The 72,089-nt window shown below is 36.5% G+C and overlaps 1 pseudogene; it reads left to right on the top strand.

The window, feature by feature from the left end:
* The first annotated feature begins 37,553 nt into the window (after positions 1 to 37,553).
* LOC126076738 (uncharacterized) lies at positions 37,554 to 49,541 on the top strand (annotated as a pseudogene).
* The last annotated feature ends 22,548 nt before the right edge of the window (positions 49,542 to 72,089 follow it).

Here is a 72,089-nt window from a genome sequence, read left to right as displayed (position 1 = left end):
TTGTTTTTTTCCTTACTCAACTGATTGTAGATAAAGGTTGAGAGTAGGATGCAATATGTTAGGAATGGGAACACTGTGGGCCATTTTTTTTTTTTTTCTGCAACATACTTGTTCCTTTAGAAAAAGATTAAATCTAAAATTGTATATAGTATTTTCAATTGATGGTGGAATTGTGCAGGCCCAAATTTGTGGCTTGGGGCATCAGAAAATGACTAATTTAAGATGGCTGGCTCTGGTTGCAGGATAACTGTGGCCCATTGTCAAGCTTTCAGTTTCCATTGGGGCTCAATAGTCACACAGAAGTTATTCCTCAAAAGAAGAATAATTATTTGTCATTAATGACAGAGCTTTGCTGAAAAATCTTAAAAATTTACACTGTTCTTATCATCTGCCAAAACTTCAGCATCCGTATCTACTACAAGCATTTAAACCATAATTGTTGTTGTTGTTAGGTGCCTTCGAGTTTGTTCCAACTCATAGTGAACCTATTTACAGCAGAATGAAACACCGCCCCATCCTGCCCATCCTCACGATCACTGTTGTTATGCTTGAGCCCACTGTTGCATTCGCTTTGTCAATCCATCTCACTGAGGGTCTTCCACTTTTTCGCTGATCCTCTACTTTACCAAGCGTGATGTCCTACTTCAAGGACTGATCCCTCCTGATAACATTTCCAAAATTTGTAAGATGAAGTGTCATCATCCTCACTTCTAAGGAGCATTCTGACTGTACTTATTCCAAGACAGATTTGTTCATTCTTTCAGCAGTCCATGGTATGTTTCCTATTCTTGGCCAACAGCACAATTCAAAGGCATCAATTCCTCTTCAGTCTTCATTATTCACTGTCCAGCTTTCGCATGCATATGAGGCTATTGAAAATACCATGATTTGGGTCAGGCACACCATAGTCCTTAAAGCGACACCTTTGCTTTTGAACACTTTAAGGAGATCTTTTGCAACAGATTTGTCCAATGAAATGTGTGATTTAATTTCTTGACTGCTGATTCCATGCGTGTTAATTGCAGATCCAAGTAAAGTGATCCTTAACAACCTCGATCTTTTCTCCATTTATCATGATGTTGCTTATTGGTCCAGTTGTGAACATTTTTGTTTTCTTTTTGTTGAGGTGTAATCCATACTGAAGGCTGTGGTCTTTGATCTTCATCAGCAAGTGCTTCAAGTCCTCTTCACTTTCAGCAAACAAGATTGTGTCATCTGCATATAATAAGGTGTTTATGAGTCTTCCTCCTATCCTGATGCCCTGTTTTTCTTCATACAATCCTGTTTTTCAGATTATTTGTTCAGCATACAGATCAAATAAGTATGGTGAAAGGGTACAACATTGACCACATTTTTCCTGATTTAAATCACACAGTATCCCCTTGTTCTGTTCCAACAACTGACTCTTGATGTAGGTATAGGTTCCTCATGAGCACAAATAAGTATTCTGGAATTCCCAGTCTTTGCAATGTTATCCATAATTTGTTATGATCCACAGAGTAGAATGCCTTTGTATAGTCAGTAAAACACAGGTAGACATCTTTCTGGTATTCTCTGTTTTCATCTAGGATCCATCTAACATCAGCAATGATATCCCTTGTTCCATGTCCTCTTCTGAATCTGGCTTGAATTTCTGGTAGTTTCCTGTCGATGTACTTCTGCAACCACTTTTGAATGATAGCAAAATTTTACTTACGTGTGATGTAAAGATATTCATTAATTACTGCATTCAGCTGGATCACCTTTTTTTGGATTAGGCATAAATATAGATCTCTTTTAGTCAATTGGTCTGGTAGCTGTCCTCCAAATTTCTTGGCATAGACAAGTGAGCACTGCCAGTGCTGCCTCCCTTTGTTGAAACATCTCAATTGGTATTCTGTCAATTCCTGGAGCTTTGTTTTTGCCAGTGCTCAGTGAAGCTGGGACTTCTTCCTTCGGTACAATCAGTTCATGATCATATGCTAACTCTTCAAAAGGTTGAATGTCAACCAGTTCTTTTCAGTATAGTAACTCTGTGTATCCCTTCCATCTTCTTTTGATATTTCCTGCGATGTTCAGTATTTTGCCCATAGAATCCTCCACTATTGCAACTCGAGTCATGAATTTTTTTTATGCAGTTCTTTCAGCCTGAGAAGTGTTGAGCATGTTTTTCCCTTTTGGTTCTCTAATTCCGGGTCTTCGCATATTTCATTATAAGACTTTACTTTGTCTTCTCGAGCTGCCCTTTGAAATCTCTTCAGCTCATTTACTTCATCATTTCTTCTGTTCCCTTTAGCTACTCTATGTTCAAGAGCAAGTTTCAGATTCTTTTCTGATATCCATTTTGGTCTTTTCTTTCTTTCCTATCTTTTTAATTACCTCTTACTTTTTTCATGTATGATGTCCATGATGTCATTCCACAACTCATCTGATCTTCATTCATTAGTGTAAAAAAAAATGCGTCAAAGCTATTCTTGAGAAGTTCTCTAAATTCAGTGGGATATACTCAAGGTTGTACTTTGGCTTTTATGGGTTGTAGTTTTCTTCACCTTCAGTTTGAACTTGCATATGATTAATTGATGGTATGTTCTTCAGTCTGCCCCACCTTTGTTCGGACTGATGACATTGAGCTTTTCCATCATTTTCTTTTCACAGATGTTGTCGGGTTGGTTCCTGTGTATTACATCTGGTTAGGTCCACATGCATAGTTCTGTTAATGTTGTTGAAAAACGTATTTTCAATGAAGAAGTCATTGGTATTGAAAAATTCTACCATGTGTTGATCTCTGTCATTATTTTTATCACCAAGGCCATGCTTTCCACGACCAATTCTTCTTTGTTTCCAACTTTCACACTCAAATCACCAGTAATTGTCAGTGCATCCTGATTGCATGTTCCATCAACTTCAGACTGCAGAAGTTGCTAAAAATACTCAATTTCTTCATCTTTGACCTTAGCGGTTAGTGCGTAAATTTGAAGAATAGCCATATTAACTCGTTTTCATTGCAGGCATATGGATATTATCCTATCACTGACAGCATTGTACTTCAGGATAGATCTTGAAATGCTCTTTGTGACGTTGAATGCAATGCCATTCCTCTTCAGTTTGTTATTCCTGGCATAGTAGACCATATGGTTGTCTCACTTAAAATGGATATTTCAGCTCACTAATGCCTAGATGCATTTCACCTCATTTTTGGTGATTTCCAATTTTCCTAGATTCATACTTCCTACATCCCATAAACATCGTGTAATCATCAATATCCTAAGCATTAGTGAGCTGAAAAGGACTGGTATTGGCCATTTTGAATCAGACAATCATATGGTCTACCACACTGGGCAGCACAATTTGAGAGGAATGGTGTTGCATTCATCATTAAAAAGAACATTTCAAGATCTATGCTGAAGTACAATGCTGTCAGTGACAGGATAACACCCATATGCCTACAAGAAAGACCAGTTAATATGACCATTCTTCAAATTTACCCACCAACCACTGAGGCCAAAGATGAAGAAATTGAAGATTTTTACCAAAGTCTGCACTCTGAAATTGATTGAACATGCAATCAGGAGGCACTGATAATTACTGATGATTGAAATGTGAAAGTTGGCAACAAACAACAAGGATTGGTAGTTGGAAAATATGGCCTTTGTGATAGAAATGATGCCAAAGATTGCATGACTGAATTTTGCAAGACCAATGACTTCTTCATTGCAAATACCCTTTTTTATTGACATAAACAGAGGCTATACACGTGGACCTCACCAGACGGAATACATAGGAATCAAATCAACTACATCTGAGATGACAGAAAAGCTCAATATCATCAGAACAAGGCCAGAAGCCGACTGTAGATCAGACTATTAGTTACTCATATGCAAGTTCAAATTGAAGCTGAAGAAAATTAGAACAAGTTGGTGAGAGCCAAATTATGACCTTCAGTACATACCGCCTGAACTTAGAGACCATCTCAAGAATAGATTTGATACTTTGAACACTAATGACCGAAGACCAGATAAGTTGTGGAATTACATCGAGCACATCATATGTGAAGAAAGTAAGAGGTCATTAAAAAGACAAGAGAGAAAGAAAAGACCTAAATGGATGTCAGAATGAGACTCTGGAACTTGCTCTTGAATGTAGAATAGCTAAAGCAAAAGGAAAAAATGATGAAGTAAAAGAGCTGAAAAGAAGATTTTAAAGGGCTGCACGAGAAGAAAAAGTAAATTATTATGATGACATGTGCAAAGGCCTGGAAATAGAAAACCAAAAGGGAAGAACATTTTCAGTATTTCCAAGCTGAAAGAACTGAAGAAAAAATTCAAACCTCGAGTTGCAATAGTGAAGGATTCTATGGGGAAAATATTAAACAATGCAGGAAGTATCAAAAGAAGATGGAAGGAATCCATAGTGATTATACCAAAAGGAATTGGTCAACGTTCCACCATTTAAAGAGGTAGCATATGATCAGGAACTGAAGGTACTGAAGGAAGAAGTCCAACCTGCACTGAAGGCATTGGCAAAAAACAAGTCTCCAGGAATTGACAGAATATCAATTTAGATGTTTCAACAAATGGATGCAGTGCTGGAAGTTTCCACTCAACTATACCTAGAAATCTGGAAGACAGCTACCTGACCAACTGACCAGAAGAAATCCATATTTATGCCTATTTCAAAGAAAGATGATCCAACTGAATGTGGAGATTACCCAATAATATCATTAATATCACATTCCAGCATCATTTTGCTGAAGATCATTCAAATCAGCTGTAACAGTATATCAACAGGGAACTGCCAGAAATTGAAACACGATTTAGAAGAGCATGTGGAACTGCAGATATCATTCCTGATGTTTAATTGATCCTGGCTGAAAGCAAAGAATATCAGAAAGATGCTTACCTGTATTTTGTTGACTATGCTAAAGCATTTAATTGTATGGATCATAAAAAATTAGGGATAACAATGCAAAGAATGGGAATTCTGGAACACTTAATTTTACTCATGAGGAATCTGTACATAGATCAAGAGACAGTCCTTTGAACAGACCAATGGGATGCAGCATGGTTTTAAGTCAGGAAAGGTATGTGTCAGGGTTGTATCCTTTCAACATACCTATTCAATGTGTGTGCTGAACAAATAATCCAAGAAGCTGGGCTATATGAAGAAGAACGGGGCATCAGGATTGGAGGAAGACTCATTTATAACCTGTGATATGCAGATGACACAGCCTTGCCTGCTGAAAGTGAAGAGGATTTGAAGCACTTACTGATGAAAATGAAAGACCACAGCTTTCAGTATGGATTACACCTCATCACAAAGTAAACAAAAATCCTCAGAACTGGACCAATAAGTAACATCATGATAAACAGAGAAAAGATCGAGGTTGTTAAGGATCATTTTACTTGGATCTGCATTTAACACCCATGGAAGCAGCAGTTAAGAAATCAAAAGATGCATTGAATTGGGCAAATCTGCTGCAAAAGACCTCTTTAAAGTGTTGAAAAGCGAAAATATCCCCTTGAAAACTAAGATGTACCTGACCTCAGCCATGGTGTTTTCAATCTCCTTATATACATGTGGAAGCTGGACAATGAATAAGGAAGACCAAAGAAGAAATGATGCCTTTGAATTACGGTGTTGTCAAAGAATATTGATTGACTGCCAAAAAAACGTAAAAGTCTGTCTTGGAAACCGTGCAGGCAGGATGCTCCTTAGAAGCAAGGATGGTGAGACTATGTCTCACATACTTTGGACATGTTATCAGGAGGGATCAGTCCCTGGAGAAGTACATCATGCTTTGTAAAATAGAGGATCAGCAAAAAAGAGGAAGACCCTCAAGAAGATGGATTGACACAGTGGCTGCAACAGTGGGCTCAAGCACAGCAACAATTGTGAGGATGGTGCAGGACCGCGTAGTGTTTCCATCTTTTGTGCAAAGGTCACTATGAGTCAGGACCAACTTGATGACACCTAACAATTTTCAAATGGAATTTGGCATATTATTTGAGGGTTCTCAAAAGAGAGTTCACCTTTTCTTTGTCTGAGCTGATAGAAGATGATAATATACACTTATTCTTTTCATTTGCTCATTATGTGGAAGAATAGTCAGAAAATACTTCTCAAGACATCAGAGTCTCCGCAGCCTCTTGCTTAATATTTATAGACCAATGAATAAATTTAATAGCTCTGCAGTATTTTTGTTATAGTAGTGTTAATAATGCTATGTTACATTTATTTCCTTTTTTTCAAAACAAAAAGCAATAAAATTTTAAATAAGAAATTTAAAAAAATAACAGAACAATGGAGAAGAAAATTTACAAAGAAAAACATGAGAGAAAATAAACCCATAATTAATACTAATTGTATCAATTTAGCTATTAGGAAGGTGCTTAAAGTAACAGAAAAAAATAGTGGGCACCATTAATTTCTCAGGAAAAGGAGAACATGCCCAGTAAACCTCTCCTGATCGTTGTTGCTTTCAAGGGACATCTGGACTACTGAAAATTTGAAAATCGCTTTTTCCGAATCATTTTTTTCTTCTCAGTAAAAAGAATGAAGAGAAATGTATGTTAAAATAGGACAGTTACATAATCACATTTCTGTTTTTCAAATATTTTATATATTGATTGCAATTATGTCTACCTGATAACAAAAAGTGATGCTTACTTTTTTAATCAGCGAAAACTCAATTTTCATATTATGGATTTTTCCAGTTATGTAATCAATTATCAAAATGATGTCTTTTATTCTGTAGGATAATTCTGCACTGTGAAATATTAATATGGCGTATCATTTATGAATTTAATTACAGTAAGACTGCACATTTAGCTGTATTAGAGACATATAGGAGTAAAAATAATTTGTTTCACACCAATACTTTAGATATTTTGTATTTTTTTACATTTTTTCATTTCCTTCTAAGTTTCTTAGCTTTTAAAATTTTAATGGCTTAATAGCGTATTGTAATGGCTTTCTCAAGCTGAAAGAACAGAAGAAAAAAATTCAAGCCTTGAGCTGCAATAGTGAAGGATTCTATGGCAAAAATATTAAGCAACTCAGGAACCATCAAAAGAAAATGGAAGGAATACACAGTCACTCTACCAAAAAAAAATATTGGTCGATATTCAACCATTTCAGGAGGTAGTATACGATCAGGAACTAATGGTACTGAAGGAAGATCCAAGCTACAGTGAAGGCATTTGTGGGAGAAAAAAAGCTCCAGAAATTGATGGAATACCAATTGAGAAGTTAAAACAAACAGATGCAATGCTGGAAGTGTTTACTTGTCTATGCCAAGAAATTTGGAAGACAGCAACCTGGCCAACCGATGGGAAGAGATCTGTATTTATGCCTGTTCCCAAGAAAGGTTATCCAATCAAATGTGGAACTTATCAAACAATATCATCAATATCACACACAAGTAAAATTGTGTTGATGATCATTCAAAAGTAGCTGCAGCAGTGCGTCCACAGGGAACTGCCAATAATTCAAGCTAGATTTAGAAGAGGATGTGGAACCAGGGATATCATAGCCGATATCAGCTGGATCCTTGCTGAAAGCAGAGAACACCAGAAGGATGTTTACCTGTGTTTTATTGACTATGCAAAGGCATCCGACTGTGTGCATCATAACAGATTATGGATAACACTGCAAAGAATGGGAATTCCAGAACAGAGCAAGGGGACACTGTGTGGTTTAAAGTCAGGAAAGGTGTTCATCAGGGTTGTATGCTTTCGCCATACCTATTTGATCTGTAATTTATATTGAATCGAATTTTATAATTTTTTAATTAGTATTAAGTAATGCTGTATCATGGGACCCTTGTTATGAGCAGTTGCAGGATGAGCACAAAGTTTTAAATCATATTTCAATTTGATGTTTAATTTTTCAAATAAAAACCTTACATTTTTTAAAGTGAGATAGTACAAAGGGCTTATTATAACTTATCAAAAGAATTTTATTATTAAGTAGGCCATTTATTCTTAAAGTTAGTTTAGTATTGCAGAAATATTAGGCTGTTGTCTCAATCCAACTACGTACAGTTAGTTTATTTAATCAGTGAGCTTTAATCATCTTGAAGATTAGGTGGTACATTTTAGGTTCATTGGAGTTTCCAGCATTTCGAGAATCTATCCAGTTTTGAAAGATTTAGGTAATGCTCAGATTATGTATTTCTTCTTCTATTTCAAGTTTTATGTATAGTAGAACTTAAAAATGTCATTTTCATTGCTTTGTCTCATGCAGTAAACTGGTTACACTTTTACCTCCCCTGCCCCGCCACAAACTACTGGGTTTTCTGGTGGAACTTAATAAGATTCTTTTTTTAAAAGGGAATGCTAGTTCAGTAAAGTTAAAAAAAAAAAAAAATCATTCTCAATGTTTGAATTTTTTTCTTTAATTTGTGTGTAGGCAAAACACATCACATATAACTTTACATTCTCTTTTCTGTTGTGGTGCACCATTTCTCTAACATAATATGATTTCCCATGAGCACAACAAACAACCCAACAGGGAAAGAAATGAATTCGTTCATTAAATTTCATTCTAACTAGTGGCGTGTCTAATCTCCAAACAATGTAATGAATGACTGATGGAATCAAACATACTTGTGTTAAAATATTCATTTTTAGAGTTCTTCTGCTTAAATGTCTTGGTTTTGATTGCATAAAAATTATCATGTGACAAAGTTTTTTTTTTTTTTTTTTTTACAAATAAATAAGTTTGGTGGTGAAGCATATACTTGTTTTTCTCAGCTCACAGACACTTAACTACAATGTGTCATACTTAGACGTGATGGTCAAAACTGCACATTAATCTCAAATCCTGGACTTGGAGCAACAAAGAGCAATTGAGATTTTGCATTCCCCTCGGGTAGGAGATGATGCGTTATATGTGTGTGGACTAAAGAGTGAAACAGAAACATGGATGCCAAATGAGTATGTTAGAGTATGGCTAAAAAAAAAAAAAAAAAATTGTATTTCTTTTTTTTCTCTTACGTAGGAAGACTGCATTTCCCTGCTTCTCTAGAATTTAGCTTGGACCTTTTTTTGACTATTTTGTGACTAATGGAACATATGGTGGTTTTGATATATTTCACCTCCAACTCATGTCATGAAATGTTATGTGAAATTTTCTCTCTTTCTCCTCGTTGTGTGACCAGCTGATGGAATGACAGGTAGAATATCAAAATCATAAGACCCTCAGTGCCCTTGGAAATCACAGACGATAGTGGTGCCAAAATTTGGAAGTAGCGAGGATTCCTACATGGCCAGAGGAAGTGGTGCTTGAATACCCAGTCACAGTCCAAACTAAAAACAAACAAAACAAAACAAAAAACTTTATTTTGTTATCTACTGAAATACTTGATTGCTTTGTTACATCGCCTCATGTGAATACCCTAAAAAATGCATACAATTATAGAAAATTCCCTAAATTTCATTTTTCCATTGAATATTTTCTTTCATTATGTATTTTCTTAACTCAAAATTCTTCACTTCCTCTACCCTGTAACAGCTATATTATATCTAGGTAAAATAGAAAAATATTTCTTTTTTTTTTTAATTAATGACATCTGGTGATGAGACTTTATCAGCAATAATTCATTAAGAGTATTTATCACTTTTCATCTATTCTTTACTGGGTTATAGTTTCTTTATGCACAAAGAAGAAAATTGGAATAAAGTCTAATTACAGCTATGATGAAAGACTAGAGTGACTTAAGAGATTTTCAAATCCTTTTACAGCGTGATAGAGTAAAACACAGATATTGGGGGAAAAGAGATGCAGAGCTATGTGGTGCTTTTCCTTTCATTACATGTCATGAGAAAACTCATCTGATGGAACAACATAAGTCCATGTAACAGAGTTCCTAAAAAGTATAGCCCTGGACCATGTAAAGCAGTGAAATAAAGAAAATCTGTATCTGCTTTTGTTTTATGTTTGTGTCAGAAGGAGCAGTATTTTACTACCTCTTCAGTTTCTAGAATATGAGGAGGTCTAAAAGGTCATTGAGGGCAGTGGTGAAAAGCAAAACTCCAGGAATTGACAGAATGCCAGTTGAGAACACACAACAAATGGATGCAGTGCTGGAGGTGCTCACTCCTCTATGCCAAGAAATCAAGACAGCTACCTGGCCAATCAACTGGAAGAGATCCATATTCATGCTCATTTCAAAGGAAAGTGATCTAACCCTTGAGAAGGGCATCATGTTTGTAGAGGGTTATTGAAAGAGAGGGAGCCCCTCAAGGAGATGGGTTGACACAGTGGCTGCAAGAATGAGCTCAATCAGAGCAAAGTTTGTGAGGATGGCTCAGGACTAGACAGTGTTTCATTGTGTTGTACATAGAGTGGAACCAACTCTAGGGCATCTAATAACAAAGGGCCCAAATGAATCGGATGGATCAGACTTGGTGGGGGAGCAGGATAAAGGAGTTACAGTGAGAAAATTTCAACAATGTTTCTGTCTACTGGCCCAAAGGACATTTATTGCTTGCCATGCCAAATTATGGCAGAACTAGTAGCTCTGCCACTGCTCTTTATTTGCTCAGTGTTCATGGGTTGAACCAGCCATCTTTTCATCTTCCAATTCTTCTGGGAATAATCTTGAACCTGTCTCTATCTTCCCTTACTCCAAAGGCCATTATTAAGTTCCCCTAAGAAGTTTATTTTCATCTACTTCTCTGGTGTACTTGGGTGGATCCATAGGTTTCTTCAGATTCTCTAATAATCCAGTAGAGGTGGGGTGTGATGGTGATGCTAGTGGCGGCAAATGCTTTTAGACATAGCAGTTCTCAAAGAGCAGTTTTCAATGCTCCATCTTCACTTGGCTTAATGTGGAAGGAAAGAGATTACATCCTTTGCCCACCCCTCACTAAGGCCTATGACTCACAAAATATATAATTTTCTTGAATTTCTCAATTTCTCTCTCTATGTGCCGATTCTCGTAGTGGTGAGAGGGTCAATGATATCCAGTTTGGTCACCTGTTATTCACACAGGAAAGGATGTATTGCAGTTCCTTGGCAGTCTCTTTAGGATGTGGAGGTGCTAATTACCTATCTTCCCTAATTTTGTGGATTTACTGAAATTCTAAGAAGTCATTTTTTTGTCATTTATTTTCTTATTTGGTAAGTTGGATCTCTCATAAGGCTGGCAATTAAGTCCACACCTATTTAATGTAGCAGAATTGCCTCCAAGGTTCTGCTCGCATGAAATTTCTGGATTTTCATTTGATTACATGTTTTTGTGTTGTTTTTCCTTTAGCTATAGTGGCAGACAAGACTATTTTTTTTGTTTCTTTTTCAATTTATAGTGGATATGTTGCTTTATTCTCTGCCTCCACAGTTACTAAACAGAGATAGTATTTATGCTAAGTGTTGGTGTGCAGGGACTATAAATAATCTACGTGCAATGGCTATCAAAGAGTACAAATTTCACAAGACAATATTGCTTAATAGTATTGACTTTGCTATAGACATCTTTCCCTTCCCTCTTTCATAACCTGGCACAGTGCTTACCACAAAATAGGTGATCATTTAAAATCTGGCAAATAGGTGAATGGATAATCAATTCAGAATTTTTGTTAGAAAAAATAGCATTATCATATTATCACTTATTACATATCGGAAGATAATCAGTTTAGTAGATTAGCTACAGCATACTTGCAAGGCAATATTAAATAGAATAAGTAAGTTTCAAATGAAGAAAATATCTGGAGCAGTTGTTGCCAGTACAGAAAAATCAGGTTTTGTTTCTGAGGATTCTGAACATCCCAGGCTACAAAGACTGTCTTGAACACACGAGAGAACACATGGTGAAACAGAACTGAAAGTCAAATTACAGACTAAATAAGCAGTGCAAACTGACATCATTTCTTATAATTTTCTTTTTTCCTTTGTATAGACTAAAGTGGGAGCCCTGGTGGTACAGTGGTTGGGAGCTCAACTGTTAGCCAAAAGGTCAACGGTTCAAATCCACCAGCTGCTCCTTGGAAATCCTATGGGGTAATTCTACTCTGTCCTATAGGTCACTATGAATGGGAATTGTCTTGATGGCAACAGGTTTGAGTTTTCTTTTTTTGGTTTATAGAATAAAGTGACTTTCGGATATTATTATTCCTGCATTAACACTGCCATCACTCATCTGTGGAAGCTATGCCACTGGTGTTTCAAATATCAACAGGGTCACCACGTGCAGGTTTCAGCAGCACTTCCAGACTAAAACAGACTAGGAGGAAAGGCCTGACAACCTACTTCTGAAAATTAGCCAATGAGAACGCTGGTGATCACCACAAAATATTGTTCCACAGAGTCCTAGGAGATGAACCCCCTAGGTGAGAAGGCAACAATGGACTTCAGCATGCTGACAATCTTGAGGATATTGTAAGACCAGGCAGCTTTTTGTTCTGTTGTACATTGGGTCACCATGAATTGTGACTGATCTGCTGACAACTAACAAAAACAACCACGATGTTAACACTGGGGAAGCAGAAATACTGGAAAATGCAATGCCTTGCCCATTATCGAATGATAAAAGTGGTCGTTTTAAGTAAGAATGTAGGACACTTGTGATTGGATCCTTAGTAATTTGGTGCTATGTCAAACAGAGTTATTACATGGGGTTTTTAAAGTTCATCTAACCTTCAGCTTACTAAAGGCAAATAATTCAAGTCTATTAAGACCACAGTCATGCCAAAAGCAGCAATTATTTCTGGGGCATATTCAGAATCTCAATGATCACTTAACTTAAAATTGAAGTTTCTTAGAAGACTGTATTTTATAAGGGGGATGGAGCAGGAGTTAGTGATAGCTTTTTTTTTTTTTACAATTAGAACATTACCATTCTCATCCAACTGAACTAAAGCCAGAGTATTAATGTGTGTTAAGGCAAATTTACCAGATTATCTAACCTACAAACGTGGAGAGACACTGACTGCTACTTTTGCGGGATAACCTGATGGTATGGAATCATTCTCAGCTTTTTATTATCACGTTTAAAATTCTACCTGAATTTTATTTAAATTGAACTTTGTTCCTGTGGGTCAGCAAAGATTTAAATACAAAAGTATTTTTAAAGTTATGGGGCTTGCAATTTTGTTTTGAGATTCCCCATTCCACCGTTCTGGTTACCTAGGAAACAGCCAAGTGACAGAGCCAGACTCCTCTATTCTCAGTCCTACTTGATTTTCTTTATTTCTTTTTATACTTTTTAATGCAGTTTCCTATTACTAGTTTTCTCCAGCATTCATACAGAAACAGTGTAGTTCGTTTTGCGATGTTTTTATGCTCTGGCTCTTCATAGATATCTTAAAGTTTCCATGTACTCAGTTCCTTTTTATGCAGCATAACAGTCTATTGATTTGCATCAGGGAAGGGTTTATTATGCAGGAAGGTTTATTATGGTGCTGATACATCATATTCGAACAGCTATGAAAATTAACTACAGTGCATGCTCAGCGGCTAATTTTCAAACTCAAAGCTTTTGGGGATAGACTGGCCGCCCATATATTTAAAAGGCAAGGCAATTTAGCCAGTTTATTGCTGACCTTTAATGCTATTTTGTGAATGTTTTTATGATGCCCCTAAACTAGTTTGCAAATAGTAGATTTAATACCAAAACTCTCTCTGTTTCACCTTCATAGCAGAGTAAAAGGCATTACTGAGTAGGGAGCTGAGACTAACAAAATGCTTAGTCAATTCTCAGACATTCACAGACTCGGGAGAAACTGTAGTTAAATACAAATATGTGTGACTAGAAGATTCATATGCTCTTTAGACTGATTATAAACATCTCTGAAATTTGGAAATGTGTAAAACTTGAAACAGAACATATAAGTCTCTCTATAAAATCTGTATCTCTAGTTGTTTTTTTCTGGTGATCCTGTTCAGTATCTTTACCACACCTATTTTAATAATGAGACTAATTAATTACCTACCAAAAGAGGTAGCAGAAAACTGGCCAAGTACAGAAACCAACTATGTTTCTAAACTTTCTGACTTCATTATCTATGTAACAAGTTAGTTATTCCTTCACTACGCCAAGATTTACCTTGACAATTTCATCTACACAAAATAGAACTGATAATGAATTATGAAATTGTCTAGCAAGAACAATGAAAAAATATATAATTAAGTAGACCTGGTATATAAATTGAAACCCTGGTGACATAGTAGTTAAGAACTAACTACAGTGAACTATGGCTATTAACCATAGTCAGCAGTTCGAATCCACAGCTCCTTGGAAGCTCTATGGGGCAGTTCTACTCTGCTCTATGGGGTTGCTGTGAGTCGGAATCAACTCGCCGGTAACTGGTTTTAGCATGTAAATTGCCATCTCCTTTGTTTTCATCTGCAGAGATAATAAGTCAAAATCTTTGTATTCAAAAATAAACATTCATCGATTCTCTGGTGATAAGATATAAAAGAAAACATGCGAGAAATATCTTCCGATCTTAGCATTGTCTACTGCCTTCCTCTAGACTCATGATCTTTTCGTCAAAGGGATTTGTGGTGATTAACGTTATGCGTCAGTTTGGATAGGCTATGATTCCTACTGGTTTCTCAGACGCTGGACTGGTTGCTCTTCCATAATCTAACATAATGTAATAATTTTCCATGATGTAATCAGGCAAGGAGTTGAAAAGGAAGTTTCCTTGGGGATGTGGCCTGCCTCCAGTATATAAAAAGATGATCTGGCAAAGCTTGTTCACTCCGACCCTGCACTTTTCTTGTTTCCTGATTTCCAGTTCTTGCGATGTAGACCTGCAGAAGTCTCCAGCCTACCGCCGGACCTGCAGATTTTGGATTCGCCAGCCTCTGCAATTGTGTGAGCCATTTCCTTGAAGTAAATTTCTCTCTCTCTTTCTCTCTGTGTGTATATGTGTATGTTTACATATATAAATATATATCTATTTCTCTACACATATGTAGGTATGTGTGTATGTGTATCTACACATAAGTAGGTATGTGTGTACATATAAAACTCTTTGCCCTTAAGTCGATTCTGACTCACAACAACCGTCTAGGACAGAGTAGAACTGCCCCCTAGAGTTTCCAAGGAGTGGCTGGCGAATTTCTAGAGCTGATCTTTTTTTTTGTTGTTGGCAGCTGAGCTCTTAACCACTGTACCTCCACAGCATATATATATATATATATATATATTTGTTGTTGTGTTGTTGTTATGTGCTATTGAGTTGGCTCTGACTCATAGCAATACTATAGGACAGAATAGAACAGCCCCATAGGGTTTCCAAGGAGCAGCTGGTGGGTTTGAACTTCTGACATTTTTTGGATAGCAGCTGATTGAATAACCATTTATATATATATATGTATATATATATATACATAAAATTTTTTAAAAAAAATACACATTTGGGCATACAAATATTTGTATGTATGTATATATGCATATGTGTGCATGTGTGTGTTTATGCCCCCCATGTATCTGTCAGTTTGGCATACTATTGGGGCTTACACGTTGCTGTGATGCTAGAAAATATGCCACTGGTATTCAGAAACCAACAGGGTCACCCATGGCAGACAGATTTCAGCTGAGCTTCCAGACTAAGACAGACTAGGAAGAAGGACCCAGCAGTCTACCTCTGAAAAGAATTAACCAGTGAAAACCTTATGAACAGCAAAAGAACATTATCTGTTCTAGTGCCAGAAGATGCACCCCCCAGGTTGGAAGGCTCTCAAAAGATAACTGGGGAAGAGGTGCCTTCTCAAAGTAGAGTTGACCTTCATATGGTCTACTTTGCTGGGAATGACAACTTGAAGAGGAGTGGTGTTGCCTTCATCATCAAAAAGAACATTTCACCCCAAATTCTCATAAGAAGACCAAACTTAATGGTCTGACTGAGACTGGAGGAATCCCGGCGGCCATGCTCTCCAGACCTTCTGTTGACACAGGACAGGAACCATCCCTGAAGACAACTCATCAGACATGAAAGGGACAGGTCAGCGGGTGGGAGAGAGACGCTGATGAAGAGTGAGCTAATTATATCAGGTGTACACTTGAGATTGTGTTGGCAACTCTTGTCTGGAGGGGGGATGGGAGGATAGAGAGAGAGGGAAGCCGGCAAAATTGTCAAGAAAGGAGAGACTGAAAGGGCTGACTCAAGACGGGGAGAGTAAGTGGGAGTAGGGAGTGAGATGTATGTAAACTTATATGTGACAGACTGATTGGATTTGTAAACGTTCACTTGAAGCTTAATAAAAGTTATTATAAAAAAAAAAAAAAAAAAAGAACATTTCAAGATCTATGCTGAAGTACAACACTGTCAGTGATAGGATAATAACCATACACCTACAAGGAAGACCAGTTAGTACGACTATTATTTAAATTTACATACCAACAGCTAAGGCCAAAGATGAAGAAATTGAAGATTTTTACCAGCTTCTGCAGTCTGAAATTGATCAAACCTGAAATCAGGATGCATTGATAATTACTGCTGATTAGAATGTGAAAGTTGGAAAAAAAGAAGGGTTGGTAGTTGGAAAATATGGCCTTGGTGATAGAAATGATGCCAGAGACCAAATGATTGAATTTTGGAAGACTGGAGACTTCATTGCAAATAGCTTTTTTCACCAACATAAATGGCAACCATACACATGGACCTTGTAGATGGAATACACAGGAATCTAATTGACAACATCTGTGGAAAGAGACAATGGAAAAGCTCAATATCATCAGTCAGAACAAGGCTAGGAGCCAACTGTGGAACAGACAGTCAATTGCTCTTATGCGAGTTCAGGAAGAAACTGAAGAAAGTTAGAATAAGTCTATCAGGGCTGAAGGACGACATTGAGTATATCCCATCTGAATTTAAAGACAATCTCAAGAATAAATTCGATGCATTGAACAGTAACAACTAAAGACCAGACAATATGTGGAATGATATCAAGGACATCATACATGGAGAAAGCAAGAGGTCATTAAAAAGACAGGAAAGAAAAGATAAAAATGAATGTCAGAAGAGACTCTGAAACTTGTTCTTGAATGTCGAGCAGGTAAATCAAAAGGAAGAAATGATGAAGTAAAAGAACTGAACAGAAGATTTCAAAGGGGGGCTCAAGAAGACAAAATAAAATGTTATAAAGACATGTGCAAAGGTCTGGAGATAGAAAACAAAGGGAAAGAACACACCGCATTTCTCAAGTTGAAAGAATGGAAGGAAAAATTGAAGGCTTGAGTCACAATAGTGAGGGATTCTTTGGGGAAAATATTAAACAGTGCAGGAAGCATCAAAAGAAGATGGAAGGAATAAGAGTCCCAATACCAAAAAGAATTAGTGGACTTTCAACCATTTCAAGAGGTAACATATGATCAGGAACAGATAGTACTTAAGGCTAAAAACAAGGCTCCAGGGATTGATGGAATATCAATTGAGATGTTTCAACAAATGGATGCAGCAATGAAAGTGCTTACTCATCTATGCCAGAAATTCGCAAGACAGCTTCCTGGCTAACCTACTGGAAGAAATCCACCTTTATGCCTATTCCCAAGAAAGGTGATCCACCCGAACGTGGAAATTATCAAACAGTGTCATTAATATGACATGAAAGTAAAGTTTTCCTGAGGATTATTCAAAAGTGGCTACAACAGTGTATCAACAGGGAACTGCTGGAACTTCAGGCCAGTTTCAGAAGAGGACATGGAACCAGGGATATCATTGCTGATGTCAGATGGATCCTGGCTGAAAGTAGAGAATACCAGAAGGATGTTTACCTGTGTTTTATTAACTATGCAAAGGCATTCAACTGTGTGGGTCATAACAAATTCTGCATAATATTACAAAAATTGGGAATTCCAGAACACTTAATTGTGCTCATGAGGAACTTGTACATAAATCAAGAGGCATTTGTTCAGACAGAACAAGGGGATACTGCATGGCTTAAAGTCAGGAAAGTTACCATACCTATTCAATCTGTATGTTGAGTAAATAATCTGAGAAGCTGGACTACATGATGAAGAACAGGGCATCGAGGTTGATGGGAGACACATTAACAACCTGCAATATGAAGATGACACAACCTTCCTTGCTGAAAGTGAAGAGAACTTGAAGCACTTACTCATGAGATCAAAGGCCAAAGCATTCTGCATGGTTTACACCTCCACATAAAGAAAACAAAAATCTTCACAACTAGAACAATAAGCAACATCACGATAAATAGAGAAAAGATGGCAGTTGTCAAGGATTTCATTTGACTTGGTTCCACAATCAACGTCCATATAAGCAGCAGTCAAGAAATCAAAAGACACATTGCATTGGGCAAATTTGCTGTGAAAGACCTCTTTAAAGTTTTGAAAAGCAAAGATATCACCTTGAATACTAAGGTGTGCCTCACCCATGCATGCGAAAGCTGGGCAATGAATAAGGAAGCCTGAGGAGGATCTGACACCTTTGAATTGTGGTGTTGGTAAATAATATTGAATATACCATGGACTGCCTAAAGAGAGAACAAATTTGTCTCAGAAGAAGTACAACCATCATGCTCCTTAGAAGCAAGGATGGCAATACTGTGCCTTACAAACTTTGGACATGTTGTCAGGAAGGATCAGTCCCTGGATAAGGACATCATGCTTGGTAAATTACAGGGTCAGCGGAAAAGAGGAAGACCTTCAGCGAGGTGGACTGACACATTGGATGCAACAATGGGGTCCAGCATAACAAAGATTGTGATTATGTTGTAGGATAGGGCAGTGTTTCCGTTCTCTGGTACACAGTGTCACTATGAGTCGGAACTGACTCGACGGCACCTAACAACAACAAACATCTATATTAAAAAAATGCTGCACTCGAGTCAATTTCGACTTATAGCGACCCTATAGGACAGAGTAGAGCTGTCCCATAGAGTTTCCAAGGAGCACCTGATGGATTTGAACTGCAGACCTCTTGGTTAACAGCCGTAGTACTTAACCACTATGCCACCAGGGTTTCCAATATACATATACATACATTTATATATATATATCTATATATATATATACACATGCTTGTACGTATGTATGTCTTATTGGTTTTGCTTCTCTAGAGAACAAAGCCTAAGACAAGAAATTTAGACCAAGTGTTATACTCTAATAAAATGTTTTATTTTATTGTGTCTTTTAGGAAAACACTTCAGAGTTCTGGATTTTATTTGCATATATTTACTGAGGGAAAATATTAAATGAGCCAGGAAGCATCAAAAGAAGATGGAAGGGGGAGAGGGGGGCCAAGATGGCGGACTAGGTGGACGCTCCCGCGGATCCCTCTTGCAACAAAGACTCGGAAAAACAAGGGAATCGATCACATACATAACAATCTATGAACTCTGAACAACAAGCACAGACTTAGAGACGGAGGACGAACAAATACGGGCAGACAGCGACTGTTTTCAGAACTAGGAGCCAGCGCACCAGGCAGGTGACCTTCGGAGCTCGATCTGGGGCAGAGCCCAGGGGGGCAGACGGCACAGAAAGGGGGCCCACCCCTTCCCCCCCGAACCCATCCCGGGAGGAAGCCTAGTAGGTTAGCGCGGGCGGCGTAGGGGCGCAGCCGGAGGGAGAAACACCCGGGAGGCAGTGACTGATCTGAGAGGGGGGAGAACAGCCTCTCAGCTGGGGTGCCGTCCCGCCGGTAGTTAGGCGAGAAGCCGACGGGGCGCGCGCGCGGGGGGGTCAGCTGTGTTTCCCTGGAGTGACCCCAGGGCGGGGCCCACGCGTTCGTGCGGGAGGACGCGCACCCAGTCCGCGCGTGTGGCACGGCACACCAGAGGGAGAAATCTCCGGAGGTGTCTGGTCTCAAAACAGGGAAAGCAGCATCCCAGACGGGGAGCCATTCCGCTGTGATCTGGGCACGCGCGCGCGCGCGCGGGCGGGGCATGAGCGCGGGGTCCATTTTTATTACCCTGAATTGACCCAGGGGGCGGGACCACCTGGTCGTGCGAGTGACGCCCTCCCAGTTTGCGCGAGAGGTGTGGCACACCGGAAGGAGAAGTCCCCGGGAGGAACTAATTGGTCCCAAAGCGCAGAAAGTAGCATCCCAGACAGGGTGCCGTCTTGCCGGGGCTTGGGCGCGCGCACGAGCGGGGCGTGAGCGCGGAGTCCATTTTTATTGCCCTGAATTGACCCAGGGGGCGGGCCCACCTGGCCGTGCGGAGGAACTGATTGGTCCCGAAGCGCAGAAAGTAGCGTCCCAGACGGGGTGCCGTCCTGCCGGGGCTTGGGCGCGCGCACGAGCGGGGCGTGAGCACGGAGTCCATTTTTATTGCCCTGAATTGACCCAGGGGGCGGGCCCACCTGGCTGTGCAGGTGACGCCAACCCAGTTCGCGCGAGAGGAGTGGCGCTCCGGAAGGAGAAGTCCCGGGGAGGAAGTGACTGGTTCCCGAACAGGGAAAGCAGCGTCTCAACCCGGAAGTCATCCCGCTGGGATTTGGGCGCGCGCACAGGCGGGGCGTGACCGCGGGATCTAATTATAATCGCCTGAATAGACCCTGGGGGCGAGCCCACCCGTTCGTGCGGGAAACGCCCACCCAGTGCCCACGAGCGGTGCCGCGCACCGGAGGAAGTCCCCAGGAGGAAGGGACTGGTTTCCGAGCAAGGAAAGCAGTGTCCTAGCCAGGGACCTGTCCAGCCCGGATTTTGGCGAATGGAGGCGGAGCGTGAACGTGGTGTTCAGCTCTATATTCTGTGGTGCTACACTCCTAGCTCTCAGATCCCTCCCCCACCCTCCCCAGGCGACCCCATTAACATCCGAATACCCGGAGCCAGAGACAGAATTCAGATAGGGATCTGACTGCATTTTTTTTAGCTGACTACTTGGAAAATCTAGTTTCCCAGTGATGGCTCGGAGACAGCAGTCCATATCAAACCACATAAAGAAACAGACCATGACAGCTTCTCCAACCCCCCAAACAAAAGAATCAAAATCTTTCCCAAATGAAGATACAATCCTGGAATTATCAGATACAGAATATAAAAAACTAATTTACAGAATGCTTAAAGATATCACAAATGAAATTAGGATAAATGCAGAAAAAGCCAAGGAACACACTGATAAAACTGTTGAAGAACTCAAAAAGATTATTCAAGAACATAGTGGAAAAATTAACAAGTTGCAAGAATCCATAGAGAGACAGCATGTAGAAATCCAAAAGATTAACAATAAAATTACAGAATTTGACAACGCAATAGAAAGTCAGAGGAGCAGACTCGAGCAACTAGAATGTAGACTGGGACTTCTGGAGGACCAGGGAAACAACACCAACATAGCTGGAAAAAAATCAGATAAAAGAATTAAAAAAAATGAAGAAACCCTAAGAATCATGTGGGACTCTATCAAGAAGGATAACTTACGAGTAATTGGAGTCCCAGAACAGGGAGGGGGGACAGAAAACACACAGAAAATAGTTGAAGAACTCCTGACACGAAACTTCCCTGACATCATGAAAGACGAAAGGATATCTATCCAAGATGCTCATCGAACCCCATTTAAGATTGATCCAAAAAGAAAAACACCAAGACATATCATCATCAAACTTGCCAAAACCAAAGACAAACAGAAAATTTTAAAAGCAGCCAGGGAGAAAAGAAAGGTTTCCTTCAAGGGAGAATCAATAAGAATAAGTTCAGACTACTCAGCAGAAACCATGCAGGCAAGAAGGGAATGGGACGACGTATACAGAGCACTGAACGAGAAAAACTGCCAACCAAGGATCATATATCCAGCAAAACTCTCTCTGAAATATGAAGGAGAAATTAAGATATTTACAGATAAACACAAGTTTAGAGAATTTGCAAAAACTAAACCAAGACTGCAAGAAATGCTAAAGGAGATTGTTTGGCCTGATGACCATTAATATCAGGTTCCAGCACAATACAAGGTCACAAAACAGAACGTCCTGATATCAACGCAACTAAAACAGGGAAAGCACAAAAACAAACAAATTAAGACTAATTCTAAAAAATAAATAAATAAACAAAATAATACACACAACAGGAAATCATGGAAATCAATAGATAAACGATCAAAATAATCAAAAAGAGGGACTAAATATAGGAGGCATTGAACTGCCAGATGGAGAGTGATACAAGGCGAAATAGAAGGATACAAGTTAGGTTTTTACTTAGAAAAATAGGGGTAAATAAAAAGGTAACCACAAAAAGGAATATCAATTCCATAACTCAAGAAAAAAGCCAAGAAAAACGTAACGACTCAATAAACACAAAGTTAAACATTATGAAAATGAGGATCTCACAAGCTACTAAGAAAAACGTCTCAGCACAAAAAAGCATGTGGAAAAATGAAATGGCCAACAACACACATGAAAAGGCATCAAAATGACAGCACTAAAAACTTACTTATCTATAATTACGCTGAATGTAAATGGACTAAATGCACCAATAAAGAGACAGAGAGTCACGGACTGGATAAAAAAACACGATCCATCTATATGCTGCCTACAAGAGACACACCTTAGACTTAGAGACACAAACAAACTAAAACTCAAAGGATGGAAAAAAATATATCAAGCAAACAATAAGCAAAAAAGAAGGGGAGTAGCAATATTAATTTCTGACAAAATAGACTTTAGACTTAAAGCCGCCACAAAGGATAAAGAAGGACACTATATAATGATAAAAGGGACAATTGATCAGGAAGACATAACCATATTAAATATTTACGCACCTAATGACAGGGCTGCAAGATACATAAATCAAATTTTAACAGAATTGAAAAGTGAGATAGACACCTCCACATATATAGTAGGAGACTTCAACACACCACTTTCGGAGAAGGACAGGACATCCAGTAAGAAGCTCAATAGAGACACGGAAGACCTACTTACAACAATCAACCAACTTGACCTCATTGACTTATACAGAACTCTCCACCCAACTGCTGCAAAATATACTTTTTTTTCTAGCGCACATGGAACATCCTCTAGAATAGACCACATATTAGGTCATAAAACAAATATTTGCAGAATCCAAAACATCGAAATATTACAAAGCATCTTCTCAGACCACAAGGCAATGAAGCTAGAAATCAATAACAGAAAAACTAGGGAAAAGAAATCAAATACTTGGAAAATGAACAATACCCTCCTGAAAAAAGACTGGGTTATAGAAGACATCAAGGAGGGAATAAGGAAATTCTTAGAAAGCAACGAGAATGAAAATACTTCCTATCAAAACCTCTGGGACACAGCAAAAGCAGTGCTCAGAGGCCAATTTATATCGATAAATGCACACATACAAAAAGAAGAAAGAGCCAAAATCAGAGAACTGTCCCGACAACTTGAGCAAATAGAAAGTGAGCAACAAAAGAATCCATCAGGCACCCGAAGAAAACAAATAATAAAAATTAGAGCTGAACTAAATGAATTAGAGAACAGAAAAACAATTGAAAGAATTAACAAAGCCAAAAGCTGGTTCTTTGAAAAAATTAACAAAATTGATAAACCATTGGCTAGACTGACTAAAGAAAAACAGGAAAGGAAACAAATAACCCGAATAAGAAACGAGAAGGACCACATCACAACAGAACCAAATGAAATCAAAAGAATCATATTAGATTACTACATAAAATTGTACTCTAACAAATTTGAAAACCTAGAAGAAATGGATAAATTCTTGGAACAACACTACTTACCTAAACTAACACATTCAGAAGTAGAACAACTAAATAGACCCATAACAAAAAAAGAGATTGAAACGGTAATCAAAAAACTTCCAACAAAAAAAAGTCCTGGCCCAGATGGCTTCACTGCAGAGTTCTACCAAACCTTCAGAGAAGACTTAACACCATTACTATTGAAGGTATTTCAAAGTATAGAAAAAGACGGAATACTACCCAACTCATTCTATGAAGCTACCATCTCCCTGATACCAAAACCAGGTAAAGACATTACAAAAAAAGAAAATTTTAGACCTATATCCCTCATGAACATAGATGCAAAAATCCTTAATAAAATTCTAGCCAATAGAATCCAACAACACATCAAAAAAATAATTCACCCTGATCAAGTGGGATTTATACCAGGTATGCAAGGCTGGTTTAATATCAGAAAAACCATTAATGTAATCCATCACATAAATAAAACAAAAGACAAAAACCACATGATCTTATCAATTGATGCAGAAAAGGCATTTGACAAAGTCCAACACCCATTTATGATAAAAACTCTCACCAAAATAGGAATTGAAGGAAAATTCCTCAACATAATAAAGGGCATATATGCAAAGCCAACGGCCAATATCACTCTAAATGGAGAGAACCTGAAAGCATTTCCCTTGAGAACGGGAACCAGACAAGGATGCCCTTTATCACCGCTCTTATTCAACATCGTACTTGAAGTCCTAGCCAGGGCAATTAGGCTAGACAAAGAAATAAAGGGTATCCAGATTGGTAAGGAGGAAGTAAAGCTATCACTATTTGCAGATGACATGATCGTATACATGGAAAACCCGAAGAAATCCTCCAGAAAACTACTGCAACTAATAGAAGAGTTTGGAAGAGTCTCAGGATATAAAATAAACATACAAAAATCACTTGGATTCCTCTACAACAACAAAAAGAACACCGAAGAGGAAATAACCAAATCAATACCATTCACAGTAGCCCCCAAGAAGATAAAATACTTAGGAATAAATCTTACCAAGGATGTAAAAGACCTATACAAAGAAAACTATAAAACTCTGCTACAAGAAATTCAAAAGGACACGCTTAAATGGAAAAACATACCCTGCTCATGGATAGGAAGACTCAACATAGTAAAAATGTCTATTCTACCAAAAGCCATTTATACATACAACGCACTTCCAATCCAAATACCAATGTCATACTTTAAGGGAATAGAGAAACAAATCACTAATTTCATATGGAAAGGAAAGAACCCCCGGATAAGCAAAACATTACTGAAAAAGAAGAAGAAAGTGGGAGGCCTCACCCTACCTGATTTCAGAACCTATTATATAGCTACAGTAGTCAAAACAGCCTGGTACTGGTACAACAACAGGCACATAGACCAATGGAACAGAATTAAGAATCCAGATATAAATCCATCCACGTATGAGCAGCTGATATTTGACAAAGGACCAGTGTCAGTCAATTGGGGAAATAATAGTTTTTTTAACAAATGGTGCTGGCATACCTGGATATCCATTTGCAAAAGAATGAAACAGGACCCATACCTCACACCATGCACAAAAACTAACTCCAAGTGGATCAAAGACCTAAACATAAAGACTAAAACGATAAAAATCTTGGAAGAAAAAATAGGATCTACCCTAGGAGCCCTAATACAGGGCATAAACAGAATACAAAACATTACCAAAAATGATGAAGAGAAACCCGATAACTGGGAGCTCCTAAAAATCAAACACCTATGCTCATCTAAAGACTTCACCAAAAGAGTAAAAAGACCACCTACAGACTGGGAAAGAATATTCAGCTATGACATCTCAGACCAGCGCCTGATCTCTAAAATCTACATGATTCTGTCAAAACTCAACCACAAAAAGACAAACAACCCAATCAAGAAGTGGGCAAAGGATTTGAACACACATTTCACTAAGGAAGATATTCAGGCAGCCAACAGATACATGAGAAAATGCTCTCGATCATTAGTCATTAGAGAAATGCAAATTAAAACTACGATGAGATTCCATCTGACACCAACTAGACTGGCATTAATTCAAAAATCACAAAATAATAAATGTTGGAGAGGCTGCGGAGAGACTGGAACTCTCATACACTGCTGGTGGGATTGTAAAATGGTACAACCACTTTGGAAATCCATCTGGCGTTATCTTAAACAGTTAGAAATAGAACTACCATACAACCCAGAAATCCCACTCCTCGGAATATACCCTAAAAATACAAGACCCTTCACACAAACAGATATATGCACACCCATGTTTATTGCAGCTCTGTTTACAATAGCAAAAAGCTGGAAGCAACCAAGATGTCCATCAACGGACGAACGGGTAAATAAATTGTGGTATATTCACACAATGGAATACTACGCATCGATAAAGAACAGTGATGAATCTCTGAAACATTTCATAACATGGAGGAATCTGGAAGGCATTATGCTGAGCGAAATGAGTCAGTTGCAAAAGGACAAATATTGTATAAGACCACTATTATAAGATCTTGAGAAATAGAAAAAACGGAAAAGAACACATACTTTTGTGGTTACAAAGGGGGGAGGGAGGGAGGGAGGGAGAGGGCTTTTTATTGATCAATCTGTAGATGGGAACTGCTTTGGGTGAAGGGAAAGACAACACTCAAAACAAGGAAGGTCAGCCTAATTGGACAGGATTAAAAGTAAAGAGGTTTCCGAGATAAAATGAAAGCTTCAAAGGATAGCGAAGCAGGGGCTGGGGTCTGGGGAACTTGGTTTGAGAGGACTTCTAAATCAATGGGCAAAACAATTCTATTATGAAAACACTCTGCATCCCACTTTGAATTGTGGCACCTGGGGTCCTAAATGCCAACAAGCAGCCATCTAAAATACATTAATTGGTCTCAACCCACCGGGAGCAAAGACAAAGGAAGAACACCAAGGTCACACGACAACTAAGAACCCAAGAGACAGAAAGGGCCACTTGAACCAGAGACCTACAATATCCTGAGACCAGAAGAACAAGTTGGTGCCCGGCCACAATCGATGTCTGCCCTGTCAGGGAACACAACAGACAACTCCTGAGGGAGCGGAAGACCAATGGGATGCAGACCCCAAATTCTCATTAAAAGACCACACCTAATGGTATGATTGCGACGAGAGGAATCCCAGAGACAATGCTCCCCAGAACTTCTGATGGCACAGGACAGGAACCATCCCCGAAGACAAATCATCAGGCATGAAAAGGACTGGTCAGTGGGGGGGAGAGAGATACTGATGAAGAGTGAGCTAATTAAATCAGGTGGACACGGGAGAGTGTGTTGGCAACTCTTGACTGGAGGGGGGATGGGAAGATAGAGAGAGAGGGAAGAAGGTAAAATTGGCACGAAACGAGAGACTGTAAGGGCTGACTCAATAGGGGGAGAGCAAGTGGGAGAAGGGAGTAAGATGTATGTAAACCTACATGTGACAGACTGATTGGAATGGTAAATGTTCACTTGAAGCTTAATAAAAATTTAAAAAAAAAAAAAAAAGAAGATGGAAGGAATACACAGAGTCATTTAGGATGCATAGTTAGATATTTTAGGTTGAAACATTATGTGTAACTATTGCTCTTATCACCTATACCTATCAAGCCTATGGCTTCTCGGGGAAAGATGGATTTTTAAGTATGGAACAAAACTATAGCATTGTTCAAAAAAAAAAAAAAAAAACGAAAGAAAGAAATGATCATTTAGAGTTGTTCTTTTCTCAGCCTTCCAAGTTTTCAAGACTGTGTTTTCTAAAGAGATCATCCAATAAAATAAGAGGGCAGTAAACTCACCAGTCACATCTCAAGATCTGATTCTAACAAAAATTCTTCATAAGAGGTTAACCACTTCACTGTGTAAATATAGTTAAAACTTATATTCAGAATAAAATGAGTTATTGTAGACGTGAAAAAGAGTGCAGCTGAATTAGCACACAATGAAACGTTTGCAAAATTATGAAACTTGTAACTTCTTAGAATTTCCTTAGTACCCTAGAATGGCCCCAGATCCTAGGTAGATTATACTGGTTTGGGAAAGTTTATCAAATTCTCTCAAGAGGAAACTCCTTTCCATGGTTTTCATATTTGTTTTAATATATCTTTTATAAATTGTACATAATGAAGAAACTCTGAGCCTACATTAAGCTGATTTGGAAATAATTTTTAAATGTTCACATCACAGGAGACTTCCTGGCATTTATCAGAAGTGCTAAATTCTCTTAAGCTCTAGAAGTATAACCAATCCTCTGGCAGTGAATATTCTGCTTATTAGCAAAGATATTAATTTAAACAGAAGACATGATATCTGCATAATTAAAAAATTTAAAATTAAACACTATTTTTTTGCTAAGATTATCTTTATTCACTGTTCTGCCAAAGGTCTAGAAATAAATATTGAACAACAGTTTCACAGCTTATCAATTGTCTGATATTGCTTATAAACCTATTATTTTCATTACAAGTATTTTTGAGGTTTTACCATGGTAAAGATGACTCTGGTACAAATTCTTTCACCTAGGTGGAAATCGGGCCAGAAATTCAGGGAGAATTTAGCTGTCACTATAAATTTATAAACGCTATGTATGGAATTACAGCTTATACATATATATTGAAAAAAAAACCCATAAAGTCATATTTTACACAATAATAATTTATCTTGTTGAGAAAGTATTAGTAATTACAAAAGACACATTATGTTATCTGGTGTTCTAAAAATCATACATACCACATACATTTTACACAATATTTAAATCCAGTTTCATTCACATTTTATAAAAAAATATAATTCCAGCTCCACCTGGTGGTTTATAATTTGTTTGCTAAAATGTTGGACTATTATGGTTACGTTTTATTTCTTATTGGTGTATGTTTTCATTCACTGAATGAATATTTAATTGATACCTAGAGTTCTGTTCCACATTCTGTTGGACCATCTTTCTTTGGAGTGTGTACGTATATGGATCTCTTCCAGTTGGCTGGCCAGGTAGCTGTCTTCCAAATTTCTTGGCATAGATGAGTGAGCACCTTCAGCTATGTACCCATTCGCTGAAACACCTCAGTGGTATTCAGTCAACTCGTAGAGCTTTTTTTTTAGCCAATGCCTTCAGTGCAACTTGGACTTCTTCCTTCAGTACCACTGGTTCTTGATCATATGCTACCTCCTGAAATGGCTGAACTTCTATCAATTCTTTTTGGTGCAGTGACTCTTTTTCAAGACCTCTTTAAAGTGTTAAAAAGCAAAGATGTCCCTTTGAGGATTACGGTGCACCTGATCAGAGCCATGATATTTTCAATTGCCTCATATGCATGTAAAGGCTGGACAATGAATATGGAGAATTAAGAAGAGTTGATACCTTTGAATTATGGTGTTAGCTAAGAATAATGAATATACTATGGACTTCCAGAAGAATAAATACAACTGTCTTGGAAGAAGTACAGCCAGAATGCTCCTTATAAAGCAAGGATGGTGAGACTTCATCTCAGGTACTTTGAACATGTTATCGAGAGGGACCATTCCTGGAGAAGGACATCATGCTTGGTAAAGTAGGGAATCACTGAAAAAGAGGAAGGCACTGTATGTGATGGATTGGCTTAGTGCCTGCAACGGTGGGCTCAAACATAGCAATGGTTGTGAGGATGGCACAGGTCCAGGCAGTGTTTTTTCTGTTGTACGTAGGGTTACTATGAACAGAACCAACTCGATGGCACCTAACAGTAACAACTGTTTTGTATACTGAAGTAGGTTCTACACATTTTCTTTGTAATATATCAAATGAACGTTTATTTTTAACAATTTTACTAGTTATTTACCACTTTGTTTTTCATTTTGTTTGTACATATGAAAAAGGTTAAACAAGCATTTGTCTTGCACTAATCCATATAACAAGCCTCCTTATAACCTGAAATGTTTACTTCCATTTGAATTAAATTTAATAAGAATATTTAGAAGTAAAAACTTATTATATGATTATTTCTAAAATATTCTATTTTTCATTCTAAATCTCTGCCCCTATATCACATATTCAGGTAAATTAGAGTCTCACATGTGAAGAATTCATTATATTTTTCAAATACATTGATGAAAGATGTTTAATTTAATCTACTTATTTTATGATGACTTTTTTATTTTTTATTGTGCTTTGAGTGAAAGTTTACAGATCAAGTCAGTCTCTTATACAAAAATTTGTATACACTTTGCTATATACTCCTAATTGCTCTCCGCCTAATAAGACAGCACACTCCTTCCCTCCACTCTCTCATTTTGTGTCCATCCGGCCAGCATCTGACCCCCTCTGCCCTCTCATCTCCCCTCCAGACAGGAGATGCCAACATAGTCTCATGTGTCTACTTGATACAAGAAGCTCATTCTTCACCAGCATCATTTTCTATCCCATTGTCCAGTCCAATCCCCTTCTGAAGAGCTGGCTTTGGGAATGGTTCCTGTCCTGGGCTAAGAAAAGGTCTAGGGACCTTGATCACCAGGGTCCTTCTAGTCTCAGTCAGACTAATTCAGTCTGGTCTTTTTATATAAATTTGGGGGCTGCATCCCACTGCTCTCATGCTCCCTCAAGGGTTCTCTGTTGTGTTCCCTGTCAGGGTAGTCTTCAGTTGTAATCAGGCACCATCTAGTTCTTCTGGTCTCAGGTTGATACAGTCTCTGGTTTATGTGGCACTTTCTGTCTCTTTGGTTCATAATTACCTTGTGTCTTTGGTGTTCTTCATTCTTCTTTGCTCCGGGTGGATTGAGACCAATTGATGCATATTTTATGATGACTTTAGTGCATTTCCTACTTGATTTGTCTTCCAAGAATTTTCAAATCAGGCAATATTTATGAACTGCATGTCTTAGTATGGAACACAAATGTAGAAATATGAATTAAGCTCCTTTGGGTATTAATTAACATTTAGAATGATTTCAGGTAAAATATTAACATTGTGAACTTATAACACAGCCTAATATGCCCAATTTCAGTTTATTTATTTCACTAATTGGGCAAGTTCATGATGATGAGAAAAAATGACCAATCCAAACCCAAGATAGTTTCTGCAGCCTTATGTTTAAAGTAAGTGGGGAAAATATATGATTTATACAACTCAATTATTTATAGTTTAATAATTTGTATAGATTGCCATGTGGTCAGTCTGGAGAATAATAAATTATGCCAGAATGGATGAATCTATGAATTGTGGTCCACTTTGCCTCCCAAAATGGTTGACACGTGATAAATATTAAAACAATCTAAGATCTATTATCTCTAACTTGATTCACATTACATGTGATATTTCTTGTATATTGAGCAATATGTTTTAACTTTTTGACAGTGTTAATGAGAGGGGAAGAGGTATTTACATACTACTGATGAAAGAGTTATCTTGAGATAAATTCAGTTAGCTAACTATAAAAAGCACAGAAGTTTTCTGTTTAAATACAAATATATACATATGGAGACAAAAACATTTAAAAGACTTTTAAAAATATGTATCCACAAATTTACCCACTTCTGAAATATTTTAGGACAAAACGTGAAATATTGCCTTTTAAGTCTTATGTGATATGCAACTTGATTTAATTTTTAGTCATCGTGGTCAGAGAAAAGACATATCAACTCATAAAACATTTGGTTAGTAAAATTCTTTTGCATGAATTATTGATTTTCAAATTTTTTAATACAACCAAATATAACAACATATGATAAAATGTATGTAGACTATAATGAATTTAAATAGATTTTTTTGTTGTTTTTAGCATGCATTTTCTTCTGTGAAGTTGCGCTCTTAGCCCCTCTCTGTTCCCTTTTTTTATAGCTCCCAGCAAGAGGTCTTATTACACAATTGTCTCTAAGCCAGAGATTTTTGCTCCAGCATAAAATATCCTACAAAATCTGAACAAATTTATCCATGTCTCATTATTATGCAGTAGAAGAAAGAGATTGTGTCTTTGGTTTCTGTCTTTGCTAAAAGTACATGATATAAAGCTAAGGACTTGCTAACATCCATGCTCCTTGCATTATTCTTCAGAAAAGCCCAGGAAGCATAAAGAGAAACAGAAGAAATGGAGAGAATCCTTGGGGTATACATACACTCATTTCTAGTTGTTACTGAGATGCAGCCGCATATCTGCAATTGGGTTTTGTGGTTTTGTTTAAAACAGCTGTATTTTCATGATAGTCCTTTGTTTGTATGCCAATTCAAGTCATTCAATTCCAAAGACACTGTGTTAAAAAGAATGCTACGTGATATCTAATACAATATTTCAGAAGGTACTTCAGGAACTCACAGAGACTTGAGCAATCAGTAATTTGTGCTTTTGAAAAATAACATGTTCATAATATCCAGGTACTAAAATTTATTAATAAGGAAATATCTTTTCCTCATAAATTCATTTTTCCCTTTTTGCCATTTTACGTAACAATTCTTTTTCTGCATTGACTTATCATTTGTTAAGAAGTGCTATGTTTTATCTTTATGCTTGTGATGTAAGTATACACATAGGTTTAATTACACAAGCATAACTTTATGAGTCTCGAAATAAATTAGACATGGGATGAAGTTCTCATGATTTGTTTAATACTAAGCTTATTTTCTCACATATGAGGTGTGAATACACACCTGTTTTAATGCTGCAGTTAAGGACTTCACTGTAGAAGCCTCTGATTTATTGTGTAGTTCACAGTAGGTGTTTTATTTGAAGGAGCTACCATTCTCCTTTTTAGTATTATTATTAGCAATTATGCTCAAAAATACTTTTACAACTTAAAAGAAAATTAAGAAATATGCATGACTTTTTCCTACTGTATTTAATTAAACTGAATACCTGCAAACATTTTTAAAAGCAAAATAGAAAACTGCTTATTTGAATTGTAAAAGAGAATATCTCAGTAATTTTAATTATCTCATAATCGGTGCACTTATCAGGTTTTTGTACTGATAAATATAACTTAAATTTTTTTTCCTAGGGATAATCATATTCAAATTAATTTTCTAAGACATTTACTATGTGAATAGAGAAATATACATATCAATTTAATTTCAGAAAGTAACAATGAACACAATCAGATTCTGCCTTTGATGAGTCCATCGACCTCACTCTTATCCTAAATCATCTACCCATCAAGACAGCAAAAAAAAAAACTTAAAATTTTCTTTAAACCTGACAATGCATCAAATTTTTTATTTGTTTGAAAAGTGGGTGAATACTAAGAACCAAGGCCAATTTATGTCCTACATTGTTAATAGTTACTATATGTTGATATAATTTTTTTTTTTTTTTAGTGGTGAAGTGGTTAAGTGCTTGGCTGCTAATGAAAAGGTCTGTATTTCGAACCCATCAGCCATTCCACTGGAGAAAGATGTAGCAGTCTGTCTCCATAAAGATTATTGCCTTGAAAACCCTGTGGGACAGTTCTACTTTGTCCTATACAGTTGATATGAGCCAGAATCAACTTTTCAATAAACACTCAAATACATACAAAAACACACCCAAGCGCATACTAACACACACCCACACACATAACCTCATTTGGTGCTGTTAGGTGCCGTCAAGTCGGTTCCAACTCATAGCGACCCTATGCACAACAGAACAAAACACTGCCTCATCCTGCGCCATCCTTACAATCCTTGTTATGCTTGAGCTCATTGTTGCAGCCACTGTGTCAATCCACCTTGTTGAGGGTCTTCCTTTTTTCTGCCGACCGTTTACTTTACCAAGCATGATGTCCTTCTCCAGGGACTGATCACTCCTGACAACATGTCCGAAGTATGTTAAGACACAGTCTTGACATCCTTGCTTCTAAGGAGCATTCTGGTTGTACTTCTTCCAAGACAAATTTGTTCGTTTGGCAGTTCATGGTATATTCAAAATTCTTTGCCAACACCACAATTCAAAGGCGTCAATTCTTCTTCCATCTTCCTTATTCATTGCCCAGCTTTCACATGGACACGAAGTGATTGAAAATATTATGGCTTGGGTCAGGCGCACCTTAGTCTTCAAGGTGACATCTTTCCTTTTTGATACTTTAAAGCGGTCCTTTACAGAAGATTTGCCCAATGCAAAGTGTCTTTTATTTCTTGACTGCTGCTTCTGTGTATGTTGATTGTGGATCCAAGCAACATAAAGTCTGTGACAACTCAACCTCTTGTCCATTTATCATGATGTTGCTTATTGGTCCAGTTTTGAGGATTTTGTTTTCTTTATGTTGAGGCATAATCCATATTGAAGGCTGTGGGCTTTGATCTTCATTAGTAAGTGCTTCAAGTCCTCTGCACTTTCAGTGAGCAAGGTTGTGTTATCTGCGTAATGCAGGTTGTTAATGAGTCGTCCTCAAATCCTGATACCCCATCCTTCTTCATATAATCCAGCTTCTCAGATTATTTGCACAGCATACAGATTGAATAAAAACAACCCCAGTGCTATCGAGTTGACCAGGGCTTGCACAGATTGAAGAGTTATGGTAAAAAGATGCAACCCTGATGCACACCTTTCCTGACTTTAATCCACGCAGTGTCCCCTTGTTCTGTCCAAACAACTGCCTCTTAATCTACGTGCAGGTTCCTCATGAGCACAAGTAAGTATTCTGAAATTCCCGTTCTTAGCAATGTTTTCCATAATTTCATATGATCCAGATAGTCGAATGCCTTTGCATAGTCAATAAAATATGCGTAATCAACCTTGTGGTATTCTCTGCTTTCCACCAGGATCCCTCCGGCTTCAGCAATGATATCCCTGGTTCCACATCCTGTTGATATACTGTTGCAGTTGCTTATGAATGATCTTCAGTAAACTTTTGCTTGCATGTGATATTGACGTTGTTCGATAATTTTTGCATTCAGTTGGGTCATCTTTCTTGGGAATAGGCATAAATATGGATCTGTTCCAGTCAGTTGGCCAGGAAGCTACCTTCCATTTTTCTTGGCATAGATGAATGAGTACCTCCAGCGCTGCATCTGTTTGTTGAAACATCTCAATTGATATTTCATCAATTCCTGGAGCCTTGTTTTTCGCCAATGCCTTCAGAACAGCTTGGACTTCTTCCTTCAGTACCATCGGTTCCTGATCATATGTTATCTCTTGAAATGGTTGAACATCGACTAATTCTTTTTGGCATAATGACTCTGTGCATTCCCTCCATCTTCTTTTGATGCTTCCTGCATCATTTAATATTTTCCCTTAGAATCCTTCTCGAGGCTTAAATTTTTTCTTCAGTTCTTTCATCTTAAGAAACATCAAGAGTGTTCTTCCCTTTTGGTTTTCTATCTCCAGCTCTTTGCATATGTCATTATAATACTTCACTTTGTCTTCTTGACCCACCATTTGAAGTCTCTGTTCAGTTCTTTTACTTCATCATTTCTTCCTTTTGCTTTAGCTGCTTGACATTCAAAAACAAGTTTCAGAGTCTCCTCTGACATCCATCTTGCTCTTTTCTTTCTTTCCTATCTTTTCAATGACCTCTTGCTTTCTTCACATTTGAAGTCCTTGAGGTCATTCCACAACTCAACTGGTCTTAGGTCATTAGTGTTCAATATGTCAAATCTATTCTTGAGATGGTCTCTAAATTCAGATGGGATATACTCAAGGTCATATTTTGGCCCTCATGGAGTTGCTCTGATTTTCTTCAGTTTTATCTTGAACTTGCATATGAGCAATTGATGGTCTGTTCCACAGTCAGCCCCTGGCCTTGTTCTGACTGATATTATTGAGCATTTCCATTGTCTCTTTCCACAGATGTGGTCGATTTGATTCCTGAGTATTCCTTCTGGTGAGGTCCATGTGTATAGTTGCCATTTATGTTGGTGAAAAAAATATTTGTGATGAAGAAGTCATTGGACTTGCAAAATTCTATCGATCAATCTCTGACATTGTTTCTATCACCAAGGCCATATTTTTCAACTACGAATCCTTCTGTGTTTCCAACTTTCATGTTCCAAACACCAGTAATTATCAAAGTATCCTGGCTGCAGGTTCGATCAATTTCAGACTGCAGAAGCTGATAAAAATCTTCAGTTTCTTTATCTTTGGCCTTAGTGGTTGGTGCATACCTTTGAATAATAGTTGTATTAACATTTGATATCAAGAGTGGTTATAGAGAAACAAAATTGTAAGCATGAATTTTCTAAATTGGTTCTCAAGTCTAGTTAGTCTTAAAGAGGTTGAGTATTCTGCTTCCAGTAGTAAAGAGGGCACTACTAATCCATAGTATGAGGTGGCAAAAGAAATATGCAAATTATCACCACCAATAGATCAAGTATTGATGAAAGGTGAGGCTCTAGGTGACCGCATGTTTGTTACTTTTCTACAGTTTTGCCAGAACGAGAAGTATAATGGAGCTAGACAAAGTGCTGAACAAACAAATGAGTTCAGGGTTTCAGAGTAAAAGTTTCAGTGCCACATAAACGGCTTCAAAGTCGCCATTTGTGCCTTGAAAGAAAGCCTTATTCCTTGTAGTAGCAAAGCTGAGATTGTCAAAAACCAAGTCTAGAGTCATCGTAACAGTGGCTGAATTGCAATACCAATGGAATTCTCAACCTTGCGTGGTGTCTGAATTTAAAGTGAAGGCATTGATTGGGAAGGAATGAGATCCCGAAACTTGAAATGAGGACATATAGGCAGACAGTGAGGAAGATGGGGGCACCGAGCTCCGAAATTCTATTGAATTGCACCTGCCAAAAAACCCATTAGCCCCTCCACCCCTATCTGATGAGATTAATCCAGATATGTCTGAGGAGACTTTGTCTGAGATATTGCCTGGGGAGATGTCTGAGTAATTACCTGGGGCATCACCTGAGGCAGATGCCTTACACGACATTGCTGAATATTCTGAAAACACATCTCCACCACCCATTTTTGCTTCTAGACCTATAACCTGACTGAAGTCCCAGCTAGTCCAGAAAGTAAAGTACAAAATGTGACCCAGGAGGAGTTACACCACATTACAAGAATTCTGCTTGACTATTCTAGTATGTAATAACAGAAACCTGTAAAATATGTGTGGGAATGGCTATTAAGGGTAAGGGTTAATGGTGAAAACAACATAAAATTGAATCCACCTGAGTTTATTGATATGGGCCCCTTAAGCAGAGATTCTTCATTCAAGTATTCAGAATGAGAGGTCAGAAAAGGATACAATATGTATTTGATTGGTTCACTGAAGCAGGGTTACATGGTGGCTTGCCTACTTTAAATCAAGTTGAAGTACCAGACCTGCCTTGGTATACTGTAGAAGAAGGTATCTAAACATGTAGGGAAATTGGCATTTTAGAATGAGTTTATCAGGTTAGGCCCACAGACTCACCCACTGACTGCCCAGAGGATATGCCTTTATCACAATGGTGAGGAACAAATTTGTGAAGAAGCCCAAGCATCCTTGAAGATGGCTGTGATTGCTGTTTTATGTAAGTCAGATTTGACAGTTGGAACTGCCTTAACTGAATTAAGAGACCTAACTATAATGGGGATGATTGGATCCCATGGTGGTAGAGGCCAAGTGGTGGCACTCAATTGACAATGACAAGGTGAATGGGGTCACCATAATGGACAGTGTAGTCAAGGCAGTAATCATAATTGTCTGGCTCATATGGACTTATAGCATTGGCTACTTAGTCATGGTGTCCCTAGGAGTGAAGTAGATGAGAAATCTGCTAAATATTTACTTGATCTGTACAAGCAGAAGAATTCTAGATCAAGTGGACAGCAGTCTAACCTGAATTGACAGAATAGAGAGTTACAGCCCATCAATCAATTCCCAGGCTTGAGCCAGTTTTACAAACCCACACCCCTGGAATGAAGGGGAGGCCAGGTCTCCTTGAGGAAGGGACCTACTACACTTGTAAAAATTTATATGTTTATCTTTGTCCCAGGCTTCCCCAAAGGGGTCCATGGCCTTTTATGAGAGTGGCTGTTCATCAAGGAAAAGGAAATAGACTTTGCAGGGATTACTGGATACTGGCTCTGAACTGACAGTAATACCAGGAGACCCAAAATATCACTGTGGCCCACCTGTCAGAGTTGGGGGATACAGAGGTCAAGTTATTAATGGAATCTTAGCTCAGGTTCTTCTCACAGTGGGTCCAGTAGGTCCCAGAGCTCATCCTGTAGTGATCTCCCCTCTTCCAGTACAAATAATTGTAATAGATATACTTAGTGACTATCAGAACTCCCACATTGATCCCTGACAAGTGAAATAAGGGCTACTGTCTTAGAAAAGCCAAGTGGAAGCCATTATAACTGTCCCTACCTAGGAAAATAAAAAAAAAACAGTAAGCCAAAATCAATACCACATTCCTGGAGAGATTGCAGAGATTACTGTCACCATCAAGAACTTGAAGAATGCAAAGGTGGTGATTCTTACCACATCCCCATTCAACTTGCCTATTTGGCCTGTGCAAAAAAACTGATGGATCTTGGAGAATGACAGTGGATTATTGAAAAATTAACCAAGTGGTGACTCCAACCACAGCTGCTGTTCCAGATATGGTTTCATTGCTTGAACAAATTAATATATTTCCTGATACCTGGTATGCAGCTATTGATCTGGCTAATGCCTTTTTCTCCATACCTGCTTTGAAGGACCACCAGAAGCAGTATGCCTTCAGCTGGCAAGGCCAGCGATACACATTCACTGTCCTACCTCAGAGGTATACTAAGTCTCCAGCCCTATGTCATGACTTAGTCTGCAAGGACCTTGATCACCTTTCCCTTCCATAAGACATCACACTGATCCATTGTATTGATGACAATATGCTGACTGGGCCTAGTAAGGCAGATATGTCCAGGACTCTGGACTTATTTGTAAAACACTTGGTGCTAGAGGGTGGGAAATTAATATAATAAAAGATCAGGCACCTTGCACCTAAGTGAAATTTCTAGAAGTCCAGTGGTGTGGGGCATGTTGAGGTATTCCTTCTAAAATGAATGATAAGTTATTGCATCTGGCCCCTCCCACATCTATAATGAGGCATAATGCCTGGTAGGGCTTTTTGGATTTTGGAGGCAACATATCCTTAATTTGGGTATGCTCCTCCAACTTATTTATCAAGTGACTCAAAGAGCTGCTAGTTTTGAGTGAAGTCCAGAACAAGAAAAGGTTCTGCAACAGGTTCAGACTGCCATCCAAGCTGCTCTACCACTTGGGCCATATGATCTCACTGACCCAATGGTACTTGAAGTGTCAATAGCAGGTAGAAAGGTTGTTTGGAGTCCTTGGCAAGACCCTGATTGGTGAATCACAGTGCAGACCCTTAGGATTTTGGAGCAAAGCCATGCTATCCTTGGCAAAAAAACACTTTCTCTTTGCGAAATAGCTTTTGGCTTGTTACTGGGCCTTAGTAGAGATCAAGTTACCATGATGTCTGAGATGTCCATCTTGCACTGGGTGTTGCCTGACCCACAGAACTGTAAAGTTGGACATGCACAGCAGCACTCCTTCATGAAATTGAAGTGGTATATACTAAACTGGGCCAGATCAGAACCTGAAGGCACAAGTAAGTTGCATTAGGAAGTGGCCTAAAGGCCCATGATCTCCAGTCCTGTCACTCTTCCAGTCTATAGATAAGACCTCATGGGTAGTTCCTTAAGATCAGTTGACTGAGGAAGAGAAAATTCATGCTTGGATTACAGATGGTTCTGAGCAATATGCAGGCACCACTCAAATGTGAACAATGGCAGCACTAGAACCCCTTTCTGGGATCCCCTCCTCAAAGGACAGTGGTGAAGAGAAATCCTCCCAAAGGGCAGAATTTCGAGTGGTGCACCTGGTTGTTCACTTTGCTTGCAAGGAGAAATGGCCAGTTGTGCAATTTTATGCTGATTCATGGGCTGTGGCCAATGGTTTGGCTGCATGGTCAGGGATGTGGAAGAAACCTGACTGGATAATTGGAGATAAGTATTTATGAGGAAGAGGTATGGGGATAGACCTCTCTGAATGGCCAAAAAAAGTGAAGATATTTGTACTTTAAGTGTATGCTCACCAAAGGGTGAACTGGGCAGGGGAAGATTTTAACAATCAAGAGGATAGGGTGATGCGTTCTATGGAAACTAGTCATGCTTTTCCTCCAGCTGCTCCCTTCCTTGCTCAATGAGCTCATGAACAAAATGGCCATGGTGGCAGTGACGGAGGTTATGCATGGGCTCAGCAACATAGACTTCCACTAAACAAGGCCAGTTTGGCTACAGCCACTCCTGAGCACCCAATCTGCCAGCATCACAGTCCACACTGAATCTGCAACATGGCATAATTCCTTGATACGATCAGCCAACAACCTGGTGACTGGTTAATTACATTGGACCACTTCCATCATGGAAAGGGCAGTATTTTATTCTTACTGGAATAAACACTGAATTTGTCTTTGCTGCGTGCAATTCTTCTGCCAAAAATACCCTCTGTGAACTTAGAGGATGCCTTATCCACTGTCATGTGTTTCCCACACAGCATTCCCTTGGATCAAGGGAATCATTTAACCAAAAAATGAAGTGCATCAATGGGCCTACGCTCATGGATTTCACTGGTCTTAGCTTGTTCCACATCATCCTGAAGCAGCTGGCTTAATAGAAGGATGGAATGGCCTTCTAAAGACATGATTACTGCACTTGCTAGGTGCCAATAGCTTGCAGGGTTGGGACAGTGTTCTCCAGGAGGCTAAATATGATTTAAATCAGTGTCCAATATATGGTACTGTTTCTCCCATAGCCAGGATTCATAGGTCCAAGAATCAATGGGTGGAAACGGGACTGGCTTCACTCACTATTACCCCTAATGACCCACTTGCAAAATTTTTGCTTCCTGTCCCTGCGACCCTATCCTCTGCTGGTCTAGAGGTCTTAGTTCCAAAGGAAGAAATGCTTCCACCTGGAGACACATCACTGATTTCATGGAACTGGAGGTTAAGAATTTCACCTGGCCCCTTTGGGCTCTTTTTGCTTCTTGATCAACAGGCAAAGAATGGAGTACTATATTAAGTGTTGTGATTGGTCTTGATTACCAAGAGGAAATCAAATTAATATTACACAATGGAGGTAAAGAAGAATGTGTCTGGAATACAGGAGATCCCTTAGGATGTCTTAGTACTTCATTGCCTTTGATTAAAGCCAATGAAAAATCACAGCAACCCAGTTCCAACATGACTACTAATGGCCCAGAACATTCAGGAATGAAGGTTTGGGTCACCCCACCAAGCAGAGAACCATAGCCAGCTGAGGCGATTGCTGAAGGTAAAGGGAGAAAGAACTGGGTGGGGGAAGAAGGCAGTTCTAAATACCAGCTATGACCATGTGACTAGTTGCAAAAATGGGGATAGTAATTGATATGAGTATTTCTTCCTTGCATGTGTGCATCAAATATTTTTGTAAAGGTGGCCAGTTCATTTTATTGGTACATGTGCTAGTTGCATTGTGTTAAGCACAAGTATGGCTTTGCAATTGTCTTCGTTTAGAGATTGTGTATGGTTTAAGGAGATTTGCATGGGTGATAATTGACAAGGGGTGGGCTGTGATGGTTAAGGTTGTATGTCAACTTGGCTGGACCATAAGTCTCAGTAGTTTAGCAGTTATGTAATAATGTTATGTAATCACCTCCATGATAAGATCTGCTATGAGCAGCCAATCTATTGAAAGGCAGTTTTTATGGGTTTATGGCCTGCATTCAAAACATAGAGAGTTTCTGCCATAGCTCACTGGATTTTGCTTCTTCTGGATCCCACATTCTGCTTGACATAAGCTGATGTCTGTTTCTTGGGACTTGAGCCAGCAACATACCCTCTAACCTGCTGATCATGACTTTGTCAGCCCCTGCACGTATGTGAGTCAGTAGAAGCCTATATAGCCTGATACCTGACACACAGACTTTCCAACCTCTATAATCTCCTGTGCCATTTCCTTGATTTAATCTCTCTCTCTCTTTCTGTCTACACACACACGTATATACATATTCACTTCACTGGTTTTGCTTCTTTAGAGAATCCAGCTTAAAACAGACACATTAGTAAGTCAGTGGATGAACGAATGAATTAATGGGTCTCTTCAAGGTTGACATTATTATTTTTATAAAGTCTCTTACCCAAGTTGGATACACAAATAAGTTATGCTTTATATCCAAATGCGTCTGACTATAAAAACTGTGCACTTTGCTTTAAGTTACTTTTTTTTTTTTTCATATTTTCCTACTCCAGTCATTGCATACCATGGCAATTTTTTCTAAAACAGGATCTGATTGTGATTCTCCTGCTTTAAAACACTTGATGTTTTAAATATCCCTGCATGGATTGTTTAATAAATGTCAGGTGTCTTACTAGGGACTATTGAGACCATTTACAATCCAAATATAACTTACAATCCATAATATAACTTAGGTTCTAATGTCACGTGACTATTCCTTGATATTTGAAAACACTATGCACTTTCCATATTCTTTCCCATATTGTTTAACGTGTAAGGAATTCTTTTCTCCTTATTCTCCTATCCTTTGTTTCCAGTTAATAAGCTATTTTGATTCTTTAAAATTGATTCAAATGACATCTCCTCTCCACCTACCAACTTACATAAATACTTACCTCCCTTTCTTTTCCATTTCAGGTATCCATACATCATTTATAGAACATGTTACATAGTAGTACACTTATCTGCTTTAGTATTATCTTTTCCATTACTTTCCCCTAAAATAAGGAGTAACTAACACTGAGTTTAACAAACAAAACAATTCAAGACATATTTATTAAATTCAAGTGAATTTTCTAATCTTTACAACTGTCAAACAGGAAAGTTTTGCAAAGGAGTAATATGAAGGAGAATATTGTATGCCTTGAAAAATAGTATCGATAAAAGATTAAGTGTTGGTGTTCATTCAGTTACATAGCATTAGTCTGTATTAAAATATGATGAGTTTAATTACAGCCAAGAAATGGATAACTGAACTTAAAAATGGGAGGAAAAGAATACCCTGAAAACAAACTCAATATAATAGATAATTGAGGCACTTATACATGAACCTTATTTAAAAATAAATATACAATGCTTATATATTTATAAATATATATTCTCTATGAATATATATATACACATGTACATTTGCATATGTGTTTGTGTGTATGTATATACTACATTTATAAAAATTTATGCCAAAAATGTAGGCTCTCTGTGCCTACTATTTTAGAGTTAAATTCTGTGATTTAGTTACAAAAAAAGGAAGTATGATGAGCTTTAACTTCAGTCAAGTATGTAAATAAATGTTTTCAAATTTTTGAAATACAGTTTCCCTCTAAATGTAGAATAATATAATTATGTATTTGATTTTTGTTATAATTTTAATTAATATTCACATACAAAGAGATTTAGAACTAGTGTTAGAGTGTGTGTTTTAATAATCCTGACTAAATTTTACCAATTGCTAAACATGCATTATATTTTCATAGCAAGTATTTTATAAGTTATTAACAGTAATGATGTTAAACTTGGAAATATATTTAAGCACGTTAAGACTTTAGGTATCACAATATAACAGTCTAATTTGAGAAGTAAAATTATGACCAGGAAACTAAAGGGTATACTCATTGAAAGTGTCCATTGGTTATTCCTAGAGTTTTATATTGTTTTGCTCTGAAATCCCAAATTAGAAAACACTGTACAAGCATAAAATGCCATGACTTTCTGATGGTCTTAATGAGACAAATTATGGTAGACATAATGAAAATATTTTGAGATTCCTTTAGGGATAGCTAAGCTTTCATTTTGATTTTCACATATTCAGTGTGACCAATTAGAAGCAAATGTCTGTGGACTGCATTAAAATAGGTGATTACATTACATGTACTGAATCTCTTTGCTTTGCAATGGGCCCCAGAGGAGTGCTTGACAGTCCATAGAAACCAATTTATGAGGATTACAGAAATATTAATTTTGGGTATGACAGAAGGTAGAGCATTTCAACACCGCAGCATACCTTATTGCTAGTAGTGCTAGCATTTAGATAATTAGATGTATAAAATTTCATTGTGTGGAATTTGATTTAAAGCCTTCTTTTAACATGATAAAAATAATTGAAAGCAAATTCTGGAGTAAGTGCATAAGCAACTGGAAAAAATATGAACTTATCTTCTGACAGATTATATTTGTCTAGAACCAGTTAGAAACCAATGTACTGATATGTCGTTGTTAGATGCCATGCAGTCAGTTCCAACTCAGTGACTCCATGCTCAACAGAACGAAATGCTGACTGGACCTGTGCAATTCTCACAATCATTGCGATGTTTGAACCCATTGTTGCAGTCACTGAGTGAATCCATCTCCTTGAGGAATTTCCTCTTTTTCCATTGATCCTCTACCAAACATGTCTTGTTGGTTATCTAGTGCTGCAGTAACAGAAATACCACAAGTGAATGGCTTTAACAAACAGAAATTTATTCTTTCACCATTTAGGAGGCTAGAAGTCCAAATTCAGAGTGTCAGCTCCAGGAGAAGGCTTCCTCTGTTGGCTCTGGGGGAAATTCCTTGTCATCAATCTTTTTCTGGTTTAGGAGATTTTCAGCATGGGAACACTGGGTCCAAAGGACTCACTCCCCTCTTGGTTCTTCATTCTTGGTGGCATGAGGTCCCTCTGTCTCTCTGCTAGTTTCTCTCATTTATATCTCGAAATACAGCCTAATCTTGTAGATTCAGTTCTACCTCATTAACATAACTGCCTCTAATCCTGCCTAATTAACATCATAGAAGTAGGATTTACAACACATAGGAAAATCACTTCAGATGACAAATGGTTAACAATCACAAAATACTGGGAATCATGGCCTAACCAAATAGACACACCCTTTTGGGGGCCATAAATTAATCCATGGCAATGTCCTTTTCCAGGGAGTGATCCCCCCTGATAACATGTCCAAAGTAAGTGAGATGAAGTCTCACTATCCTCACTTCTAAAGAGCTTTCTAGCTGTACTTCTTCCAAGGTTTGTTCATTCTTCTGGCAGTCCGTGATATATTCAATATTCTTCGTAACACCGTAGTTCAAAGGTATCAATTCTTCTTTGGTCTTCCTTATTCATTGTCCAGTTTTCAAGTGAATATGAGGTGATTGAAAATACCATGGTTTGGATCAGGCACATTTTAGTCCTCAAGGTGACATCTTTGGTTTTTAACACTTTAAAGAACTCTTTTGCAGCAGATTTTCTTAACTCGATGTATCATTTGATTTCTTGACTGCCTCATCCATGGCATTGATTATGGATGCAGGTAAAATGAAATCCTTAAGAAGCTCAATGTTTTCTCCATTTATCATGATATGACTTACTGGTCCATTTGTGAGAATTTTAGATTTCTTATATTGTTCGATAATTTCTGCATTCTGTTGGATCATCTTTCTTTGGAATGCATACAAACATGGATCTCTTCCAGTCAGTTGGCCAGGTAGCTGTCTTTCAAATTTCTTGGCATAAATGAGAGATTACTTCCAGTTTTGCTTCCATTTTTTGCAATATCTCAATTGATATTCCATCAATTCCTGGAGCTTTCTTTTTCAATAATGTCTTCAGTGCAGCTTGAACTTTTTCCTTCAGTACCATTGGTCCTTGAGCATATGCCACCTCTTGAAATGCCTGAACCTTGACCAATTATTTTTGGAACGGTGACTCTGTGCACTTCTTCCATCTTCTTTTGATGCATCTTGTGTTGTTCAGTATTTTCCCCATAGAAAGCTTCACTACCGCAACTCGAGGCTTGAATTTTTTCTTCAGTTCTTTCAGCTTGAGAAATGCTGAGCTTGTTCTTTCCCTTTTGCTTTTCTAACTCCAAGTCTTTGCACATGTTATAATACTTTGTCTTCTCCAGCTGCCCCTTGGAATCTTCTATTTAGCTCTTTTACTTCATCATTTCTTCCTTTTGCTTCAGCTCTCTCTGTTCAAGAGCAAGTTTCAGAGTTTCTACTCACACCCATTTTGAACTTGTCTTTCTTTCCTGTCTTTTTTCATGACCTATTGCTTTCTTCATGTATGATGTCCTTGACATCAACCCACAGTTCTTCTGGTCTTTGGTCTTTAGCATTCAATTTGTAAAATGTATTCTTGAGATTGTCTCTAAATTGATGTGAAATGTAATAAAAATTTTACTTTGGCTCTTGGACCTGTTTTAATTTTCTTCAGCTTTAAGTTGAACTTGCCCATGAGCTAGTAATTGTCTCTTTCTCAGTCTACTTCTGACCTTGTTTTGAGCTTCTCCATTGTCTTTTTCCATGGATATAGTCTGTTTGATTCCTGTGTATTCCACCATGCAAGATTTACGTTTGTAGTCACTATTTATTTTATTGAAAGAAGGCATTTTTGATGAATATGTTGCTGGTCTTGCAAAATTCTACCATCCGATCTCCTGTATCATCTCTACCAGCAAAGACATATCTTACAGCTATCGATCTTTCTTCTTTGTTTGCAACTTTTGGCAATCACCAGTAATTATCAATTCATCTTGATTGTATGTTCGGTTAATTTCAGACTACAGAAGTTGGTAAAAATCCTCAATTTCTTCATCTTTGGCCTTAGTGGTTGGTGTGTAAATTAGAATAATAGTTGTATTAACTGGTTTTCCTTGTAGACATATGGATATTATCCTATTACTGACAGCATTGTACTTCAGGAAAGTTCTTGAAATGTTCTTTTGGATAATGAAGGTGATGTCGTTTTGCTTCAATTTGTCATTTCCTGCATAGTAGACCATATGATTGTCTGATTGAAAATGACCAATACCAGTCCATTTCAGCTCACTAATTAATGCCTAAGATATTGATCTTTTTGCATTCATTTAATTTTTGATGACTTCCAATTTTCCTTAATTCATAATTCCTACAGTCCACATTCTGATTACTAATGGATGTTTGTAGGTCTCGTTTTAAGTCATGCTATCTCAGCAAATGGAAGTCCCGAAAGCTTGACTCCATCCATGTCATTAAAGTTGACTCTACTTTGAGGAGGCAGCTTTTCTCCAGTCTTATTTTAAGTGCCTTCCAACCTGAGGGGCTCATCTTCCAGCACTGTATTAGACAATGTTCTGCTGTTATCCATAAAGTTTTCACCGACCAATTTTTTTCTGCAGTCTATCATCAGACCGTTCTTCCTAGTCTGGCTTAGCCTGGAAGCTCCGCTGAAATCTGACCACCATGGGTGACCCTGCTGGTATTTGAAATACTGGTAGCATAGCTCACGGCATTACAGCAACACTGAAGCCACCACAGTATGTCAAAATGACAGACAAGTGATGGTTACTGATATAATGTGTAGAATTTCAGGATAATCTGAATATTACTATTTACGAAAGTAAAAATATTTTTTTTACATTATCAGAATATAGATTTTTTTCTGAATTGAAAAGTGAATTTAATTTACCACGAGTGTAATTTGCCTTTTGACTTTAAAAATGTATTTGAAAACTTTAGTGAATAAAACTATGCCAGAGACAGCCATCTGTCTATATATCACTTTAAAATGAACTAGACACAGATACACTGGGATATTTTATAGGGCAACCCTGGGAAAGAAATAAAACTTCAGTGGCTTCAGATAGGCAAATAGGTATTTTCATTTAGTCATCTAGGAATTCAGAATCTAATTTGCAGAGAATAAAAGTAACTTCCTAGGTGTCTATGTAAGCAATTCCAATTTGCCTACCTGCTTTAAATCTGTCCAGTCCTATGGACCCCTGAGCAACTCATTTTGTATTCCTCAGCTGTATATATTTGTATGATTGTTGCTCAATATTTCCCCTTATGTTGTTAGTTGCTGTGAAGTAGATTCTGACTCATGGTGACCTCATGTGCACAGAGTAGACTGCTTCGTATGGTTTTTAAGTCTGTGAACTTTCAGAAGCAAATTGACAGGCCTGTCTCCTGAGGCACCTCTGGGTAGGTTTCAACCCATCAACTTTTCGGTTTACAGTCAAACCCTTAGCTGTTTGCACCACTCAGAGATCTCATTTCCACTTATAATAAGGTATTGTGACTGGAAGAAACCAAAATAATTTATGCAGGAAAATAACCATTTTTTTTTTCAGTAAAACATATGCATTTATGGTGTATAACAAGAACATATTGCTGATTAAATAAAGTTTGTAATTTATAAACTGTTTTGCGGTTAGTTCCTACTGTTACAGAAATTTATTCAGTGCCACCAATTTGGCTTTTTTTTTTTCTTCTTGGAGTTATACTTTTTAAATTAACCTCTCATTTGGCAAATCATTCCTGCCTTTGCTTTCTTTATTTCCATAGCTTTTATTATCCTTTTCTGACCCTCATTTTTCTTTTCTTAGTTTGTTTCTCTATCCTAAATAGCTGTTAATTTAATTATTTTCTAGAATACTACTCTTTTCTTAGTATTTTCTTTTGCATAACATCAATATATAATTTTTACTCTATAATACCATGTAAAAAATTATATATCATTTTATTTTTATAAGAAATTTTTGATTAGCTTGGAAAATATGTAAGCAAAATTTTTTAAAAATCATATTGTTATTCATGTGCAGGAATATCCACTCTTAATGATTTGGTATAAAAATTAAATTACCTTTTCTGCAAATACATTATTTTCAAAATTGTTTTACTAATGGATGATGAAAATAAGAATAATTTATTTTTCTTTTGCTGTTTGACACTTTACTAATCTATTTCATTGGTCCTAATAAGTTTTCATTTCTCCTCCTCAGCTTTTCTTAGGAATATAGTCATACTATCTTGAAATATATACATATGTATATTCTCTGTTTGAAAAAGCTTACATCATTTCTCAACAATCACCACCAAACTGATGACTGCTACATCAATATATATGCAGTTCCCATCCTTCCCTTAAAGTCCTCATTTCATATACATATCCTTCTTTATGGAGAGTTAGACAGTTCCTCAATTGAGTGTATCTTTGTCGCTGTGAGTCGGAATCAACTCAACGGCACTGGCTTCTTTTTGGTTTTGTCCCTTACTGGATTTCACATAAACAGGCCCTTTTCTTCCCATTTTCCTACTTCTTTGTCTTTCATCTACCTCAACAGTAATGTGTTATTAATTGTCATGTCCACTATTTGCATCTCTGTAATTGCTCTTGCATCTGAAACTATTGTTTTTATTTTTACTGTCATAATTTAAGTATCCATTAACCTCCCTCATGGGTCAGGGAATCAAATCCAATATATTTCTTTTGATTATCACTTAAAAATATTTATCAAGAAGAGCATGCACATGGTTCAAAATTCAAATATTACACAGAAGAGCTGACCAAAAAAACAAGTCCTCTTTTTCACCCCCTCCAGATTTTCACTTCTTCATAGACAGTTCCTATTAACCAGATATATGACTCATTTTTAAAGAGACATTTGTAATTATTAGAAAATTTTACAATAAGGCCTCTTCATTGATTTATGAATTTTAGATATTCTTTACTTCTTGTTTTAAACAATACATAAAGCTCTAGTTTGCTAGTAACAATGTGTACCTCTACTTTTCCTCTTACCCTATTCTCAGTTAATTTTGCAGTCTCAAATATTCAGAACCTTCTTTTCTTGTTTAAGTTGAACACACAGTATCTCTTAACTTAGGATTTTGTGAGGGCAGTGTTTTCACTAACACATTCTTGCCACCATCTCTATAATCATCTGATTTCCCAGGCTTTGTTTCTAAACCCTGCTTTTACACTGAAGATAAAAATACATATATTCTTCTCTAGAAAAATAGTTATATTCTGTGTGACTTGACTAAAGAAGTCTAATTTAAAGTTAAAAATATTACATAAGATTCTTTTCTGTTTGTAGCATCGTAAATATTTATCACAGATGCAAGTAGTATACAAAAACACAAAAAATTTGAATTATCAGATATTTACATTACTAAATCTGACTACTGTTTTTGAAAACTGTTTACAGAATCTGTGGATCAGGAATTTGGATGGAGATGATTTGTCTTTTTCTGCCTAGAACCTCAAGTAGGAAGACTTAAATGCCTAAAAGTAACTAGAAGGGGTTGGAAGCTGGAATCATCTAGCAGTTTCTTCATTCATATATGTGGTGCCTGAGCAATGATGAATCAAAGGCTGGACTTAATTGCAGCTCTCAACTGGAGTAACTACACGAGCTCCCTTCATATCTTCACATGCCTTGGACTTCTTCATGCCATGCAAGCTCTAAAGTAGCTTCTAGCATGTTTGCCATCTTAGTTCTTAGTGCTGCTATAACTGAAATACAACAAATAGTTGGCTTTAACTAACAGACATTTATTTCCTCACAGTTAAAGAGGCTAGAAGTCTGAATTCAGGGCACCAGTTCTAGTAGAAAGCTTTCTCTTTCTGTCTGCTCTGGGGGAAAGTCTTTTTCTTGTTTCAGCTTCTGTTCCCCAATTTCTTGGTGGTTTCATGTGGCATTGCATCTATCTTTCCCCATCTGTGCTTCCTTCTCTGGCCTAATAAACTTGTTTTATATCTCAAAATTGATTGGCTTAAAACACAACCTATACTAAATTATGATATTGCAGAAGAATATCAGATATATCATGGACTGTCAGAAGAATGAACAAATATGTCTTAGAGGAAGTATAGCCAGAACGTTCCTTAGAAGTGAGTATGGCAAGGCTTCATCTCTCTTACTTTGGACATGTTATTAGGGGGGTCAGTAATTGGAATCGGGAACAAATACTATCATGCTTTGTAAAGTAAAGGGTAAACAAAAAAGAGGAAGATCTTCAACAATTTGGATTGACACAGTGCACTCAAACATACCTACTATTGTGAGTACTGGGCAACATTTTATTCTCTTACAGATAGGGTGGCTAACTAGAGGGCACTTAACAACAACAACAGTGATACGACCTCATTCACATCACACAGAAAACCTCATTTCTACGTGGGATTACATCCACAAGTACAGGGGTTCTGATTTACAATACATATTTTTGGGTAACACGATTGAATCCATAATAGTGGCTCAAGTATCGAAGGGCAGAAGTCAAAAGAGCAAGACAGGAGTTGCAAGACCTTTTATGACCCAGTTCCAAAAAGGCATAAACTATCGCCACTGTACCCTGTTAATGAAAGCAGCAATAAGTAAGTAGAGGGGACATAGAGTATGTTGTTGCTCTTAGGTCCATCGAGTCAGTTACGACTCGCAGTGACCCTATGTACAATAAAACAAAACGCTGCCCCATCCTAACAGTCGTTGCTATGTTTGAGCCCATTTTTGCAGCCACTGTGTCAATCCATCTCCTAGACAGTCTCTCCCTTTTTTGCAGACCTTTACTTTACCAAGCATGATGTCCTTCTCTGAGGACTGGGCCTTCCTAATAACATGTGCAAAGTCTCACCATACTTGCCTTTAGCGAGCATTCTGGCTGTACTTCTCCCAAGACAAATTTGTTTGTTCTTCTGGCAGTCCATGGTGCCTTCAATATTCTTCACCAACATGGTAATTCAAATTCATCAATTCTTCAGTCCTCCTTATTCATTGTTCAGCTTTCACATTCATATAAAGCTGTTGAAGACTCTATGGCTTGGTCCAGGTACACTTTAGTCCTCAAAGTGGCTTCTTTGCTTTTTAACACATTGAAGAGTTCTTTTGCAGCAGATGTTTCAAATGCAAAATGTTGTTTGATTTCTCCACTGCTGCTTCCACGCATTGACTGTGGATCCAAAAAATGAAATCCAAAAAAGGAAATCCATGACAACTTCAATATTTTCTCCATTTATCCATTTATGGACTATATCCACCCACTACCTTCAAGTCAATTACAACCCATAGTGACCCTATAGGACAGAGTAGAACTGCTCCATAGGATTTCTAAGGCTGTAATTCCTTACGGAAGCAGACTACCACATCTTTCTCTCCCATGGAGCAGCTGATGGATTTGAACTGCCAACATTTTGGTTAGCACCTAAGCTTTTAATCACTGTGCTACCAGGGCTCTCTTATAGACGATAGACTGCCCCCTCTTACTGATAAGTACTAAAAACATTACAGTCATGCAATTAAAGTTTTATCTAAACACATTTTAGGTAGGTAGTAAAGGTTTTAGTGTGCTAAACCTGTAGCATATTATAGAATGCATATCCAATAGAAAAGATTCTGCCGTTCGACTTTGGAAGAGTGCAGAGACGTATAATTCTAAATTTAGAGGAAATTCCTGAGAATAACCATAGACCTGATATTGTAGATACCTGATACTATATTTCATGTTCAACAACCTTGCCCGTCCTCTCTTTTCACTGGCAAATTTGACAAGGCCATGAAATATTAATAGTTATGGAGCTTAGGAATGAGTTTCCTTCTGATGCAGGTAGTAATCTTCTCTGTTGGTGAACACTTTATTAACTTTATTTAGAACACCAAAGCTAGGGCAATCCTATTAGGTGGGGCTATATAAATGACTAAGGATCCCTGATTATGCAGTGATTAAGTACTTGGTTGCTAACTGAAATGTCAGGGGTTCAAACCTACCAGCCAGTCTGTGGGAGAGACGACCTGATGATCTGTTCTCTTGAAGATTACAGCCTAGTAAACCCTATCGGACAGTTTTAGTCTGTCTTATAGGGACCCTATAGAGTCACTATGAGTTGGGATTGTGAGGCACACAAGAACAATATATAAATGACTATAAAATTTTTTCTTTCATGTATTTATTTTTTTCTAAATCTAATTTAAATCAAAGGATGCTTAAATTTACAACTTTTGAATGAGACATGATTAACAATATTTCAAATGCAAGATGTTGTAATAATAGTTTTATCATTTCTAAAATATTAATATTTTGGAATGTTTGTATAAAAATCAAGTTATGCCATTATAATTTTGATTATACTTTCTGAGAAATATAAGCCACCCACAAGCTTCCTTGCATAGAACATACATTATCATGTGTCAATAATAAAACAAAAAGTCATGAAGTAGCATTAGTGTTTTCATTTTGTTGATTGCAAAGTTCTGTTTCTGCAGAGGATATTAGAAAAATTTATGGTTTCAACCTTTAGTTTAGGATTAATCCATTGCTGAGCTTTGGGATTACAAATAACTATCTATTCCCAACATAACAACAGACAACCTTTACAGAAGCCATTTAAAAAATATTGCCTTTGCTAGGAAAAAAAAGAAAAAGTTTATTGTGTGAAGGGAGCTTTGACAAAGGGCAGGTATACTCTAATGGAGAAGGGCTATAAAATTAACAGATGGGGGGGAAATTTTCTATTGATTATGTTCTATCCACTTGACAAAATAATACTGTCAAACAGCTTCCAGTAAAGATAATAATATTCTCTCACACTCCTGAAAAAATTCTAGGTTGTCTTAGCATTTTCTTCTACAAAATTCAGAGCCATTCAGAAATTCAGTCTTTTCTTCTTCTTCTTCTTCTTTTTTTTTTTTTAGTGGCAAAGAATGCAGGTTCCTATATTCAGGAAATTTCTAAATAGGCTTCAATATTTAATTTAGATATTTGTATTTTGCATATAAAACATCCTTAACAATTCCAAGAAAATTTATCTTAATAATTTTACTGATATAAACTAAAAACTTATAAGTCTATGAAATTAGACTTGAGAATAATAATTTTTATTCAATTCTTAATCATGTTATGCAATTTCCTGATTAGTATATTTTATTAGTATTTTATAGTATATTTTATATTTTATTACATAGGGTCGCTATGAGTCGGAATCGACTCGACAGCAGTGGGTTTTTTTTAAATATTTTATTTATTTGCAGGTACATCTTAAAATTTCAGCCTAAAATATTTGTTTTTCTTTTTCTGTTTGTATTAGAAGATTTATACTAACTGTTGTTAAAATACTGTTGTTCATATATTTGGAACATTTTTTTTTTCCTTGTAGCTAAATACAAACTAATTTAATATGCGTACATTGCATATTAATTTCTTTAGACAATCTCTTGTCTCAGTAGTGCATGGGCTAATGCCTGAGTTCAAAGGCTAAGTATGAGCTTCTTAGTTTAGAAACAATCAGCTCACTGATTGTGTGGCCTCTCAGTATGCAGTTTATGGAAAGTGACACCAGGGTTCTAAACACAGAGCAGCAAGCTGACTGACTTATCATTTACTCTGGTTTGAGGTGATTTGTTTAAGGATGGCGTAATTATGTGCTTTTCATGAGTCATGTGCATAAATTAAAGTTTTATTACTTTTAATGAAAGGAGAATTTAAAATAGATCTATAAAATCAATATGAATGAATATATTGGAAAATGCCTTAGAGTTTAACGTTCCTTTGCCATGTTCCATGTTGTAGAGAAATTTATAACTCTGCAAAGCAGCTCAGTGATAACATTTCAAAACATTTTAATACTGCAGTATAGAGTAGGCATGATGACAGAAATTATTGTTTATTCTTTCTTTTTAACGTTGAGTGTTCTTCAGGATTATTCAGTGAAGAGGCTAAGTAAAGTTTACTTCCAAACCTAATAGAAGAGTTTGTTCAGTATAATGATATCATGTGATTTGTACTATATGTTCAAAATTTTTCATTTAAACAAATAAAATTATTCAGACTCAACCATATCTGTCACACGCATGTCTATACGTTATACTTTTATTTTAAATGAAGTTATACAAGATGTATTTAAACTTTATTATCATTCAAGGAAAATTCATTGTAAACTACACATAATTTGTGAAGTTAATTTTAAGAAAATTATTATACATTTTGGGTTCATGTACTAATTTTATATATATGTTAAATTAGTTCATGTAAGTATGTATAAATAAGGAACCCTGGTGGTGCAGTGGTTAAGAGCTCGCTACTAATGGAAAGATGGGTATTCAAATGCAAAGTCACTCCATGGGAGACAGATGTGGTAGTCTGCTTCTGTAAAGATTCACAGCCTTGGAAACCCTATGGGGAATTTCTAGTCTGTCTTGTAGGGTCACTATGAGTCAGAACAGACTTGATGGCAACAGTTTTGTGTTTACTTATGAAATATATATAATATATAACCATAAATTATGTATATGTAATACATATAATATAATACATATATATGTAAGCAGGCTGCCAGATATTTCTCCTGCAGAGAGACTGATGAGTTTGAACCACTGACCACAGCTGAACACTTTAACCAATGTGCCACCAGGGCTCCTTGTTATATAGGTGGCCAGTTATTAATTAACTATAAATACAGGTATTTCCCAGTTTATTATGGGGTTCTGAAGACTCTGTTGTAAAACCGGTTCTGATGTAAGTCAAATACCTCATTTTTTTTAGTTTTCATTATTATTCTTTTATGATCAGTATCTTTATAAATCATAACATTGAACATCTGAAATTGAACATCTGAGAATGGTAACATTAGCAAATTACAAGTTACAACATTGTATGTAGTACATATTATTAATGATAAAATATACAAAAAGAAATGGTTGTATGTGTGGCTCATTATAACTCAAATATGTCATAAATTGGGGACAACCTGTATATTAAAAACAAAAATTCAAGTTGGCTTTTGATTGTGTTGTATTAGCATGAACATTACACTGTTCTACTTGCTTAAATGTATTATAAATTCCACCAGCATTTCATGCTATTAAGAGTTCATACAAACAAGAAAAGACCTACAATCGCTATCCCATAGTTATTTCATATTCAAGCCCAACAAACACTTTTAGAATATTTTATAAAGGTAATGTGATTGATTCAGTGGAAAATCTAACAAATTCTAAGCCCCAAAGATTATAGAATCTAGATTGTGAAACCAAAAGAAAGTGGATAATAATAGAAATGTAAATACAAAAACCAAGAGAATAAGTGGCAAAATGTAGAGTTGATTATTTTATAATTGTCAAGTATAGTAAATGATAGCTTAGAATAAGTTTACCACCTATCTGTCAGTTTGTTATATTTGGTGGCTTATGCGTTGCTATGATGCTGGAAGACATGCTACCAGTATTTTAAATACCAGTGGAGTTACCCACGGTGGACAGGTTTCAGTGCAGCTTCAAGACTATGATAGACTACAAAGAAAGGCTTGGAAATCTACATTCAAAAATTAGCCAATGAGAACCCTAAGTATCACAATAGAATATTGTTCAATATAGTGCTGGAAGATGAGCCAAAGGCACTCAAAATACACAGTAACCACAGCCAATGACTTGACCATTCCAACGAACATGAAGATGGCACAGGACTGGGCAATGTTTCATTCTGTCGTGAATGAGGTCGCCATGAGTCAGAGCAACTCGTCAGCAGCTAACAACAACATCAGCATAAGGAAGGAGCACTCTATGCTGGCTTCATATTTGAAGAATTTCAAGATGTTGGGATCTCAAATATTTCTGAAGTAACTCTGGTGGCACAGTGGTTAAAGCACTCAGCTGCTAACCAAAAAGTTAATGGTTCAAACCAACCAGCAGCTCCCTGGATGAAAATCTTGGAGTTCTGCTTCCATAAAGATTACAGCCTTGCAAAACCCTATGGGGCAGGTCTATTTTGCCCCATAGGGTCACTATGAGTCCAAATAGACTCAAAGTCAATGGATTTGGTTTTGGTTTGAAGACAGAAGAGGGAAATGTGTGCTAAGAAAACACAAGGCCTCGTCAGGAGATGAGAGTAAAGAGAGTATAAAGGAAGAGAGAGTTCTAAAGTAAAAGTATAAAATATAAAGGCATATTTAATTCTCTGAATAACCCATTACAGAGAAAAGGACATTACTACTCTCACCTTATGAAAATCAAACTCAGTTTAGGATAAATTAAGTGATCTGCCAAAGAATACTATTTAATGGGTGAAGTAACAAAGCCATAACCATGTTTACAGAGATGGGTAGTTAAAAGAGTTGAAGCGCAGTTTAAAGTTATTTAGTGTAACATATCTTAAAATGTGCTCGTGGAAATCTTTGGATACCCATTTCTGGAGCATATCACTTAAGACTTTTATTTGTAAGCAACAGGTAACTCTGTCCAAAGTGAATTAAGCTAAAAGGGAATATATTGGCACATACAGGGAAAAAAGTAAGCAACAGAGCTTACTTGTTTGACAACTTGATAAATGAACTCAGATGATACCATCAGAAATCAGTGTCCCTGCTCTCCTCCATATTGGCTTCATTTTCAGCGTTTATATTCTGACAAAGAAGCTTCGATTGTTCCAGATAAACATTCTTCTGCTTTCAAGTCTAGTGAAAAGAACCATAATTTTCAGGTTGCTACAGTTTAAATCCTGATATTATCTCTTATTGGCTTTAGTAGGGCCCCATACCGGTCTCTACATCAAATTCCTGGGCCACAGAAACATGATATTTGAAATGCCGGCTTAAGGAGCCAAGGGCTGATTCAACATTACCCATTACCCATTACCTAAATGCATGGTTTCAGATTGGGATAGGAATCATTCTGCTCAACCAAAATCAAGATTCTATTACTGAGGTAAGTAAATATTACATAAGTTTTGAAAACTTTGGACACTATAAACCTCATTGAAAATATACAATATATATTACCCTATTAAAATATTTAAGAAGTTTTGCATGAAATAAATATGCCAAACTTGTTTGGCCCAGAGTTTTCCAAACTTAGTTGACTACCAGTCACAATTTAATTTTTTTTTTTCTTATCACTTTTGACATCTGGTCAAAAGTGTTTTGCAGAATGATTTTGAAAAACACATCATCGATTTTTGAGACTGATTTTTAATGTTCTGCAGGAAAGTGTTATTGAGTAATTTTTTTGCGGGTAAGCAATCATGAAGATGGCACAGGACTGGGAAAGCTTTTGTTTTGTTATGAAAGATAAGAAACTAAAGAGAATGGAAGAGAGGGCAAAAGGAGAGAAGCAAATAGAAAGGAAGGGAAGGGAATGAAACAGAAGACCAAAAGAAAACTGAGAAATAAAATAAGTGTCCATCTTCAGAATACCTAAAACCATTGCCATCAAGTTGATTCCAACTCATAGCAACCATATAGGACAGAGTAGGGTTTCCAAAGAGCACCTGGTGGATTCCAACTGCCAACCTTTTGGTTAGCGGCCGTAGCTCTTAAACATTATGCCACCAGGGTTTCCTCAGAATACCTAGTCTACTAAATAAATTTTTAAACACCTAGTGAAATATTTAGAAGATCAAGGAGCTGAAAATTACAGCTTTGAAGTTGTAATTTTTTTTAAACAAATTGATAATAATGGACATAAACCTTCTCAAATATGGTTTTCAATAAAATATGATCAGAAATATCTCCAAAACCATGAATGCAGTTATTGTTATTAATATAAAACTGCGTAATAGCATAGCTTATATGTTATAAAAAATAAAATTTACTAAAGTAACCATCTGCTAAATTTTTTTATGATTTTGAATTTTTTTCTTAAACAAAATCGTATCAATTATAAACATTTTCTGTAAATTACCTGATAGTAAATATTTTAGACTTCTCAGCCAAGAAGCAAAATTGAGAATATGATGAATGTATTTACATAATAGTAATTAAAAATAATTGCCACAATTTTTATTATTAAAATTTTAATAATAATAATAAAGCATATTTTCATGATGCAAGTATACTAATGAAAAGAAAGAATTTTTTTTTAAAAAGAATTTTTTTTTTTTAACTTGGAAGACATTCATAGAATGTTATTAGATTTCTTTCCTTGTATCTATCTTTTTCCGTGTCTTTACATTCCAGATTAATCACTTCCAATTTTAGATTAGGTAGAAATTCTTCCGTTGCACAATTAAATAAATTTTAAAATATGGAAATTTCCTTTGGACCTATATTTAAGTTCTTAAAAATGCTGCTAGAACTGGAGTGAGTTCACAAAAATATATCTACTCCAAGTCTGTGAAGGGGTGGAGTTCTTGATCTTTCTTTAAACTTTTATAATATGTTATTGTTGTTGTTGTTGTTAGGTGCTGTCCAGTTGATTCTGACTCACAGTGACCCTACAGGACAGAGTAGAATTGCCCCATAGGGTTTCCAAAAGGCAGCTGGTGGATTTGAACTGCCAACCTTTTGGTTAGCAGCCATAGCATTTAACCACTGTGCCACCAGGGCTCCTTTTACAATACAGAAAGTATATAAAGAGATTGACGTGATTTGTGACTTTATCAATGTTAGTTGTCATCAAAATGACTTTTCTACAGCGTAAGTTTTAGTCCATGTAAATGCTATTTTCCTTTGGAATTTTAGTTTGAATTCATTAGGAAAAACTATCAGGCCTACAGAAAAAGCTAATTTCCAAAGGCATTCAGTGTTCAATAAGAATTGTTGAAGATTTTTCTTCTCTTCCAGAAACATTTCAAGCTAGGTCTTCATTCAGTGTTCAATAAGAATTGTTGAAGATTTTTCTTCTCTTCCAGAAACATTTCAAGCTAGGTCTTAGGCTCAGAAAATTATGATACAACTTTAACATTCCTAAGCTATGGAACTGCTGTGTGGTAGAGCAAGTCAGTATATTAAACTTCTATTTCTGACAAATGATGTTCACTATTAATACTACTGGCTCAATAACATATGATGTAATCAAATATTTTCAGCAAGGTACATGATCATGATTAATACAGTGTATAATCTAAGCTTTATTATTGTTGTTGTTAGGTGCCATCTAGTCGGTTGTGCACCCTATGCACAACAGAACGAAACATTGCCCAGTCCTGCCATCCTCACAATTGTTATGTTTGAGCCCATCGTTACAAGTACTTTGTCAGTTGTCTTGTTGAGGGTCTTTCCTCTTTTTTTGTTGACCCTCTAGTTTACCAAGCATGATGTCCTTCTTCAGGGACTGATCCTTCCTGACAACATGTCCAAAGTATGCAAGATGTAGTCTCTTTTCTTCAGCCATCTTTTGAGTGCCTTCCAATCTGAGGGGCTCATCTTCTGCCACTTTATCTGACAGTGTTCCACTGCTATTCATAAGGTTTCACTGGCTAATTCTTTTCAGAAATAGACTGCCAGGTCTTTCTTCCTAGTCTGTCTTAGTTTGGAAGCTCAGCTGAAACCTGTCCGCCATGGGTGACCCTGCTGGTATTTGAATATTGGTGGCATACCTTCCAGCATCACAGCAACAGGTAAGCCCCCACAGGTCATTTGCTTTAAGAAGTTATATTTTCTTAAGTATTGTGAATTTGTCGAATTGTGTTATTTTCTGCTGTATGTATATTTTTATCACAATCAGTTGTGACACATTTGAGTGGATTCTACTTCAGGTTGTACTGAATAAGTGTTTTCTCAATGTCTTTGAAAATACTCTCACCTTTAGTTGTTCATACAGACTATTCACAGAGGCTAATTCTTAAGTTTTCTAAAACTTGGTATTCACTCCTCCAGTAAACAACAGACCGGTATTAGTAATATCTGCCTGCACATCAAGAAGTCATTGGCATTGTTTTTTAACTGAATATCGATGTTGTTGTTAATGTCCTTGAAAAGCTAATAGTCTTAAACAAGTTTATTTTATCTGGACATATTTCTTCAGCTACTGAAATCAAATATGATTTAATTAATTCACCACCACTTAACAACTTTCCCTGATTTCAAAACACACACACACATACACACACACACTCAGAAACTTACTTCAGTGGCAACCCCATTGCTATTTCTTTTTGCTATTTTTGTGAAGATATTCTTATACCATAAATATTCCATCTTAAATTTTCTAATTTTTCTGTTATTATTCTGTGAATTTGGAATCATGGAATACGTCCTTAGCCTGATAATATTGAATTATATTCTTTTAGTACAGTTATAGTACCCAGTATCATTGCAAAATAAACATGATTTGCTACTCAACTTGATAACAAAATAATTTACACTTTTCTGTGCTTAAAAGAGTAACTTTTAAAGACTACTCATCTCTTCTTTTCTGATTTTGTCATGCTCTGGCATTCAAAATGTTTTGGGGTTATACCTGCATTGCTGTAATTTGTTTCTATTGCAAGTACAGATGTCCCTCAGTATTCTAAGGCAATAGGTTCCAGGACCCCTGTGGATACCCAAAACAATGTATGCTCAAGTCCCTTATATAAAATGGCATGATATTGCATACAAGCTACGCACATTCTCCTGCAAACTTTAAGTCATCTCTAAATACTTATAGTACCTAATACAATGCAAATTCTATGTAAACTGTTGTTATTCTGTATTGTTTAGGGAATAATGACAAAAAAAAATCTGTACTTGCTCAGTACAGATGCAACCGTCATAGGCCTAACTGCTTAGCACATTTCAACAACAAGGTACCATTTTCTTTCTTTCAGTGCTCAATCAAGGAGTCCTGGAGAGAGAATGAGAACCTGTGAAATAGCAAGAGACTACAGTTGGGTATGTCTACATATCATTTCATTCACGTGCTTTCAGTACAGGACTCAGAGCATGCAAATTCAGGTTTTGCTTTTTTGAACTTTCTTTTTTTCCCAACATTTTCTTTCTGAGGTTGATTTCTTCCATGGATGTAGAACCAGCAGATACAGAGGACAGGCTGCATTGTAGGACTAAAAGAGCCATAAAAAATATGTAAACAAATGAGCATGTATATGTTCCAATAAAACTTTCTTGACACAGAAATTTATATTCCCTATAACTTTTTAAAATAAAAGACAAAATGTAAATAAACCAACAACAACAACAACAAAAAAAAAAACCCAAGCATTTTTAGCTTGTTTGGCAGACAAATCTTTGGACCACATGCCATAGTTTGTCAATCTTTCTTCTACATAACATGCTTAATACAAAAATATTACCAAATTGTAGAAATTTATATAAAATACATTTTCAAAAATGCATTTCATTTATACAAAGTGGTGATAAAGAGATCAAATAAACACTAATCTATTTGAAAAATGTAAGTACAAATTGTGAAGATTGAAACACAATAAAGTTGTAAAGTTTTTTCAAAAATCAAGTACACTTTCTAATTTTAGAAGTATAAGAGGAGTTTTTGTGTATTGAAAAAACCTCACAAGATGTAAGCCCCTCTTCTTCCTGAAACTAGAATTTCTCAGAGCATACTTTTGAGATATATTTTCTAGCCTCAGGAATCTTGCTTAACCTTCCTGAGCACTACATTCCTCCTGTGCCCAAAGGTAGACTGAGAGAGGAAATACTTCTTTCACAGTGTTTAAGGGATATATGCGTAGTTTTTTTCTTTAAGGTACAATGATTGACAGATAGTTACTGTCCTGAATATGTGAACTATACTTTTAAATATTGTACGAATTATTTTAAACTTCAGGAAAATTTTAAGAATCTCCTTTCGAGAGTAACAATATAAGAAGAGAAAAAAACCTAGTGATTTTGAGCAAGATAAAAATACAAATTTGTTTATCAGTCACGTCATGAATTGTGACTAACCTAAGGACTGAATCTTAGTCTTATAACTGTATATATATATATATAAACCCATTGTCTTCAAGTCAATGATTCCAACTCATTGTGGCCCTATAGAATGAAGAAGAATAGCCCTATAGGGTTTCCAAGGAGTGGCTGGTGGATTCAGCCTGCCGACCTTTTAGTTAGCAGCCCAGCTCTTAACCACTGTGCCACCAGAGCTCCTATATATTTATGTAAGTTATATATATGTGCATGCGTGTGTGTGTATTTATTTATTTATAGTTATATAAAAACCAAAACCAAACCCAGTGATGCCCAGTCGATTCTGGATCATAGCAACCCTACAGGTCAGAGTAGAACTGCCCCATAGGGTTTCCAAGGAGCACCTGGTGGATTTGAACTGCTGACCTTTTGGTTAGCAGCCACAGCACTTAACCACTACGCCACCAAGTTTTCTGGTATAGTTATACAGATTATATATATACTTGATTTTTTAGGTGACTAATTTTTCACAAACATGGAAAGTAATTCTGACTTTCTTAAATGTTTACCTCGAGTACAAGACATTCTATTGATGATCTCTGATTGAATGAGGCAGATACAAAACAGGGCGAATGGAAAAATATCATACAGGAGCACGAAAGAAGCAGGCTTTTTTTCCATATTTTTGGGGAAGATAATATAGCAAAAGTGTCCAAATATGGTTAAAACAAAAATAAAAAACAATATTTGCCTATTCCGGCTTTTTGTACTATAATCAGAAGAACATTTTGTCTTTAGATGATTAATTTCTTTATAGTTATCTACTTATTATTTACAAAATTATTGAGAAAATTAAGCCATATATATTTATTACAAGTACTATCTTAGAGCACCTATTAAAAAAGATGGTGACAAAAGGAATGAAAATATGTCCTTAAAAAATAAACCAGCATAATTATCTTGAATATTGTATGCATACTGATAAACAAATCTACTAGCATATATTATTTTAAATGAACTTAATTATATTTAGCGACTGATTATTATTACAACTTATCTGGATAATGACCACTGTAATGATTAGTGTCACTTAACTTCTGAATTTGCCTGACCTGTAGAAATTAGCAAATGTATCTGCTTAGATATTTTTATTAATATACTCTACATTGCTTTCGGTACAGAAATCTGAAGTAGAATAGAAACAGCTAGTTTTTCATTTCAAGCAGCATGCATGCTAAATGAAACTATATAATTGTATAATTTTTTTCATAAAGCCATGAGATGTTGGGCATAACAATGTGCATAATCTATTCACTAAAGTTAGCATCATACAGAATTTAAATTGACAATATGACATTATTACAAAAAAGACATTCTTTGACATCCCTCAAAACTAATGATATTTTAATAATTTGCTGCTAGTAGAATGACATATTGGTATATTTCCTTAATAGAGTGGTTTCGATTGTCACACTAAAATGCCTGTATTAAATCATCTGTGTTTTGCTATAATAAAAGCTTTCATTTGAATGGTACTTTATAGTTCTCTAAGAGCAGGAGGTTGACAACTGGTATGACTTTTTAATAAATGAAGAAGCAGTGGTTCAAAGACTATTTACAACATGACTTCAGCAAGTTAGTAGCAGACCTGGTCTTGCATCCATATCCAATGCTCTGGGCACAAAATTATAAGCAAGAAAAGAGTTACGAAAATTGTAAAATTAAATCACCATACATCAGAACAAATTAGACGGCATTTAAACATCTAGACAGAAAGGGGCATATTTAATTATGATCTAAATATTTAAAAACATCTGATAATTCAAATGATATTGCTCAACTCAGGTGAGTTCTTTTGCAAAGAAAGCTGCCAGGACAATGAAGACAACCCACATGATTAGATGCCAAATACCACTTTTCTGTGTTTAGTTTGCAGTGAGTCACAAGTGACATAATTATTTTTGTTTCAAAAGACCACACATTCAAAATAGAATTCACAAATAATTTAGTCTGTCTTCTGGAAAATCCATACTTCCTAATGATCCCTAGAGCTACCCACTATATGTATCGTTCAATTAGGTGAAAATAAGTTTTTTAGCAGATGTAACACTTCTGGGGAAATGGTACAACTGTAAAGCAGGAAAAAAGCTCAGATGCTGGCAAACTATCCCGTCCCTTCTCTGTCCTTCAGTGAAGAAGGTACTTCGTGCCATGCCTGCCTAATACGTTTGTTTTCAGAAGAAAGCATAACATACATCTAACTTCATTCACCTCTTTCTGCATAATCAAAATTTTTAGGAGGCGCCCACATCAGGAATATGTAGTCACTCTTCCTTTGGCCTGGTGCACTCTTCCCCCAGCTATGTCCCCATAGCATGCTTTCTCACTTCTTTTAGTTCCCGGATCAAGTGTTACCTTCCTCAAGATTATCTCCCTGACCACTCATTAAAATAGCGGCCTCAATTAATCTTGTTTTCCTTACCCTGACTTTATCCCTACACAGTACTTACCACATCTTAGAACTATATTATGTATTTTTTTGTTTCATTTTTATCTTCCCCCTGATAATGTGAACATAAAAAGACAGGGACTGTGCCTCTCTTTTGTTCATCACCATTATCGGCAAAACCCTGAAGAGTAGTTTGCATGTGTCAGCTGGTATTGGATAATTAATTGATTGATACCATTTTCACTTTGCCCATGGAGACATAATATTCTACTAGTGCTACCATGCCACTGGAATTCATGTTGTACGGTAGCAAAGACTGCTTACAAAAATCTGGGAATTTCAGAATTCAGAAGTTGGTCAAATTAGTGCTATCTGTGGTTTTTGTCCTTTGCTCTGCACAGAGTGGCCAATTGACTTTATCACATGCCCTTCCAATGAATTTAGTTGGCCATGGTTACTTCAGAAGGCCTGGGGGGAATTGAAAGAAAGCATATGAATATTTAGTTGAATCCAGTGAGCATTGTAATGTTATTCCAGTTTTAAATGATGAAGACCTAAGTGAACAAAATGGAGTTACAAATCCTTCAGGTGGGCAATTAGTAGCAGCAACCAGTGATGTTTTTGTTTTTCCATTTAAATATTTTTCAACATAAAAGTTTTCCTTGTGAACTGAGATTTTTTGATAATTCATAACCAGCAATTGGAAAACACCCATGTTCCCTCTAGACTGACAGGCATTATGTAATTAGCTCCAATTTTCCAGTCTTGCCTCCATGTTTCCATACTTCTCTCATATGACTATTGAATGCAAGCTAACCCGGTGGCCGGGAACTCCTTTTGGTTGGCATTGACTACCTCATATTAAATAAACCTGCTCAAGTACCCATTACTCAATTAGTTTTTTATTTTTATTTTTTGATTTCTCTTTTTCTTTTCCTCTCCATTACACCTACTCTTCCCTTATTGACTTTTTATCCAGCATTTTGCATTTACAACAATAGTAAAAAATCTACAATTTGACTGTTTTGTGCATTAATGACATATGTCTGGAAGTAACCCTTTCTTGACCAGTGGGGCAGACAGGGCCCACCCACATTTTCCACCTCTCAGGTCCAGAGGGACATGTCTGTTCCACATAATATTTTGTAATCTGATGTCATCCACCAGTTTTGCATAATGCTGATTTTTGCATAACGACCTGGTCTTTGGAACCCATCCATGTGGATAAGAGATAAGTGGATTTGTTTTTTTCAGTATTTCTTGTTTTAAACTTTTTTTTTTCCTTTTAAACCATGTTTTCCCTGTTAATACTTCAAAAACTAAAATGTTGCATTTCAATTTGATAATTCTATCATATTTCTTAATGTTTGCTATATCTTTAGAGTTAATCTCATATATATATCAGCAACATCTAGAGGTGTATACAGTCATACATCACTTAACATCCACAATACATTCTGTGAAATAGGATGTTATGTGATTTGGATGTTGTCCGAACATTTTATTATATATAGGCAGCCCCCAGATTATGAATAAGCTCCTTTCTAAAGTCTGTCTTTAAGTCAAATGTGCACTTAAATTAGAATATTTAGGTATTTAAGATCAATTAGTTAAATGTTTTAGTATAGAGTATGAGTATGCAGTGTATCATTCTATGCATAAAAACATTTAACACTTCCAGATACACTAAAACATCTTTAACATAATAATACAGTAATAATAATAATGTTTGGTGCACATCACAAAGCAGTTCCTGTTCATTATTAAGAACCATTGTATATATCCAGAATTTTTAATAGGCTTTATCAGGGTAGCTTCATAACTATGGGTTATGTAAGTCAGACGTTTGTAACTTAGAGACTACAGGCATATATGTGGTCAGATGTGGCCTGAATGGATATTACACGGCACATGACTGTATATATATTTATACATTTGTGAAACACATTAGGTAGATCATTCTTATCTTATTATTAACTTACATATGTATTTTTTAGTGGTTTTAGAAGTGGAAATTTCTTATATATGTTTTTAATATTCCAAAGAATCAAATAATATGCCTTGCAAATAAAATAAACTTATTGCCTTTGACTTGATTCCGACTCATAGTGACCCTGTAAGGCAGAGTAGACCTGCCCCATAGGGTTTCCAAGGATATAAACCTTTACAGAAGTAGACAGCCACATCTTTCTCCCGGGAGTGGTTGGTGGGTTTGAACCACTGACCTTTTAGTTAGCAGCCAATCCCTTAACCACTCTGCCACCAGGGCTCCTTGCCTTGCAAATACTTGACAGTAAAACATAATTATTAATTGACTAAAGAAAAATATTTTTAAATGAATTACTTAAATCACTCCATTGGACTTTTATTGGTCTACTGTACTGTGACCAGAATGATATTGCAAGTGTTCATATGTATTATGAAAATTTTGGACTAAATTGTTTTACTACCTTTATTTATCAATTCATCAATTGACTAAAATGAAGGTTTAGTATATGTACTTTATTGATTTATGTTGTTTCTTGCCTGAAGAGTGACTTAAATTAGTGTCTATTATAGAATTTGCTGGAGAAATTATCTTCTATGCCAAGAGTTCCCAAAAAGAAACTGAATTTGGGAAATATTATCATTATTATATATTATTTTTTGTATATTAAAAACAAGAAAAATCATGTGTTATTAGAACTGCCATTTTCATTAAAACATTTAAAGGTCTTAATCAAACATGTAGCTTATTCAAAACTTGGAAAAGGCATTTGGTATTTAGCTGAGAGTCAAAATATTTGCATTTATTTAAAGTATGTTGTTGATGCTAGTACAAGTTGCTAAATATGAGAAATAGCTGATTAATTGCATTTTTTAATTGTTACAGCTTTTCTTTTCACTAAAATTTTATTGACAAATAAAAATACAGCATTTAGTTTATTTCCAAACACTATACTTATAAGCCTTAATCTCAACTTCAACTAATGTAATATTTGAATAAGCCTTAGACTTTCTCTGTCTGAGAGCTCATTAGTATGGCACTCTGCACCTCAGGAAAGTCATTTATATTCCAGTCAAAGCCAGATGTTTACATACATATTTTTGAATTGTAATATGGTGTGATTATACCCACGTAATGCTTTAATTGAACCAAAACAGATTCAATACTTCACTTGCAAACAGAATTACTTTGGTGATGTTAACGAGTTTTTACCTAATAACCCCAAATGTAGTGAGACTGCTTAATACGTGTGCAATTTTACAGGAAACTGCTGTCTTGGGGTTAAACACTCCTAACTTAGGACTGATACTTTAGAATAAAAAAGCAGTCGACTGAGACTGGTGAATGTCATGTCTAATAAGTCGCATTTTCTAACAGTTTCCTGAGAACATTGATCAATCCTGCCATCATTCGGGAAATTTTTAGTCTGATAACTTACTTAAAAAAAATAATAATTCTTTGCTCTTCACATTTCGGGGGACGATAGCACTGTTTTTTACTTATTTCAATTGATTCAAACAAAATGGGCCCACATTGAATTTGTGCAGGATCACATAATATTAGTATTAATTATATAGTTGCAGTGAGCCTAGTAAAAAGTTTTAATAACGTCACATATATTACCTCAAGTTGCCCTTACAATAAATTTCTGCATAGTTAAGTAATCTGCCCAAAATCATAGTGCTTGAAAATGACAATACTTGGCTAGACAAGGTTGGAATATTAACCCAGGCAGTCTGGCTTCAAGAGTCTTTCCTTACTCTAACTGCTACTCAGTGTTGTCTTGAGAGCTGTATTAGTCGGGGTTCTCCAGAGGAACAAAACGAATAAGATATATAGATATATAAGATATATAGATATGTTTCTAGGCAGCAGACTAAAAATTTCAGCAAGAAATGTATTTCAATATTTTAATTAGTATTTATTTGCTAAATAGTCATATTGAACATCTACCACGTATTTGGAGACCACTACATATCTAATTATACATCTTATATTATGAATTGCTTGTTTCCTTTATTCATTTTTTTACTTACGTATCAGTGATTTACTTATTATTCTTTTTATTTTATATAGTGGGCTGCAAGACTCGTTTATTATATCTTATTGGCAAATAGTCCAATTAGATCTTGTCAAGGCTCCTTTTCAGCTGGTTTATGTAGCTAAAGTTCAACTCTCTCCCAGTATCTAGAACAGTTTGAATCTCAGAGCTAGAGATGTATCAGAATTGTCTATGGAGTTTGAAATACAGAATATCTACTTTGTGCTAATGTTCTGTATTCTTCTAAAATCCCACAAATGATTCTGGTGTAGACTTAGGGTAGGGAACCACCATTGACCTGGAGCACTAACATCTGGTGCAGTTTAGTTGAACTAAAATTTAATCTCCTACTTCTCATGCTGTGACTGTCTTAAATATATGAAATTTCATGATCTTCACTGTGCATTGCTTAGAGGGGCCCTCACATCTTTACACTTCTCTTTTGACCAGAACAGACTCATTCCCATCTAGTTGATTCCTACTTAGAGTGACCTTATAGTTTTCCTTAATTTTTGCCATTGTCATTTCAAGAACACATTGTACTAACTACCATCAAGCCCAAAATCCTCCAGTTTTTGCTTTGTTTTCCTTTTCTGAAAGCTTCAGTCAAAAAATATTTTAATGACAGAGTTAATAGCTAAGTATATATGGAGGAAACAGAACAGCCACTAACAATAAATGTCAGGAAGGCACACTTCTTTTATGTATGTATGCTTTGCTTTTTCTGAATAAAACTCTTGGCAGTGGGAGAAGGATTTTCTTAACTACTCTCAAGGCCTCCTGTATCATCTCTTAAAGGTACATTGCATTGATGGACCATTATCATAATCTGAAAATGGATACATTTTCCACACATTTCATTGGCTACTTAATATTTGATACATGCCTCAGCTTATTAAAAATACTTTCTTTTGTACTCTAAAATTCATAAGTTAATCTCTTACTCTAATGAAGATTTGAATCCTAAATAACACATTTTCATTGTTAGTTTCTGTCAGGTCGACTCATATTAATGGTGACTCCACGCACAACACAAAAATTTTGTCCAGCCCTGTACCATTTTCCTTCTCTCCAGCGCATTTGAATACAGTGTTGCAGCCATTGTGTAGGTTCTTCTAACCTAGGGGGCTCATCTTCCACCACTATATCAGACAATATTCTGTTGTGATCCTTAGGGTTTCCACTGGCTAATTTGTGAAAGTAGATATCTAGGTCTTCTCAGTCCATCTTTGCCTAGAAGCTCTGATGAAACCTGCCCACCATTGGTGGCCCTGCTGGTATTTGAAATACACATAGCATAGCTTTCAGCATCATAACAACATGCAGGACACCACAGTATGACAAACTGAGGTGGTGGAAAATAACACATGGTGGCACTAAAAATAATTTTGGCCATAGTCCCTTTTTTGCAGCTGGCTAAATAAAAAAAGAACTGGTTAGTACATTGATGGGGGGGCCATTTTGGGATTGTTGAGTTTTATTTAAGTATTTAGATAACAAAGAATTCAAAAGGGGTTAAATTTTACAAAGTTTAATGTACATCATGAAATTATTCAGTGTTTAAAGTCCCCTCCCCACACACAGATGAGTGGTTGAACATATTTGATGTCTCTAAATCAGAAACTCCAAATGCAACTGAGTGAATTCTAATTAAAGTAAATTTTAATGGTCATACTGTAAATATAAGTGCTATGACTAATATTAAATCCCGCCATTTAAACCAAAATCAAACAGCGTGATATAAGAAATGTGTACCTAATGAATTATAGAACAAGTTATCTGACTTGATGGTGCAGAGCAAGATAAAAGAATCACGTACCCTTAACGTATTAATGATTCATTTGCTATGTTAATTACTCAGTGAGCAGTTAAGCTTCCAGTGGCACTCATTATTCTAATAGGAAAAGGAATATCATTTTATAAGTACTATGTTTGGAGCAGTAATTTCACATTTTATCAATTTCCAGAGAAAATAAACAAAATAAGAGTTTTTTGACTGATATCAATTTCAGTTTCTCTTCTAATTCTGCTGTTCATTATCTTCATTCTCAATGATTCACTGTTATCAATTAGCTCCGTCAACAACCAAACGAATAATACCGCTTTCTTCTCTGAGAAATCTTCAAGGAAATTCAATAAGAACATGGCTAGTCCAAAAAAACAAGGAAATTAAAGCATTCAAAGACACCTGAAATCTTCACCCCTGATACTTTTTCTAATAATGTTTTTCTAAGAGCTAAAGTCTATGCCGTTTGTTTCAAATCAAGTGGCTCTTAGTAATTAAAACAAAAGACGAGCCAAATTCAATGGCAAAGAATAGTGTTACCATTTAAAACTGTTGTAAAACCTCAATCACTATAATTCTATATATATATTAAGTAATAATACAAAAAACAGGGTATTCCTGTGTCAGTTTGGATTAATATTAAAGTTTATAATATGATGTAACTTTCATACTTAAATTTACGACTTTTGGAAATAAGAAAAAAAACTATGTTGTTTTCTTTCTTTTCTTTTTTTTTTTTTAATTTGCTTTAGAATGTGATTTATATTAGCACTATATCAGGCAGCATTCTGTTGTGATCCATAGAGTTTCCACTGGCTGATTTGTGAAAGCAGATCTCCAGGCCTTGCTCCTTAGTCCACTTTTGTCTGGAAGCTCAGATGAAGAGCTGAAGTCTATGCTGTTTGTTTCAAACCAAGTGGCTCTTGATTTGAAGTTAGTACATAATCGTATTACCCTGAAAAGTTAATAGGTTTGTTAAAAATACATTTTTCACAATATTAAAATGGTATGTGAACTCATTAGCTTAATGTTTTAGTTCATGAACCGGAGAACAACTGGTCTGGAAGTCAGAGGAAAGTTCTGAAGACAAGAAAACCTTCAAACATTCTTATATCCCACCCTATCAACATTGCAATGAAAATGGGGCCAGAACAGTGTTTTACAGTAACAATGTACTCTAACACACAGCTTCCAGCCAGACACTGAGTTTCTGTTTCCTATAACTGACTGAATTCTTCAAAAGTGCACAATGTCTATGGTAAAAACAATCTTACTAATTAGGAAGGCGATTGTTTGACTTCAAGGTGACTTTTAGGAGACCAGTTTCTTCAAGATTCAAGATTCAAAAGGCCATCTAAGGTCAAATGCCTGGGTGGGTCACCCCAACAGCATGGACCCCAGAAATCTAGATTCCAAGAGAATTAAAATCACTTCTCAGGTTGATTATGTCTAAAAATTACCACACTTTTAATTATAAATTTATCTGGATCCATTTCTTGAATGCTTCCGTTCTGAATATCTATTTGATACAGTCACTGGTAAACATAATCTTAATATTTCCTTTTGTCATGCTCTAGAATTCTGCTTATCTTTCTGATTTTTCTCTATCCAAGTCTGCTCTGTTTAATCGATTTTTTTTTATATAAAATGGTTAAGTTTGGGATTAATAAAATAAAAATCACAAATGTATATAGTCAGTAATTCCTAGTTAGTTACTTTCAAGTGTAAAGGCTAACATAAGCTTTTCTCATAACTTAGGTAAGTCAATTAAATTTTAGATTATATATCCCATTTAGGTTTATGCTCAGACTAGATAAGATTATCACAAGAAACTAATATAATGAATAGGTAAACTTCAGGTTTGGATATAGAGACACTAAGGTTTTAAACCCATCTTTGTGGATAAGAATCAACCTAAATCCAATCTGTTACACAGCTCAAGTCCTGGCTTTGGGCCCAGTGGGACCTTTGCCA

Source organism: Elephas maximus, chromosome 5 (genome assembly GCF_024166365.1).
Source record: "Elephas maximus indicus isolate mEleMax1 chromosome 5, mEleMax1 primary haplotype, whole genome shotgun sequence".
In the NCBI taxonomy this organism is placed as follows: Eukaryota; Metazoa; Chordata; class Mammalia; order Proboscidea; family Elephantidae; genus Elephas; species Elephas maximus.
This window is presented reverse-complemented; position numbering and strand designations above follow the sequence as displayed.